This window comes from Leptodactylus fuscus, chromosome 6 (genome assembly GCF_031893055.1).
Source record: "Leptodactylus fuscus isolate aLepFus1 chromosome 6, aLepFus1.hap2, whole genome shotgun sequence".
Classification (NCBI taxonomy): domain Eukaryota; kingdom Metazoa; phylum Chordata; class Amphibia; order Anura; family Leptodactylidae; genus Leptodactylus; species Leptodactylus fuscus.
In genome coordinates this window covers 81334553-81406641 of record NC_134270.1, presented here as the reverse complement: position 1 = coordinate 81406641, position 72089 = coordinate 81334553, and the positions used below count along the sequence as shown (strand labels likewise).

At 43.4% G+C, this 72089-nt stretch overlaps 2 protein-coding genes across 3 annotated transcripts; one reads left to right on the top strand and one right to left on the bottom strand.

Annotated features, from left to right (window-relative positions):
* The first annotated feature begins 39759 nt into the window (after nucleotides 1–39759).
* Nucleotides 39760–47386, top strand: GRWD1 (glutamate rich WD repeat containing 1). Its single transcript, XM_075280272.1, has 7 exons — nucleotides 39760–40035; nucleotides 40148–40265; nucleotides 42291–42453; nucleotides 43465–43678; nucleotides 43956–44098; nucleotides 44954–45151; nucleotides 46052–47386. Exons 1-7 carry the CDS (start codon nucleotides 39792–39794, stop codon nucleotides 46367–46369), a joined length of 1398 nt encoding a protein of 465 aa, XP_075136373.1. The 5' UTR covers nucleotides 39760–39791; the 3' UTR covers nucleotides 46370–47386.
* A 2161-nt stretch (nucleotides 47387–49547) lies between these two features.
* On the bottom strand, nucleotides 49548–66509 carry TSEN34 (tRNA splicing endonuclease subunit 34). Of its 2 annotated transcripts, none has more exons than XM_075280320.1 (5): nucleotides 66358–66509; nucleotides 64280–64533; nucleotides 63564–63744; nucleotides 54622–54900; nucleotides 49548–51618 (listed from the first exon to the last, which is right to left on the bottom strand). In XM_075280320.1, the coding sequence occupies exons 1-5, from the start codon at nucleotides 66428–66430 to the stop codon at nucleotides 51431–51433; spliced, it is 975 nt and encodes a 324-aa protein (XP_075136421.1). In that variant the 5' UTR covers nucleotides 66431–66509; the 3' UTR covers nucleotides 49548–51430. The 2 variants fall into 2 exon arrangements, with proteins under 2 accessions (XP_075136421.1, XP_075136423.1); XM_075280322.1 differs by having other exon boundaries at nucleotides 54622–54873.
* Nucleotides 66510–72089: the final 5580 nt, after the last annotated feature.

The window sequence follows — 72089 nt, the reverse complement described above, 5'->3', positions numbered from 1 at the left end:
TAAAAAAAGTTTGGGCACCCCTATTAATCTTAATCATTTTTAGTTCTAAATATTTTGGTATTTGCAACAGCCATTTCAGTTTGATATATCTAATAACTGATGGACACAGTAATATTTCAGGATTGAAATGAGGTTTATTGTATTAACAGAAAATGTGCAATATGCATTAAACCAAAATTTGACCTGTGCAAAAGTATGGGCACCTCAACAGAAAAGTGACATTAATATTTAGTAGATCCTCCTTTTGCAAAGATAACAGCCTCTAGTCGCTTCCTGTAGCTTTTAATCAGTTCCTGGATCCTGGATGAAGGTATTTTGGACCATTCCTCTTTACAAAACAATACAAGTTCAGTTAAGTTTGATGGTCGCCGAGCATGGACAGCCCGCTCTCAAATGATCTGAAAACAAAGATTGTTCAACATAGTTGTTCAGGGGAAAGATACAAAAAGTTGTCTCAGAGATTTAACCTGTCAGTTTCCACTGTGAGGAACATAGTAAGGTAATGGAAGACCACAGGGACAGTTCTTGTTAAGCCCAGAAGTGGCAGGCCAAGAAAAATATCAGAAAGGCAGAGAAGAATAATGGTGAGAACAGTCAAGGACAACCCACAGATCACCTCGAAAGAGCTGCAGCATCATCTTGCTGCTAATGGTGTCACTGTGCATCGGTCAACAATACAGCGCACTTTGCACAAGGAGAAGCTGTATGGGAGAGTGATGAGAAAGAAGCCGTTTCTGCAAGTATGCCACAAACAGAGTCGCCTGAGGTATGCAAAAGCACATTTGGACAAGGCAGCTTCATTTTGGAAGAAGGTCCTGTGGACTGATGAAACAAAGATTGAGTTGTTTGGTCATACAAAAAGGCGTTATGCATGGAGTCCAAAAAAAACTGCATTCCAAGAAAAACACTTGCTACCCACTGTAAAATTTGGTGGAGGTTCCATCATGCTTTGGGGCTGTTTGGCCAATGCCGGCACCGGGAATCTTGTTAAAGTTGAGGGTTGCATGGATTCCACTCAGTATCAGCAGATTCTTGAGAATAATGTTCAAGAATCAGTGACGAAGTTGAAGTTACCCCGGGGATGGATATTTCAGCAAGACAATGATCCAAAACACCGCTCCAAATCGACTCAGGCATTCATGCAGAGGAACAATTACAATGTTCTGGAATGGCCATCCCAGTCCACAGACCTGAATATCATTGAACATCTGTGGGATGATTTGAAGCGGGCTGTCCATGCTCGGCGACCATCAAACTTAACTGAACTTGAATTGTTTTGTAAAGAGGAATGGTCCAAAATACCTTCATCCAGGATCCAGGAATTGATTAAAAGCTACAGGAAGCGACTAGAGGCTGTTATCTTTGCAAAAGGAGGATCTACTAAATATTGGTTATATTTAATATATGGTTAATATATGGTTATTAGCAGCTCACTGTCACCTCCAACTAACACAGGAACATTTCCGTGCGAACAGAAAAATTGCAAGACCTGCTGCACATACTAACTACGGATAAAATAAAGATCCCGAACTCTGATCAAGACTACAAGTGTGTGGCGTATTTAATAATATGCACCAAGTGTCCCACTGGGGGTCTGTATGTAGGGGAGACAGGCCAGACACTTAGGATGAGGATGAACTCGCACCATCACACAATTTCAGAGCAAAGAATGGACCTCCCTGTGCCAAAACACTTCTGAAATCAAGATCATAATATCATAAATGACATGAAGATCCTGGTTCTCAGAGGAAATTTTAAAAGCAAAAAAGATCGGCATGTGTGTGAATATAAACTAATGATGACCTTTGACACACTGCAAAGGGGGTTAAACTAGTCACACGGTTTTATGTCCTTTTACAACACCTAGACACCACGTCATTGATCAAGGGAATCATAAAACTCAGAGAACCTTCCTGTGAACTGATATTTTTTTTGGACTTGTGTTTATTTGCTGTGCTGCTTTCCATTAATTGTGCATCAAACACTGTATTCCTGTATAAATGTGCTTGCCTTCAGATATTGTTATACCAGCCTGATGAGGGAACCAAATTGTTCCGAAAGCTCGCAATATGTCATCATTTTTTGTTAGCCATTAAAAAGGTATCAACTACTAAGGACTCTCAATCTTTACATAAAAGTAATATGTTCATTTTTATTCCTTACAAAAATGGCATTAATATCATATTTAAAGCAATTGCTAGCACAGATATTTATACCTATACCTTTCCATATTCTCTAATATTTAAATATTACTAAGGAATTTATTTCATTAAAGGTTTTTTTTCCCACAAATATATTGTACATGTGTCACTTATCCACAAGCTTGAGGCAGGGTGTAACTTGCAAAGACTGCGCCCCATAGCAAACCTTTGACTGCAGCCCTCTATCCCCACATGGTATAGTGCCCCCTTTCCTGGCCTCCAAATTATATAATTTGATCCCCCTGTAATATTCTACCACCCTCCTCATTTTTTATTACAGAGTATAGGCTCATCTGCAAATATTGACACCCTGCTCCCTTTCCAAGTGGTCGACTCTGCACCTTTCAGAGAACTTATGGCTTGTGCCAAGACGAGGTGGAGAGTCCCAAGCCAGCATTTCTTTGTGAAAAAGGCAGTATCAGCCCTGCACATGTAGAACAGAAGGTGGGCTAGTCCTTGAGCCTGTCAGTGTCTACCAAAGTGGACGGCAGTGCTGACGTGTGGAGCTATAACTACAGTCAAGGATAATATATGCCCTTACAGCCCATTGGGTGAATGTGGTTCCTGCCCAGACACACCAGCAACTTGTCCAGGTAATGCCGCTTCCGCCTCCATGTACTCACACCGTTGGTGCTGCAACAAAGTCCACCTCATCCTCCACTGTGTCCTCAGCCTTCACTGCAAGGACAATTCACAGGACTCCTCTAGCATACAACATGTGCAGGGCACGGCGGTGTCACGCTGTTCTACACCTAATTTGTCTGGGTGAACGGAGTCACACAAGGGAGGAACTGCTCTGTGTCCTGCATCAAGAAATCGAACCCTGGCTTTCTCCGCAACAACTCAAAATTAGAACCATGCTAACCAACAATGGAAAGAGCATAGTGTCGGCGCTGTGTCAAGGAGGGCTGAGCAATATGCCCTGCATGACGCACGTTTTCAATCTGGTTGTAAAGCGTTTCCTCAAGTCTTCCACCCATCTGCAAGACATTCTAAAAATGGCCAGGAAACTTTGCATGCACTTCAGCCACTCATACACCGCCAAGCACACCCTCCTTGAGCTGAAGCAGCAGAATGACATCCCCAAACCTAGGCTGATATGCGACATTTCCGCTCATTGGAATTCCACCCTCCATATGTTGTACCAACTGTACAAACAGAGAAAAGCCATAAACAATTTGTTGATGAGCCAAGTGGACAGAAGTACTCTCCTGTGTGACTTTAATGTTAGCCAGTGGCAGGTCATGCATGACACCTGCCGTTTGCTCATGCCCTTTGAGGAGGCCACTTTATTTGTCAGTCAACAGGACTACATGATGAACATCGTAATTTTACTCATTCATATCCTGGAAAAAATGCTGGTAAATCTGGCTGGTCAGGAGACTTTAGACGTGACACCTATATCTCACAGCCACATGAACCCTGTAGGGGCTGAACTGGAGGAGGAGGACATTGGAGCACAAGCAATGTATAGCGAAATGGGTGGTTTTTCTACACAGGTGACAGGAGAAGAGGAGTAGGAGCAGCCGTAAGAGCAAATGGGAGATGTGAAAGACGAGGCAGATGGCCCAGACAACCCATGGCAGTATGCAGTGGAGATAGATGCAGGGAGTCCCTGAGTCACTTGTGCAAATGGTCCGATGCATGCTCACTTGCTTGAGTAGTGACAGCTGAATTGTCATCATTCAGCCGAGGGATGACTCTGGCTCTCTACCATGTTAGACCCTTGCTAAAGGTCAAAAATTGGGGCCTTTTTTTAAACTCGCTGAGAGGGAGGACAAACTGAACTACTATAGAGACATCCTATGTAGTCAGTTTACCGCTGCCTATCTGCTCCATCGTCCATCCACTTACAGGTCTGGGCTCTGGACGCTCACCTTGCACTGCCATGGCTGCTGTGGGGGGGCAGGAGCAGTAATAGCTCCATCGCTGATGATCAGCTTTCTTCACCCACATAGTGAAGAAACTACACACCAGCAGCTAGACACAGCAGAACCTGAACCATACTTGGAGTGCACCCTGGGCAGCCAAACTGAATTTACGGCCAAGTTTGCCCTGGAAAAACTGTCCTGCCTGGCCAGTAGTGTGGCATCAGAGCAGGTGTTTAGTGTGGCGGGGGCCATAGTTACCCCAAGAAGAACTCACCTGTCCACCCAAAACATGGAGAGACTGACCTTTGTCAGGATGAATCAGGCGTGGATCAGCCAAGATTTCCACCCACCAATGCCTGATGCATCAGATTAAATCATCCTTGCTGCCTCACCCAAACCTTGACAAAAGAGACCAGTTTCTTCTTGCTACCTGCCTCAGCTACTCTCCTGATGCTGCCACCCACCTTATCCCACACATCTCGCCAAGTGCGTCTTCTTACAGCCACCACCGTCAGCGGGTACTGTTTGTGCCACTCACCTCCCTACTCTGTGACCGGGTCACTCTATGGCCTCCTCATTGCTTCTGCCACTTCCCCAGTCTGTCACCAGGTCACTCTATGGCCTCCTCATGCTGCTGCCACCTCCCCACTCTGTCACCAGGTCATTCTATGGCCTCCTAAGGCTGTTGCCGCCTCCACATTATGTCACCTTGACACTTTGTGGCCTACTCATGCTGCTGCTACGTCCTCATTATGTCACTTCTCATGCTGTTCCCACCCTCCCCACTCCATGACTGGGCACTATTTAGACTTTTTGGCCTTGTTGACATCATCATTTATTTGACCCTTCTTCTGATCTGTCAGAAGGAAGGAAAAATGAGACGCACAACAGACCTTGTCTGGTATAGCAGCTGTAAGGCCTGCATGGTCCCATCAGAATTGGCTTATGATTTGGTAGCCAAAAGCAGGAATGGGTACAAAACACAGAAGACATGCAAATATTCCATTCACATGTCATCTCTGTTTTGGATTCACTCTTGTTTATTTTTGGCACCAGCAATACTGATGGATTACTGACCAAATACTGACCGAGTGACGGTGAATGCTCAACAGACAGGATCCATTTTTTGGGGAGATTATTGTTCTGACGGATCAGAGGAAGGGCAAAATAATCAGTGACGTCAACACAAACTTACTGCTAACACACTCGCCACTCTGTCAGGGGGGGGGGGCTCTACTTGTGTATGCGTTTAATAGAACAGGTTCTGTAGACATTAATGTGGAATCAGCAGATGATGGTGTAAAAGGAGTGCGCACTTTCATGCTACAGTAGGATCTTGGACCTCCGCACAGTCCTTTATATCTAGCACTAAGATCAACCTGTAAGGCTGAGTTCAGACTTGAGTTAGTTGGTCATTTTTGGCCCCGTAACTTGAACTAGACTCCCTATGTGTGTTACTGCAAACCACAGTGTTCTACACCACTATACAGGCTCTCTACTACCAGGAAATAGCAGGGTTTTTTTACGTTATTTGCTGCAAATTAATTCAGATCGAATGAAATCTTTTTGAAAAATTTGCTCAACTCTACTTATCAACAAAGTTAACGAATCATACAGCCATGTTGTTTTTATCTGCCTAACTTGTGAAAGACAAACACTGACATATCCAACCAAGAGGACAGGGAAGGACAAACACATCTGGGGCGAGTATGCACATGTCTAGGCTGCTGTCATTTTTTATTTTGTTTTTTATTTCCAGTTTGGTCTGATAATCTTCCATTGAAAGAGAATCTTGTTTGAATTGACAGTTTCTAGCACTTCAGAATAGAATATTATATACTTGGCGAAAGTGTATTTGTAAAGAAGAGAAGAGCAATCTGCAAAATTGAATTCACTTTCCCCACTCATGTGAAAAGACAGTAAAGTGACTCAGAATTTCACAAGTCTATTTGGATTCAACATTTACAAACAGAAACATTGTTTTGCAAACACCATAATTAATGTCAGTGTAAAGCAGATTTTCAAGCTGTGCATCTATAAATAAGCTCACAGATGTCTCCGCTATTCCCTTTATACTTACCTTGCCTCATTCTGCACTTTGATCATTTTCCCTCTTAAATGACAAAGCTGAAATTCTAAGCAGATTTATATAGTTTCAGTATGTTTACCCTTCAAACATAAAGATGAATAAGAACTGAAGATGCTGTTACATAACGTGCTAAACAGATTCATTAACACAGTTTCCCCAAATTCTGTATATCGCTATAGAGCATGCATACTCGATTGAAAGACCCCTGCCTCTTAGCTCTTTCATTATGAATGCAGCTGGAAGAACAATATATCTCCATATTGCTGTCCACTGAAGCCCTAAGACATTAGCAGCGGCAGGGTCCGGATTCACCCCTGCTGGCTGCATAGGAGCACTACACACCTGTGCAGGCAGCAGGGATGACTACCAGTCCCTACTGCTGCTATTGCAATGTCTCAGGACTTATGGGACTCTTCTGGATGTCCGTTTTAAATGTTAAACTATGTAAAAGCAGGTTGCAGCACAGTGTATGGTTAAACTAGCAGTTTGTATCCACTGCTTACCATTAGAGATGAGCGAACACTGTTCGGATCAGCCGATCTGAACAGCACGCTCCCATAGAAATGAATGGAAGCACCTGTGACGCTGACTTTGCCGGCGGCCGGCCGGCGTCACAGGTGCTTCCATTCATTTCTACAGGAGCGTGCTGTTCAGATCGGCTGATCCGAACAGTGTTCGCTCATCTCTACTTACCATTAGTTCTACCATAGACATACATGTTTCTATCACTTTGACATAACTTTGACTGTGTTTGCCTTAAAGAGCTAGAAATTGGCAAGAGTCCTAGGAGCCCTGACAGTTTCATATACTATATTTCTATACTATAGAAGTATACAGAGAAGGGGAAATCACCCATATGTCCATTTTAATAAAAAGTCTGCTTTTATTCAAAAACAAGTTATACAATCACAGCAAGCGTAATTAGCAATGGCTTTTTCTGTCCTTGTTATACAAACATACGAGAACTTATCTGTTTAGAAAGGGATTCCCACTGTGCCATTCCATCTCTGATACTGAACGCATGCACACTGCTCAATGCGCACGTCCCGACATCGTCGTCATAACGACAGTGAGACAATTCATGTGCTAGTACATTTGAACAGAGCTGGCATTCAGCACAATCCATGCTACTCTGCGTATACAGTTGCATTGAGGAATACAAGGCAACACCCAACAGGTGGAGGACAATAGGGCGGTTCTTTCCATAGCATAGTCTGAAACACTAAGTTGAGAAGAATTGGTATATTAATATAAAGTGTGTCCGGAAAGTAAGTACACAAAATGAAAGGGTGGATTTTAGCCGATATGTTAAGCGTTTTTTATTACTGAACATGTGACCGGAAATGTAGCGTTGTGGTGCTGCAGGTAGATCAAGATGTCGGTTTCCTATCCCTTGCTGTGCCATGTGAAACAAACAAGAGAAAGCGCTTTAATGGGAAATTGGTTTAATCATTGTTACTTATTTACAAGAATTGACCAAAGTTCTGGTCGCCTCGATGCAAGCAGTGCAACGCCAGGAGATGGATTGACTCCTCCATTCACAGACTCCTGGCATGGTCCTGACCACGACGAACACAGCCCTGATGCGGTTCACGAGCTCTTTGCGGGTTGGCATAGACGTGTGTGAAATAGCATTTCTAAAGGCTATGCATGTATGTGCTTAGTTAAATATGACTTTTCCCAATGATAGAGCCCCTTTAATAAAAAACACTTCATGTACCGGCTAAAGTCCACTCTTTCATTTTGTGTACTTACTTTCTGGACACCCTGTATGCATAAAAAGACAAGTTATATCTAAAACAGATCCTACGTGTTAAATATCAAGGTAAATTATTAATTTCAGAATAGACCCAAAAAACTCCCTGAAACCAACATAGATCAGAGAAACTCACTCATTAAATTTTTATCATTAAGACCTAGTGGTCCCAAGTCACAAAACCGCAGAATTCACCGGGCCTCTTTTTTCAACAATAACTTATGTCTGTCACCACCATATCACGGTATTGGGACATGTTCAATGCAGGCACAGGTAAGTACCCCTGTGTTCCCACAGTGTACCTCTCTATTATGCTGGATCAACCAGGGGTAGCCCTCCACAGAAGTTATTGACTTAAAATACCTAAGGGTTTTCTCAATATAGAAAAAAACAAGGGAAATGATGACATACAGTACACTACAAATGTAGTTTTACACATGAAAAACTGTTTCCCCTCATGTTCCAAGGCTCCAATTTTTAAATCTGACTTTCAAATTATACTCGCAAACAGAGCAATTACCATATCTATAGTTCCCAGAGAAGGAATATGAACAGGTCACAGTGGAATTATGAAAGGCAAAAACAGAATTAGGAATCAGATACACTGACCAGCAATATCTGCGCTCTCCTGGTTCTCCTTTTATCTCTCAGACCGCACCTTCAGTGTATCATTTGCGGGCTCTGTTTCTTCCCCTCTTTCCCTTGCTGTTGGGGTTCCTCAGGGCTTGGTCCTAGGCCCCCTGCTCTTTTCTCTCTACACAGCCCCCATTGGACAAATCATCGCCAGATTTGGCTTCAGGTACTATCTTTATGCTGATGACACCCAATTATACACATCTTCCCGTGACATCACCCCTGCACTCATACAGAACACCAGTGACTGTCTCTCTGCTGTCTCAAATATCATGTCCTCACTCTATCTGAAACTAAATCTCTCCAAGACTGAACTACTACTGTTTCCACCATCTAACAGATCTGTCCCTGATATATCCATTGCAGTCTCAGGCCTTACTATAACTCCTAGGCAGCAGGCCCGCTGCCTCGGGGTCATGTTTGACGCAGACCTTTCCTTCACCCCTCATGTTGAATCACTCGCACAGTCATGTCACCTCCACCTCAAAAACATCTCCAGAATACGCCCTTTCCTTACCAGAGATACACTAAAGACACTTATTGTCTCTCTGATTCATTCTCGCCTTGACTACTGTAACTCCTTACTAATCGGTCTTCCCCTCACTAAACTCTCCCCTCTACAATCTATTCTGAATGCAGCGGCCAGGCTCATCTATCAGTCTAGACACTACAGCGATGCCTCTGGTCTGTGCCAGTCGTTACATTGACTATTCATTATAGAATAAAATATAAAGTTATCACCCTCATCCACAAGGCTCTCCATAATGCCGCACCTCCATACATTTCCTCCCTCATCTCTGTCTACCGCCCAACCCGTGTTCTCCGTTCACTCAATGACCTAACACTTACATCCTCTATTATCAGAACCTCCCACGCTCGTATACAAGACTTCTCCTGAGCTGCACCACTTCTCTGGAATGCTCTACCCCGGACAATCAGATTAACTCCCAATTTCTGCAGTTTCAAATGCAAACTAAAGATGCATCTTTTCAGACAGGCCTATCACAATTTCTAATGTAAACCCTTAACTCTCCTCTGTCCCCGCTCCCACATTTCCCCACATGATATTTCATCTTATGCTAACTTTATAGGTACAAGCTCCATCCACATGTTAAAGGACACGACTGTTGATGGCTCATAAAGTCTTATGTTTGTGTAATGACAGTCACCTCTATTACAAAAGTGTCTGACCTCTGCATAAGCAATACCGCCCCTGCTGCCTCTGATGTCACCCCCTCTACCTCATAGATTGTAAGCTCTTGCGAGCAGGGCCCTCAGTCCCATTGTTCGAAATGACTTTCTTTGTAATGTATCTTTCTGTCTGTATTTGAACCCTACAAATTGTACAGCGCTGCGGAATATGTTGGCGTTATATAAATAAAATGTATTATTATTACTATTATTATTATTATTATCAGAATTTTTCCAAAAAGTGGTTGGTTACAGATAGAAACGGAAATAATGGAAACAGGATGAATACGTAAGGGATAAATAGGATTTCAAATAAGGAATGGAGGAAGACAAGGAGACAAAAAATAAGAGAATATTGGACCACGGCTGCAAATTCTAGTGCCTCATATAAACAGGGAGCAGTATCATCTATGCAAAAAAAAGTATATTCATTAGGATCGGAAAATCTCTTTAGGAAAACCACAAGAAGGGGACATAGAAATAAATATAGTGATGGGCCAGAAGAGAAAACAAGTGCCATGGAGGTGATAAGGACATTTGATCTTGCAACAGTCCTAAATCTAAACGATATAACATTGGAAGATGATTGTCTGTCATTCTTGGCTAGAAGCCTAAACTTTGGCCTGCTGAGGGATTTCATATTGCTGATTTTGAGATAGATCTATTCAAAGGTCTTAGGAAATGAAATCTCTTTAACACTTTACTCAAAAACCTATTTTAGAGAATGTAAGTAAAGAAGGAGAAAGACTTTGTAAAATAGACCCTTTGAGCTTTTTTTGTCAGTGAAACCTTTTCATGATTTAGAAAAAACTTGCATGTCTGAGATGGTGGAAGCAATGGATAGTGAAACTCCACATCCTCTTTGGAATATTTTTCTGGGGGTGTGAAGTTTACCTACAGCAGATTGGTAGCCAGAATCTAAATAGCATGGAGCACCCAAAAGGTATCCTAGGGCTTCCAAACCTTATCACACTTCATCTCTTCATTATTCAAAATGGCCATCAAATTCTCAAGAGTTCTAATTTCTTGAATTCTAGAATACAGTTTCTCCAAGGCAGGAGGAGGAGATCTCCTCCAATTCTTAGCAATAAGATATTTAGCAGATGTAAGGTTATAAATAAGGAGTTGTAGTGAATCTTTCAAGAGACATTTAGACAGCATCTTAGGTAGGTCGGTCTTAGAAAGCAGTGTGAGACAGGTACCCAAAACTTGCTCAATTAGGATCTGAATATGCCGCCAATAAGGTTGAAGGACAAGGTATGACCAAAATAAATGAAAAATGTTGCAGGACGGCACCACTCCGTCAGCAGTTATCTGGCTAAATTGCATTAAAGTAGAGGAGTAGTGCCATGGTGTGGTACCAACACATCAACATTTAGAAGAAAAAGACACAGAAAAAGGTCATAGCTGCCCGCCTTCAAATTATGGTTAAGACAGGTCTAATAAAGCCTATGCTAAGTAAGTCTCTCACTTTCTCATATATGTGTGGGTAGCATCTCAGGGGTCTGGTCAGAAAGAATCCAATACATGTCTGTTATAAAACCTGCAGTGGAGCAGTTGGATTTGCAAATTCTCTCAAAGCAAGTAGGAAGAGACAACTTCGTACCCCTGAAAACTGAGTTAGCTAAGTGGTAAATCTGAATAATAATAATAATAATAATAATAATAAATTGAAACTGTAGAAATTGGGAGTTAATCTGATTGTCCGGGGTAGAGTATTCGAGAGAAGTGGTGCAACTCGGGAAAAGTCTTGTATACGAGCGTAGGAGGTTCTGATAATAGAGGATGTAAGTGTTAGGTCATTGAATATAAGGGAACTCTCTGAAATTGGGAAGGGAACACTTAGGTTGGTTGTCAACAAAGGGGAGTAGGGAGCAGGTGCGATAGTCTACAATGACCACAAAGTGGAATAAGCCAGCTTTCATCCATGGCTCCGAGACCATTGCCATAAGAACCAGCAGGAATTACAGATGGCATAGAAAGGCGGTCACAGAGAACGATGTGGAGGAAAAAGGGAAACGAGCAGCACAATTGCACCAAAATTCGCTGTAAGGGCCATGGGACTCAAAAGCAAGCTTGGATTTGTGGATTTGTCTAGAAGTGGGAAGTAGGGTAGCATGGAACCAGCCACAACTTTTCAATCTCCATCTACTTGGAATAAGCTAGAAGTGTGGACCAAGCAGGGATGCTTCGCAGTTGAGCAGCCCAGTAATAACGAATCAAGTTGGGAAGAACCAGGCCCCCTTTAGCTTTTGGGATCATTATAAGTTGTTTAGAGAGCAAGTGTTTCCTTCTGACCCAAACAAGCCACAGTATGTAGACTGCGAGGTTGCAACCTGCAAGGACTCAAGGTCGCTCAAAGGAACTGGAGGACTGTCAACCATACTTGAAAGAAGACTGTAATTGTGCTAAGCAGGTCAAGAGAATTTGAACAGGGAAGGCCTCAGTTTTAGAAGTATTAATTTTATAGCTTGAGAGGTGACCAAATTGTTTTTGTAGGTTATGGCGATTCAGGGTAATATGAAGGTTAGTAAGAGTCAGGAGTATATTGTCTGAGAAGAGGTAAAGCTTAAACTCTCAGTCAGTCAGGAACGCCCTTCCTCACAGTAGCACCTATAGCGCTGTAATGTGAGAGGGGGCGTTGCTTACCACCCAGCGATGATGAGAGGCATCATGGCTGGGCAGTGAGCAACAACCGCTCTCACAGTACAGCGCTATAAACGCTGCTGTGAGGAAGGGCATTCCTGACTGACAGAAACCCCCTTCTGACGATGAAGAGCTATGGTACCGGCACCGATAGCTCTTCACCAGGCACACAGAACGGGAAAGCCGATAGTGCGCTGAATTCAGGTCTTCTATAGGTGTATTACACTGCATGTGCCCCAGGAGGTGAAAGGTCCTCTTTAAAAGGGGTTGTCCAGGGTATTGTTTATTTTTTAACTAGGCTGGGGAAACAGAATGGTGAAGAGGTGGACTGGTGGTTACACACGGATACAGACAGACCCCATTGACTAGAATGAGGTCCGCCAAGTGTCTGCCATTTTCAAACTGAAAGTGGAACCTGCATAACAATACAGTGGGAAAATACACTCACCGGCCACTTTATTAGGTACACCATGCTAGTAACGGGTTGGACCCCCTTTTGCCTTCAGAACTGCCTCAATTCTTCATGGCATAGATTCAACAAGGTGCTGGAAGCATTCCTCAGAGATTTTGGTCCATATTGACATGATGGCATCACACAGTTGCCGCAGATTTGTCGGCTGCACATCCATGATGCGAATCTCCCGTTCCACCACATCCCAAAGATGCTCTATTGGATTGAGATCTGGTGACTGTGGAGGCCATTGGAGTACAGTGAACTCATTGTCATGTTCAAGAAACCAGTCTGAGATGATTCCAGCTTTATGACATGGCGTATTATCCTGCTGAAAGTAGCCATCAGATGTTGGGTACATTGTGGTCATAAAGGGATGGACATGGTCAGCAACAATACTCAGGTAGGCTTTGGCGTTGCAACGATGCTCAATTGGTACCAAGGGGCCCAAAGAGTGCCAAGAAAATATTCCCCACACCATGACACCACCACCACCAGCCTGAACCGTTGATACAAGGCAGGATGGATCCATGTTGTTCGATGGATCGATGTTGTTGACGCCAAATTCTGACCCTACCATCCGAATGTCGCAGCAGAAATCGAGACTCATCAGACCAGGCAACGTTTTTCCAATCTTCAATTGTCCAATTTCGATGAGCTTGTGCAAATTGTAGCCTCAGTTTCCTGTTCTTAGCTGAAAGGAGTGGCACCCGGTGTGGTCTTCTGCTGCTGTAGCCCATCTGCCTCAAAGTTCGACGTACTGTGCGTTCAGAGATGCTCTTCTGGCTACCTTGGTTGTAACGGGTGGCTATTTGAGTCACTGTTGCCTTTCTATCAGCTCGAACCAGTCTGGCCATTCTCCTCTGACCTCTGGCATCAACAACACATTTCCGCCCACAGAACTGCCGCTCACTGGATGTTTTTTCTTTTTCGGACCATTCTCTGTAAACCCGAGAGATAGTTGTGCGTGAAAATCCCAGTAGATCAGCAGTTTCTGAAATACTCAGACCAGCCCTTCTGGCACCAACAACCATGCCACGTTCAAAGGCACTCAAATCACCTTTCTTCCCCATACTGATGCTCGGTTTGAACTGCAGGAGATTGTCTTGACCATGTCTACATGCCTAAATGCACTGAGTTGCCGCCATGTGATTGGCTGATTAGAAATTAAGTGTTAACGAGCAGTTGGACAGGTGTACCTAATAAAGTGGCCAGTGAGTGTAGATGTGGGTGGGGACTACAACTCTCAACAGCTCCAGAGCATCTGGAGCTGCTGGGGGTTGTAGTTCTCAAAGGGGTCAGTGAAATGTAAACATTTGGGGGTAAAAGTGTGTGTGTGCCTCTGTAACTTACCTTCCCACTGCTGCTCTCCTCTGCTCAATCCTGCCGCCACGGACACCGTCAACCCACTAGTGATGATACCAGCAACAAGCTGCAACTCTATTGGCTCTTGCCAATAGGGGGCGGGCACAAAAACGTAGGCATGTTCTCTGCTGCTGTGTGACGCCGGCAGCCGCCGATCTTCAGGCAGCTTCATGGCCGCGATCTGACCATTGACCACTTGTAGTACTCATGTTCCCAATGCAAATGCATTGCTCAGGGGCCAGATCGTCATGGTTAGGGGCCTGATCGGGCCCATGACCAATGCATTTGCATTGGGAACATGTGCACTTATGCTCGGGGCCCACAGGGAATTCCCCGGTTCCCCGGTGGGCCAGTCCGACCCTGGCAACAAAGTATGTTTCCTGCAGAAATGTTGTCTTCCTTTAGGGTATGAAGTTTGTAAAGGGACATTTTCCATTTGGCATCAGGGGGCGTTGACACTACCGTCTGTGTCTGACGGCTAGTGTCCACTGCTAATGTCCGTGCAAAATCTTGCGTGGACATTAGCATCAGACACTAGCTGTGTCCGTGACATTTTGCATGATTTTAAATGGGACAGCATGCAGTGTCCTTTGCTGTCCGTGGGTGTCCTTAAGTGTCCTTTCTCAAAGATGTCTGACATTTCAAGTGGACAAAACCCGACATGTAGGTTTTTGCTGTCAGCTTGAAAAGTCGGGTCTCGTGGGTCTGAAAAGACACCCAAGTATAATAATAGTGTTTGTGGGACCTGCGGCGTCACTTACCGATCCTGGCCCCTGTCAGGATTGGTAAGCAAATTGGGTCCGTTACCATCTTGAGTAACTCCAGCTGGTAACGGCCTATTAAGAAAAATTGCAGTGGTAGCAGCTGTCACTGGGCCCCTAATGTCCCGGGCCCTGTGGCAGCTGCTACCACTGCTACTCCGGTAGTTACGCCCCTGGCTAGAATAAAGGTTCCAAGGGAGAGAAGCAATAGGGTAGCAAATGCTGACATATAGATCTTAATCCACATATTTAGATGCATATAACTGTTTTAACCCCTTAGCGACCCTTGACGTAACTGTACGTCATGGGTCGCATGGGGATGTATGGAGCGAGCTCACACGCTGAGCTCGCTCCATACACGGCAGATGCCGGCTGTATAATACAGCCAGGACCTGCCAATAACAGCAGCGGTCGGTGCCCGAGCCGATCGCTGCTGTTAACCCTTTACACACTGTGGTCAAACGCGACCGCAGCGTGTAAACAGCGCAGGCGGCATGGGCGCCGCCATGTTTCGCCGATCGCCGCCCTCCTGAACGTCACAAGAGGGCGGTGATCGGTTGCTATGACAGCCGGAAGCCTATTGAAGGCTTCCAGGCTTGTCTCTGCACTAGATCTATTAGGCGATGCCAGAGGCATCGTCTAATAGAAGTGCTGCGATTCTGCTATTCACTGCAGTACTGTAGTATTGCAGTGAATAGTATGAGCGATCAGACTCCCTAGGTTTCAAGGTACCTAAGGGGTCTGATCATAAATGTAACAGAAGAAAAAAAAAAGTTTTTAAAAGTATTAAAAAAATAAAAAAAATATAAAAGTTCAAATCACCCCCCTTTCCCTAGATCAGCTATAAAAGTAATTAAAGAACATTAAACATAAACATATTAGGTATCCCTGCGCTCCAAAATGCCTGAACTATTAGAATATTAAAACATTTATCCCGTACTGCGAACGGCGTAGCGGCAAAAAAAATAAAAACAGCCAAAAAGCGTTTTTTTCAACACTTTGCCTCCTATAAAAAATTGAATAAAAAGTGATCAAACCATCGGATCTTTCCCCAAATGGTATCAATAGAAACGTCATCTTGTCCCGCATAAAAAGACACCACAACCAGCTCCATACATGGAAATATGAAAAAGTTACAGGTGTTAGAACATGATGACACAAATTTTTTTTTCTATTTTGCAAAGTTTATCATTTTTTTAAAAGTATCAAAAAATTTCAAATACTATATAAATTTGGTATCACCGCGTTTGTACTGACACGTAGAACACAGGTAACATGTCATTTGTACCAAACAGTGAATGCTGTAAAAATTAAACCCATAAGAAAATGGCGCAAATGCATTTTTTCTCCAATTGAGCCTCATTCTGAATTTTTTTCCAGCTTCCCAGTACATTGCACAGCATATTGAATGGTGCCATTACAAAGTACAATTTGTCCCGCAAACAATAAGCTATCATGTGACTCTGTGAACTGAAAAATGAAAAAGTTATGGCTCTTGAAATGTGAGGAGGGAAAAACGAAAATGCGAAACCAAAAAATGGCCTGGTCCTTAAGGGGTTAAAACAAATAATGGCTGGGTAACCCTTAAAAAAAAAAAAATTTCTGAACAACCCTTTAAGCATACTGCAGTTTCTGAAAAAAAAAAAAAGGGGGCTAATAAATCAGATACAAACTTGTGGGTCATGTAATAGTAACCAAAACAAAAATATCATGACCACAGAAAAATAATAAAATAATTTAATATTATTAACATAATTAAGACAATATCATACACAACATAAATATAGAATGAGGGATAGAAAAGAGAGATACATCATAACAGTGGCAAAATAGGATAATGGGATAACAATAGTATAATGAACAATAAAGGAGAGGACAGCTGCTAGTAATAATTGGGAAATATATGATCAGGAGAGAAATATATTATCAGGAGGGAAAAAACTTCAACCGCATATGTAATCAAACAGCAATAGGCCAAACTATACCTCTCCAAAATCAACCGGACAAACCCTAGTAAATCACCATAAAATCCTTATCTTGCCACAAACTGACATTTCTTTTATATCCCTCATTCTATATTTGTGTTGTGTATGATATTGTTTTATTTATGTTAGTAAAATCAAATTATTTTATTATTTTTCTGTGGTCATGATATTTTTGTTTTGAATTTCTGACTTGTCACTATTGCATCCAAAAGATGTTTTTAAGATAAAGTAATCATATTTTATGTCTTTATAATGGGAGAAAAGTAAAATATGTAACGGCATTAAAACAGAAAACAAATTTTCAATATAAATGTATCCTTTTTTCTATGGTATGTTACCTTCAATATGTTGATATGCTGCTGCGGGTTTAAATGCAGGAATAAAGAAGAAGCACTATGAAGATATTGGATTTTGTGCTTGCTTATAGCTCTGTAGACTGGGATTCTAACTACCTGCAGCTCTTTTATGCCACACTGCATAATACTTGTGACAATAATTCAGAATTAAATAAATATATTCAACAACCAACACCAAAATATTCAAAGCAGATCTGAGCCAGGCAAATGGTACTAAGTTACATATCTGTATCAGAACGGCTTGATAAATCCATCTGCAGTGGTCATGATACCATTCGGTCGTTTCCAGCCTAACAAACCCACCTTGTGTGCCAAGGAAGTGCTTTGATATGTATATGCTTTAGAAATGATAGAAATGGTTGCAGTGACATTGGGTCAGGCCAACTTCACGTCTCAGTTGGTTCATATTTAGATGCTTATGAGTTACAGGAGTCCATTTTTAATGATTTGCGGCATGCTTATGCTATGCCAGCTGTGACCACATTTTCAAACCCACTACAGCTTGCCAACTTCATTATAATCAATGAGTGCGAAAATGTCACTGAACTAAGGTTTTGTGTTTCTCTGGTGCCCTCTTCATCCATTCTGGAGTCTTGGCAGAAAACTCTCAAATAGCATACACTGAAAATGAGAGGTAGATAGACATGCAGCCTAGAAGGTTTATGCAAATGAAATTCCAATGATAATCTGTTTTTCATTGTGAGAAAACACAACAGTATTGATAGTTCATTTAGGATTGAACCACAGCCATAAACTATGATCATGACCATATTATTCCACTGCATAACACTGAAAGGTAATAGGATGGCATATTGTGATAGAACAATGAAACACAGATGATTAAAACCCAAACAGGGGTCATTTAAAAGAGTCATTTCACTTGATAATTGCATCATACAGCTGGTATAGGATATACACCCTGCTGGAAGTCACTTATTAAGAAGTGGCCTTGCTTAGATGAAAGTATTTGTATGTATATATGTTTTTTTTACTTTCAAATATTGTACATTTTTGACAAACTGTACCTGTGAAAAGAGCCCCTTGACAATTAAGTAGTTACATTGCTGGTGTAACGTTAAGTGAGGTTATAGGGTGGTGAAGAATAAGGCAGGCAGTGACTTATCAATGTCAACTACACAAAATCACTCCTTAGGAGGTCAGACTAACTTGGAACATAACCATTTTCTCATGAACACAATGGTGGCCATGAAACATATTTACAGTTCTTTTTGAGTGAACCTTGTCTTTGCCTTTGGCAGTAATCTCTGCCTTTGACCAGGGCTATGCCTTAGACTCAGTGGTAGAACTACTGCCATAGCAGCCAAAGTGGAGCCAGTAAACCCCCTACTGCTTTTATTTTTACTTTAGTAAGTAATGGCCCCTATTTACTTACCGATTCCCGCTCCTGCACACATCTGCCTCTGCTTCCCCTCAGCTACATGCGTCTCACCACTGATGCTATTCAGAACAACAACTAGGACCTCATGGAGGCTCTGAATGGGAAGTGGAGGCAGGCGTCAACTCTCAGCCTGCGCTGTGAACAAGCACTCCGGACACTTGCAGACCGGGCAGCAGCTCCAGGGGATGACGCGTTCCCCGCTCTTAGGGATGGAGGGAGCCGGGGTGCTGCTTGTTCACAGTGCAGGCTGAGAGTCATTTCCAGACACTGGCAGGCGGGGCTGCCACAGCCCCAGCCTGCCAGTGTCCAGAGATAACTGGGCGGCCACAGAACGCCGCTGTCTCCTGCTCTCACACTCTGCCCGACCCCGCCCACATGCCCGCCCACACCCATGGGCCCGCCCACAGGACCACCCACAAGAAGTGGGTAGTAGATCTTTTGCCTTGGTCAGTTTATAAAGTAGCTCACATGCTGAAAAAGTGTGTGCACCCCTGATGTAGAGCGTGGCTTGCCCTATGGATTTCATCTCTGATCTAGCTTTGATGTAATAAGGTGCAAATATTTTTGTACTTGATGGACAGTGTAGTATCCCAGTACACTCCTTCCTGCCATGATAGGAGTAGTTGTTGTATGGTATGTAATGTGATGTAATGTTTCACAATGCACTAATACAGGGCATCACTATCTATTGTATAATCTGTATTTCCTGTGTGCATACATTGTGTTTATTGCCATGTACTACTCTGCTGCCACCTATGGTTCACTCTATGTAGGTGCATGTGATGTAGGATCCCAATCAAGATACAAATGAGCTTTATTAGTGTTACCAAAGAATAAGACATTTGGTGTTGCCAAAGCAAAAAGAAGGTTTGGCGTGGTGGTATTTGCACCTTATTTACTCCGAAGATGCATCTGAGCTGAGCGCACGGACAGTACTGCTACACCGGAGATGAAGCAGAGCTGGCCATGCGCTCAGCTCTGCTACACCAGAGATGTAGCAGAACTGAGTGTGCACTGAGCTCTGCTACACCTGAGATGCAGCAGAGCTGAGTGTGCAGCAGAGTTCAATGCACACTCAGCACTGCTACATCTCAGATGCAGCAGAGCTGAGTGTGCAGCAGGGTTCAACGCACACTCAGCACTGCTGCATCTCTGTGTGTGCTGAGCTCTGCTGCTTCTCCGTGTAGCAGAGATGTGTCAGCACTGCTACATCTGAGATCGGACCACAATGGAAACTGCTGTGGACCAATCTTAGACTCCGCCTCCTCCGGCAGAACCAGCGTTGATTGGCCAAATGCTGTACTCTATATGGCATTCGGCCAATCAACGCTGGTCAATGCATTCCTATGGGAAAAAGTCAGCTCGCACATGTCACAAGCTGACAGGGAACCTGACCAGATAGAGCCCCAAAGAGCTGGGTGAGTGACATTCCCAACCAAATAAAGGTAATCCCTAGCTAACCCTGCCTGTAGATCTATCCCTGTCTCACAGTCACATAGTTCACAGTCTCAAATTAATGAAATGTTAAATCCACTATTCGTATAAATTGGAGGTCACCTGATTTAGCCAGCCAATTACTTTTTCCGATTTTCTTTTTGATGCCTCCATTGTCGTAGTTCCAGTCCCACCTCCACCTGCACAGTTATTGGTGCAAAAAATGCGCCAGGGAAGGTGGGAGGGGATACGAATTCTTAATGCGTTTGCCTCATTGTATTCGATTCCAATCGAATACCCCGAACGGCCTGATAGTCAATCGAATATGTATTCGATCAAACAGTGTTCGCTCATTCCTATTAAGGACTAATTCACATACTAGAAGACTTTGCAAAGGAGACCAGCTCAAGGATGTGTATTTTTTTTTAAGGATTAATGCTCTCTAAGAGAAGAATAGCTTTTTAATGTTCTGTATAAATGAGGGACACAGTCAATGCAAGACAACTGTTATCTTCAAGGACATCAGGTACAGAAGAAAACATACATATCAAACCATCAGAGGTTATGTAAAATTTTAAGTGATGAATTGGAACAGAGAGAGATAAGAAGAAAGTTAGATCTTTACAGAAAAAAGTTATTTATTACAAAGGTGACATTTGTTACTGTACCCAGTGTTAACACATCTTGTCAGAAATTAATAGAGGGCTTATGAATATTTACACGCTTTCTCATACATCTAGAACTTTCATCACTGCTGAATTGATGGGAGCACATCTATCACTTCAAGGGAACATGATATCAGCTAGATAATGGATACTGTAATACCCCTGATGACCTGTGCTCTCATTTGTTTACCTGGCTGGCTGTTAGGGTTATGCAAAAGCTGCGGCCATGAGATGGGCGTCGCTGCCTGTTCTTCTGTACAGTCCAGGGTTGCAGGGGTTAACCTGCCTTGAGTGTGGTCGAGTCTTTGATGGACTGGTGTGTCGACTAATGGATGCTCGGATTGGGCAGCTGGGCTATTTGCTGGTGACCGCCCCTTGCCTATGTAAGGGGGCTGGTCTGGACGCCCGGCGCTCTAAGATCAAACCAAATCTGATAACTTGAATTGATGTGTGTGTGGTGCTTGGGTTCCAGCCTGTAAAATATTTAGTGGCCCTAGTTAGTAATTTCCCCAGAGACAGCAATGCCATTGGTAGTTGGACAGCATGCTGCCTTGTGTGGGTGAGTTGTGTGAAAGCTCATTAGGCCTTTGCTGTGTCAGTCAGTATTCACACTGACAGGTTGCTGGCTGTTGTTGCTTTGGGGGGTTGGATGGAACTAGAAGCACACAGGGTTTGTTGGTCTCTGGCTAGTCCAGGAGTGCTGGCTAGCCAGTGTTTATTTGTAGCAGCTGCTCTGACCACAGGACTCTGTGAAGGATAACAGAGTACACCTGCTGATTTAATTTAGCTGGCAGTGACTTCAACTGTCAGACAGTATTCACACTTAGGTGTTAGCAGTCAGTAGCCCAGAGGGCTCCGTAGGGTTTAGTTTGTTTGTTATTTTTAATATACCCTGCTGACCATAACACTGGCATGCTTAGGTAAAACCACTTGATTCAACTAGCATTTTACCATTAGTTTATGGTTACCAAAACAAAAAACACCACTTGTTGAGAATGTGTATTATCCCATAAATATACAGTGTATGTTTGATTCTACTGTGCATACCCTAACTGTGTTGTACATGTGTAAAACCTATTTCACATCAATGGGGCCCTTTAGACTGTGTCTTACTGCTATTTTAGTGGTCTTCCAAAGGACAATAGAGAGGCAATATTAGTAGGAACATAGTGTTCGCTTAAAAACCTTTCTTCCAACAGATAGCACCGTACTGGATGGTTATAATATAAGGCAATTAGCTTGGAAGTTACAGACTCAAATGCGTGCAGGGCTATTCCCAGTCTCTGGTCACATTCAGTAGTATTTTTAGTGCCCACAGCACTGGTTCTCTCTCTGGAAGATGTTTGCAAACATGTATCTGTTCCACTCAGATAACTGTTAAGATAAGATATTCCTTTAATAGTCCCACAATGGGGAAATTTCAGTGATACAGTTTCATAGATGGTACAGTAGTATATAACAAGAGAGAAAACACATAGAAGCTCATGGCAGATAGAGAAATCCTATGAATCATAGCAACTAAAACGAAAGAAACACAGACACACTGCAGGATCATTTAGTTCTCTGTGCGGAGTGATATTAATAATACAGCCGACTGTGGTTGGAGGACACGAGGAGAGGGGTCACAGCACGTAGCTATAACAGGCAGAAAAACATTTTTTGCAGAGGTGGGGGACATATGCAGCTATCATGATAACATGTGGCAGTTCCTTTGGTACATAGTGAGACCTCCTGCTCACAGCTGATAGTTCGGTATCTTGCATCAGCACTATTGTCCATTAACCACAAAAAAAAAATGCCCCAAATGTCCTTCATCACAAGCCCTCCTCCTCCTCCTTACCACTGTGTTCTACTTCCCCAAAGAAGTCTGAAGCCATCCAGGTAGACAGGGTGCTGCTCTCTTGCCAAGCTTCCATAACTCCTGGGGTAGTTGGGTGATGGTAGGTTTCAAGGCTGTAACAGAGTCCCACGTGTCCACAGTAATAGAAAGAAATACCAGTCAGCTGTAGCATCTTCACACATCAGCAATAGACACCAGAAATCATCTCCTTGAACAAAGAAGTCCACACTTCCATGTAGGTTTTCTTCCATGCCGCATGGTGTCCTGGGGGGATGGTAACAGGCACATGTGCTCCAGGTCTTCAGTCATTGTCCATGCTTTCACAATAGATACAAAAGGAACAAAAACTCGACAGGGTCTTCCATTCGATTTATAGTTGCTAATTCATAGTGCTAGATTCTTGGTTACAGGATTTTTGAAGATACAGAGAAAAAGAGTGAGAAAGGAAAGATAAGGTTGCTCCAAGCTTGGAGCCCTGTATCGAGGCAGCCACTAAGGGCGCCAGGGGTGGGTTATACATATTCTCCCCAGCAGTCCAAAGAAAGGCTACAGCCCAGTTCAGGTCAAGACACTGTAAACAGTACTCCCCGACTATCTCAGGCTCGTAGCGATGTGTGCTGAACCAATGTTCTCACTATAAGACTGGTTCTCTGCTGCAGTTTTTGTCAAACCTGTAGTTCTAATCATACTCTTATCTGCTCACTGCATGCTACAGCATCTCCATGAGAAGCAAGAATCCTCCCCCATATAAACTCTGGTAGACTTAAGTACAGAGCCAGCTTTAGGGTGGTGGAAGCTACCCCCTTGCACCCCTCAGGACTGTATCAGCCCAGAAGGAGAGCTGGAGTGGTTGGTTTAGTTCCTAGCCACCGTGACCATTGAAACCCATCCTCATGGCTTCTTCCAACAGATTGCTGCACAGTTTTGAAGATTTGCGCTGCTGCTGAGAATAGTAGTGCACTGTGCGTCCTGCGCTCTCTGACCTGTTACCACTCTGCATGCTCTGGTGAACATCTCTGGGGGTCAGGAGTGGTGCAGCTTGGAGTGCGCCGGACGCTCAGCGCTGTTTTGCCATTTGATCAGTGTGTCTGGTGGTTGGTACTCACTACATACCCATGCATTTTGATAACTGATCGCATTCGCTCAATCTCGATGGAGGATACCTAGCTGCTATTGTTTTTCTAGGTAAGCTGTCCTTGCTTTATATTGGCATATGTCGGCAAACATGGACTTTTCCTTGGATACATCAGTCTGGGGAAAGGTGCACACCACCATTGACATGTAGAGCAGCAATTATGGATTTACATGGCCCACTGGGAAAATGTTTTGAGCAGCAGTGACTATAATCCAGAAATGTAGCAAGGCCAGGTACTAGATCCACCCCAATTGTGTAGGCCCAGATCCAACCCCATGCAGGAACCATCCATCTCCTCTGGATCATCCTCTCTGGACCATTTCCTGCCACCATCTTCACTAGGGACGCTGTTGCTTCCACTCCTCTCCCAACACCTCCAACCATGTTTCATAGATATAAGGCGAAGTGCTGCCATGTGATTTTATAATTAATGAGCATGGATCAGAGGAGCCACACAGAGGAGGAGATGCTTTTCTGTATCCTGCAACAAGTATCCTGCTGGATGGCTCCTCACCAACTCCAACTGGGCAGTGTTGCCAGAGACAATGGCAACAATATTGTAGCTGTGCTGCAATTAGTAGAGATGAGCGAGTAGTATTTGATCGAATGCGACTATTCGATCGAATACTCATATCGGTCGAATACCACACGGGAAAATTCCATTGAATTCAATGCAAAAATCTCCTTGTGCTCCTCATCCTGCTACTTCCAGAACTTGGAGGATCCAAGATGTCGAACTTTGGTTTCCATGGAAACTGGAACAACATTCCCGTTTTTTCCCATAGACTATAATAGGATTCAATATTCGAACGAATACTACTCGCTCATCTCTAGCAATTAGGATGAATAGCACATTGTCCCTGTATGGTGCATGTCCTTAATCTGGTGGTTCGCCACTTTATTAACCTGTATCATGAAGTGCTCCTCATGGCCAGAAAAAAACACTGCACGTTTTAGCTGTTAAATTTGCAACAACAGAACGGTCTGCCTTTGCATCGCCTTATCTGCAACGTTCCAACTCGGTAGAACTCCACATCAAACATTCTGAAACATCTGTTAGAAGCATTAGGTGGTTATGATTATTATATGAAGTAGACCACAGGCACAATGTATTACTTCAAGATACATCATTGCAGGCTCATGAGAGAAAAAAACATCAAATTTGTCAGGGACGAATTGCAGCATCTGTAATTTGATACCTCTATTATATATCTTACAAGAAACCCTTACACTCATGCACCAAAAGATGAAAAAGGAGGAACAGTTTCCACCTCCTAGTCAACTTAGCATGGGTAGTTATGGTAGAGCAACTGGGACTCCTACATTGAAATAGGAGGAAGACTCTCCCTTGCATTTAGATGAGGCCCTTGATATGATACAGGAACATCTAGGGGAGGAGGCTGACCCTTATCTGTTTCAAGAACTCCAACCATGGCAGGCCCCTAGGTCAGCATATACACTGGCAAGCATGGAAGGCTGTATGCTCTGCTGTTTACCCAGGAACTAGCGTATTATTATTTTTAAGCAGAAGGATGATGTAAGGGAATTGCTAGGACAGCAATTCCCCAGTAACTGTTGAATCCTGGGACGGGACACAACAGACAGTGAGCCCTAAGCTGAAGCCCCCAACTTTCCCTTCCTATTGCCAGGCCCTATCTTACGTAATAGGCGGCAACCACGAAAACAGTCCCTACCTGTATAGGTGAGACACAAAACGCAGACAAGACAAACGACAACAATGAGAGGTCAGCTAGCCAGGGTTCGGTAACAGTCGAGCAATGCAGTGCCAAATCGAAGTCCAAAAGAGTAGTCAGTAGGGAAAGCCAGAGGTCAAGGATTAGAATGCAAGCAAAAATAGGAACAGTAAAGAGCAAGTATGCAAGGCAATAGCAAGCACTGGTGTGAATGGGAATCAAGGCTAAATAGGGAGGAAGAACCTGCCCATGGAGTTGACAGGAAGGCAGGCTGTCAATCACAGGGCAAGGCCAGATTAGTCATTAGAGGAGCAGAGACAAACAAGGGCAGAAGATGGGTGTGGTGCAAATACAATCACAGCACTAGAGTCGTGTTCACACAGTGCGACAAAAAACCCTAAGCCATGAACCAAACTGCACATGCCTCCTGCACCGCAGCACGCGAGCAGAGGGCGGTGTAGAGACCCGAACAGGCAGAGATGTTACAGATGAGTAATGGATGGAAGTGTTCTTAGACCCTCCGTATAAAGAGAAAATGGAGCTGTGATGAAAGGAGCCTATTTGTGTATGTATTATTACTGAATAATAACATATACTGTACAAGTTTTAGTAATTCAAATGAAAAAGTGAAACACATATATTGTATTGAGTCATACAAACAGAGTGAACGTTTTAAAGTGTTTCTTTCTGTTAATGTTGATGATTATGGCTTAAGGGCAAGGAAAACCCAATAGTCATTATCTCAGAAAATTAGAATATTATATAAGACCACTGTAAAAAAATTATTTATCACAGAAATGTTGGCCAAATGAAAAGTATGTCCAGTAAATGCCCTCAATACTTGGTGGGGGCTCCTTTTCCATGAATGACGGCATCAATGCAGCAATGTGGCATGGAGGCAATCAGCCTGTGGCACTGCAGAGGTGTTATGGAAGTCCAGGTTGTATGATAGTAGCCTTCAGCTGGTCTGCATTGTTGGGTCTGGTGTCTCTCATCTTCCTATTGACAATACCCCATAGATTCTCTCGGAGTTTGCTCAACAATCAAGCACAGTGATACTGTGGTTATTAACCCCTTAACGACCGGCCCATAGTAAAATTACGTCGGCACTGACAGGTCCTTCCTGACTGCCCTATAGTAAAATTACGTCGGGCAGTCAGGGAAGGATTCCCTGTCAGTGCCGATGTAATTGGAGCGGATCTTAGCTGTATTTGACAGCTAAGACCCTGCTCCATTACCCCCCATCGGAGGGGGCTCCGATCGGGGGGTTTTAACCCCTTCAGTTCCGTGATCAAACATGATCACGGAACTGAAGCGGTTCCGTGACGGTGCCGGCCGAATCGGAACCCCCCGCGGCGAGATCGAGGGGTGCCGATGTCTCTAACATGGAGCCTGGGGTCTGGCCAGTGACCCCAAGCTCCAAAAGACCCCCAATACCTGGTTGATCCTGCCGCTTTAAGAGGAAGTCAGACGCAGGCAGCCCCTGCGTCTGACTTCCTCTAGACGCTGCAAGACACTGACAGCTGTGTCCTGCAGCGTCTGATAGAGAATTAGTGATGCTTTTATCAAAGCATCACTAATCCAAGTGTCCTAAAGTAAAAAGTGTAAAAGTAAAAAATAAAAAGTGAAAAATAAATAAATAAAGTGTCTGATAAAAATGAATAAACTTATAAAGCCCCAAAATTTCCTTTTTTCTATAAAAAATGAATTATATTAAAAAAAACCTAAAACTTAATAAAAACAATACATATTTGGTATCGTCGCATCCGTAACAATCTGAACAATAAAACTCCAACAATATTTAATGTATACGGTGAACGTCGAAAAAAAAACCCGGAAAAAACCCGCCGGAAGTAGTGATTTTTCGCCATCTCACCTTACAAAATATGCTATAAAAAGTGATCAAAAAGTCATATACACCCCATAACAGTACCAATAAAAAGCGCACATTGTCCCGCAAAAAATAAGCCCTCAACCAACACTGTCAACCGAAAAATAAAAATGTTACGCTTCTCAGAAGATGGCGATGCAAAAAACATTGATTTATGTCCCTAAATGAGTTTTTATTCTACAGAATTAGTATCGCATAAAAAAATACTATAAATGAGGTATCGCCGTAACCGTACCGACCCGCAGAATAAAGGGAACATGTTACTTATATTGTACGCTGCATGGCGAAAAATTTAAAAGGTAGAATGCAATGCCAGGATTGATTTTTCTTTAAAAAATCCTGCAAAAAAGGGTTAATAAAATGTATTCAATAAGTTGTAGGCACCCAAAAATGGTGTCATTACAAAATGCATCACATCCCGCAAACAACAAGCCCTTATATGGCCACGTCACCAGAAAAATAAAGAAAATATAGCATCTAGTAATGTGAAGACAAACAACCCCAAAATCGCCAAATCATTAGAATACAACTGGCTGCGTCAGGTAGGGAATATATAAGCTGTGCAAGCGGATATCAGGGGACACCCCAGATTTACAGCTTACGAGGGAAAAGACACCGGAAGTGACCCCCTAAGTGACCCCAGAGTGACTCCCCCAATCATGGGACATAGTAGGGAATTTGGTGTTTGCAATGTCCTCCACACCGCTTATATATTCCCTCTTCGCCATCCCCTCTGCAATCACGTCCGGGGTACTAATACTCACTACACTCCCTGATATATTCTTTCAGGGGTGCAGTTTTCAAAATGGGGTGACTCCTTTGGGGAATCCAGTTTTCTGGTACGTTATAGGCTCTACAAACATGACATGGCGTCCGGATACCAAACATCTGAATCTGTACTCTAAAAGTCGCATAGCGCTCCTTCCCTTCTGCCCCCTGCTGTGTGCCCAAACTGCAGTTTATGCCACATGTATGACACATGTATGACACTGGTGTACCCAGGATAACGGACGTAATGTCATATGTGGGTATAAACTGATATTAGGGCACAGCCGGACACAGAAGGGAAAAGAAGGGTTATTGGGTTTTTGGAGCGCAGACGGTTTGGTTTTTGGATGCCATGACACTTTTGCAGAGCTGAAGCGCCAGTAAAGTGGAATCCCCTGATATGTGACCTTATTTTGGAAACTACACCCCTGAAGGATTTATCCAGGGGTACAGAGAGCATTTTTAACCCCCAAGTGTTGCTATAACATATTATCCATAAATGAATACAAAGCTGATTGTGAGAAGTGAAAATGCCAATTTTTCCAAGAATCGGTCATTTCAGTGCATAATATGTTGTGTCCGACTCGTATCAGAGATGAACGCTCTGAAAGCTGTTATGCCCGGGATACCCACTTAACAGTTTTTGGAGTGTGTATCTCTGCTGACATAAGTTGGGCACAACATATCAGATACTGAAATGGCGAATCTCTGGAAAACTTCATTTTTAACTTCTCATTATCAGCCGCAATTTCATTTCTGGAAACCAAATAAATGCAACCCTCAAGGGTTAAAATGCTCGCTACACCGCTTGATAAATGCCATCAGTGGGGTAGTGTCCAAAATGGGGTGAGATGTCTGCAGATTCCACTTCAGGGGCTTTGCAAAAGTGGCATGGTGTCCTAAAACCAAACTGTGCTCCAAAAACCAATATAGCGCTCCTTTCCTTCTGTGCCCGGCTGTGCCCAAACAGCCTTTCTACCTACATATGGCATTAAGTCCGTTATCCGGGGTACACCAGTGTCATACATGTGGGCATACACCGCCATTTGGGTACACAGCAGGGCGCAGATGTGAAGGAGCGCTATGTGCTTTTGGAGTGCAGATTTAGATTGTTGGTTTTTGGACACCATGTCATATTTGCCGAGACCCTAAAATTTCCCCTACAAAATGGGGTCACTTCTTGGCGAATTCCAATTTACTGGCACCTTCAGGGCTCTGCAAAAGCAACATGGCGCCCCGAAAGTCCCTCTAACACTGTACCCCAATAGCTAAAAAGCGCACTGCTCCTTCTCTTCTGAGCCCTGCTGTGTGCCCAAGCGGCAGTTTACACCCACATATATAATTTTTTGACCCTTGGGATGGCCCCTTAATAGTTTTAGGAGTGCAGGTCTCTGACAACACAAAGTGGGTGCAACGTATTGGGCACCGAAATGGCATATTTCTTTAAAAATTTCAATTTTCATTTTGTACATTAATTTTTGGGAAGCATTTTTAGGCTCAAAATGATAATACCCCTTGATACATTCCTTGATGGGTGTAGTTTTTAAAATGGAGTCACATTTGAGGGGTTTCCATTGTATTGGTACTTTAGGGGTTCAGCAAATGCGACATGGCACCTCAAAACTATTCCAGCAATATATGCCCTCCAAAATCCAAATAGCGCTCATTCCATTCTGAGCCCCACCATGTCCCCATACAGCAGATTATGGTCACATATGGGGTATTGCCGTGTTCAGGAGAAATTGTGTAACAAACTGTGGGGGGCTTTCTCTCCTTTAACCCCTTGTGAAAATGAAAACTTTGGGGATAAAGGGACATTTTACTAATTTTTAACCTACACATCCCTAAGTTAGTAAAATCTGTGAAACGGCTATAGGGTCAAAATGTTCACTATACCCCTCAATGAATACCTTAAGGGGTCTAGTTTATAAAATGGGGTCATTTATGGGGGGTTTCAAGTGTTTTGGTATCTCAAATCTTGTTTGAATGTGCAATGGGCCTGAAATATCTGCAAGCAAAATTTGTGTCTTGAAATCCAGTAGGTGATCCCTTCTTTTTGGGCCCTACCGTGCGTCCGTACATAGAATTAAGGCCACAAAGTGTACATTTTTGAACACGGGAGAAATGGGGCCATCTATTTTGGGGTGTTTTTCTTCATTTTCATGTGTTATGTGCAAAAAAACTGCCTTTAAAATTACTCTTTTGTGTAAAAAATATGAGAATTTTTTGTTTGACGCAAATTCTTTTAAAACCTATGGGGTCAAAATACTCACTATACCCCTCAATGAATACCTCAAGGGGTCTAGTTTATAAAATGGTGTCATTTATTGGGGTTTTCAATTGTTTTGGTAACTCAAATCTTGTTTGAATGCGCAATGGGCCTGAAACATTTAGAAGCAAAAATTGTGTCTTGAAATCCAGTTGGTGCTCCCTTCTTTTTGGGCCCTACTGTGCGTCCGTACATGGGATTAAGGCCACAAAGTGTACATTTTTGACCACGGGAGAAATGGGGTCATCTATTTTGGGGTGTTTTTCTTCATTTTCTTGTGTTATGTGCAAAAAAAACCGGCCTATAAAATGACACTTGTGTAAAAAATATGACATTTTTTTTGTTTGACGCAAATTTTCTCAAAACTTATAGGGTCAAAGTACTCTCTATACCCCTCAATGAATACCCTAAGGGGTCTAGTTTATAAAATGGTGTCATTTATGGGTGTTTTCAATTGCTTTGGTAACTCAAATCTTGTTTGAATGTGCAATGGACATAAAATATCTGCAAGCAAAATTTGTGTTTTGAAATCCATTTGGCCCTCCCTACCTCTTAGGCCCTACTGTATGTGCGTACATAGGACTAAGGCCACAAAGTGAACATTTTTTAACACGGGAGAAGTGGGGTGATATATTTTGGGGTGTGTTTCTTCTTTTTGATGTGTGTGCAAAAAAACTGGCTTTAATATGACACATATTTGAAGAAAATGAAAATGAAATTTTTTTCATCTTTTGTAATGATTCTTGCAAAACAATATTTGTTTGATCAAAATGCTCACTATACCCCTCAAAGAATACCTGAAGGGGTCTAGTTTTCCAAATTGGGTCATTTAATGGGAGGTTCTGTCATTATGCCACCTATTCCTGTCTGCAAACATAGCTTGGTACAGGAAAAAATCACACACTCAAAATTTCCAAAATTTGCTTATAAACTTGATAAACTTGTAAATTGTCTAAGTTACTCAAATATGCTAAAATTATCTCAAATATGCTTGAAACACAAAAGGAACATTTGGAAATATATAACTACTAACTTTTTTGCCCTGTATTATTGTGTATATGTGAGATATCGCAGCTAAAAATGGAAAACATTGAAAAATTTTCAAAATTTTCAGCATTTGCGAGTTTTTTAATAAATTTACACAAGTTATATCAGTCTAATTTTACCTTCTCAGTAAAGTACAACATGTCACGAAAAAACAATATCAGAATCGCTTGGATGCAATATACTGTTACAGAATTATTCATTGATAAAGTCACACAGGGCAAATTTCAAAAATTTGGCTTGGTCATTAAGGTCCAAAACAGGCTGGTCACTAAGGGGTTAAAGAGGACCTTTCAGGTCCTTCGCCACCTGTGGTTTTATATACCACTAGAAAGTCAACAGTGTGCTGAATTCAGTGCACTATCGGCTTTCCCGTTATGTGTTCTTGGTGAAGAGCTATCTGTGCCATTAACATAGCTCTTCACTATCAGAAGGGTGTTTCTAACAGTCTGTGAGGAATGCCTCTCCTGTAGAGTCCATAGCACGATGATGCTAAGTGGTGAGGTTCCTCACCGCTCAACTTCATCGCTGGGTGGTAAGGAACGCCCCCTTGGATAGTACAGTGCTATAGACTCTACTATCAGGAGGAGCGTTCCTCACAGACTGTCAGAAATGCGCTTCTGACAGTGAAGAGCTATGGTAATGGCACCGATAGCTCTTCACCATTGGTACATAATGGGAAAGCTGATATATAAAACCCACAGGTGCCAAAGGAAATGAAAGGTCCTCTTTAATCCAGGTATTGGTACTTTTGGCAGTGTGGACAGGTGCCAAGTCCTGTTGGAAAATTTAAATTCCATCTCCAAAAAGCTTTTCTGCAAAGAGAAACATGAAGTGCTCTAGAATTTCCTGGTAGACGGCTGTGCTGACTTTGGTCTTGATAAAACACAGTGGACCTACACCAGCAGATGACATGGCTCCCCAAACCATCACTGATTGTGGAAACTTCACAATAGACCTCAAGCAGCTTGGATTGTGTGCAGCCTCTATAGTCTTCCTCCAGACTCTGGGGTCTTGATTTCCAAATGAAATGCAAAATTGACTTTCATCTTAAAACAACACCTTTGACTACTGAGCAACAGTCCTGTTCTTTCTCTTCTTGGCCCAGGTAAGGCGCTTCTGGTGTTGTCTTTTGGTCATGAGTGGCTTGTGACATGGAGTATAAGGAAAATATTTGTTCTCGTACCGTGTTAGCCAGTGGGTAGGAAATATAAAAAAACAAAAAACTTGATAGTTTTCAGTAGTTGATACTTTTTTAATGGCTAACTAATAATGATTATCATTATTCATTATTACTATTCATTAATCATTATTAGTTAGCCATTAAAAAGGTATCAACTATTGAAGACTATCAAGTTTTTTGTTTTTTTATATTTGTAACATGGAATAAGACATTTGTAGCCCATGTCCTGGATATGTCTGTGTGTGGTGGCTCTTGAAGCACTGACTCCAGCAGCAATCCACTCCTTGTAAATCTCCCCCAAATTTTTGAATGGCCTTTTCTTAACAATCCTATTAAGGATGTGGTTATCCCGGTTCCTTGTGCACCTTTTCCTACCACACTTTTTCCTTCCACTCAACTTTCCATCAATTTGCTTTGACACAGAACTCTGTGAACCACCAGCTTCTTTAGCAATGACCTTTTGTGGCTTACCCTCCTTATGGAGTGTGTCAGTGACTGCCTTCTGGACATCTGTCAAGTCAGCAGTCTTCCCCATGATTGTGATGTCTACTGAACCAGACTAAGGGACCTTTTTAAACGTTTAGGAAGCCTTTGCCGCTGTTTTGGGTTAATTATTCTATATTTCTGAGATAATGACTTGGGTTTTCCTTGGCTGTAGTCCATATTCATCGACATTAATATAAACAAACACTTGAAAAAGTTTCACTTTCACTTGCTACAGCATTAAAGGAAACCATTGCAATCTGCCCGATCCCATTCCATCTCACTCCTGCCAGCCTTCCACCTCCTCTACAAGTGCCAGAAATGTCAGAAGTAAAAGCAGAATCACAAAAAATATAAAAAATTCAAAAGGTAGAAATATGTAATTACCTCCTGAGGAAGCTCTTTGTGGTGAAACGTGTTGAGGTGCATACCCTTTTTCTGTTTTGAGGGGTTTGGCATCTATCTGTTTGGTACTCCTTGGCTACTTTAACACCTATTATGCATAAATGATATGTATACTGTATATAGGGTTTATATCTTTAGTCATGTACGCTCTCATTTTTACTGGGCTATTTGTGGCTGTGTATAGCACATCAATTCCTTGATATACATTGATGCATCTAATGTTATTTTCAGGGATAGCTATTACTGAATTTTTTTTTTTTGATTACTATAATATATATGACAAAGAATCACCCTTTGTTTGCCATTTGCTTACTTATACCATTCATGATGGATATTTAGACATATTTCCCCTCCATATACATATCTTGTGTTTTTGTCATCTGTATTGTTTGTCTTCATCGTTGGTCTATTGCTATTTTACATGGAAATATTCTATTTATGAATTATGTAACTTTTCTACAAATAAATATTGCATATTTTTCCTATTGAATTTTTCATATTTTTGTGGCCTTTCTTGTACTGTATGGTTGTTGTAGTATGTTCATTTTTGAAACTTGAGGACTTTTTTCCTTGTTGTAAAAGCAGCATCAGCCAAGCCCAGTACAGTATCTGGATGATGATAAACCAGAAATTCAGCATAAACTGTGATACCTACTAGATGAGCATACCACAAATGTAAAAAAAAAACAAAAAAAAAAAAACAGTCTGCATTATTCACCATCGCCAAGGCATATTTGACATCAAGATCCTAAATAGGCAAGCCACACCAAGGTACCAGTGAATCCATTGGTGGGCCCCCTAAAGGCTTTTAGGGGGCCCTACCAAACCCCAACTGCTTTTTTAATATGTAGTGGAGGTCCAGTAATGGCTCCTATTAACTTACCTATCCCTGTTTTTGTTCACTTTAGTCTCCCTCTTCAGCCTCCAGGGAGCACCCGAGCATCGCACATTATGTCATAGCAACACGATGTGCAGCATACAAGAACCAAAGAAGGCTGAAGAGGGAAAAGGAGGAGGACACGGATGGGAGTGGGAATCTGTAAGTGAAGGCAGGCAGTTCTCCCTGGTTCTGCTGATCCAGTTGTATTTTTAACTAGAGGCGCCCCAACAAGTTCTGCTACTGGTAGGCCAAAGTTGTGGGAAAGTGGTACGTATGGCTACTTACCTGTCTTCTGTCTAGCCCCTCCCGCTCTGGGTGCACATGACAAATAACAACAGTGTGCCTGTAGAAAGAAGGTGTGGGACCAGTAAGTGATGACCTAATACTGCTGGAAAGAACCAGTGGCTCCTCCACTATCTCCCTCCCCATCCAGTGGCCACTTTGCTGGTCCCCCATACCCTATGAGGACCAGTGATGGGGTTGTGATATTGTGTGGGGACTAATATCCTATAGAGGAGGACATTAAGGTGCATGGGAAATTGCGGAGGAATGTTAAAGGGGTTGACCGGTTTAATTCTTTTATGGCTTGTCCTCAGGATAAGCTATAAATACCTGATTGGTAGGTTGCTGACACCCGACACCCCCCAGACCAATTAAATGTACAGAGCTGCCTCTGGTGCCTGCTTTGTACATAATACTGATCTAGAAGTTGAAATCTCCGTCCAGGGTATAGCAGTCACCTTCGCTGCAGCTCCCACTAACTTCAATAAGTGTGTACAGGAAATGGCACCAAATAGATGATGGAGCCAGGTGTCATTTCTCCCCCCCCCCCCCTTCCTTCAAACCAATCAGGTATTTATGGCCTATCCTGAGGATAAATCACAAAAAAATTAACCCCATCAACCACTTTAATATGCCCCCCTAATGTCCCACACACTTTAAAGGGTTTCTACTATTAAAATCAATTTTTTTCTCGTTGACACGTAGGAATAGCCTTAAGAAAGGCTATTCTTCTCCTACCTTTAGATGTCTTTTCTGCGCCGCCGTTCGGTATAAATCCCGATTTTCGGCGGGATGCAAATGAGTTCTCTCGCAGCACTGGGGGCGGTCCCAGCGCTCAAACAGCTCTGGAGGCGTCCTCAATGCTGAGAGAGAACTCTCCATTGCTGCCTCTATCTTCTTCAGGAACGTCCTCTTCATGCGTCTTCTTCCGGCGAAGGCGGTCAAACTTCTAGGCCTTGAAGTAAACGGCCTGTGGCAGTCGGCTCTGCCCGAGGCCTAGAAGTTTGACCGCCTGCACCGGAAGAAGATGTGTGAAGAGGGCGTTCCTGAAGATAGAGGCGGCGCTGGAGAGTTCTCTCTCAGCATTGGGGACGCCCCCAGTGCTGGGGCCCTTCCACACTATGGTATTGTTAAAATGTAAAACTACCATAGTGTGAATGGTGCCTTATCAGTAACTAAGTAACACAATATGACCAGTTTTATTTGAAGAGTTAATACATTCTCATACCTCCCAACCATCCCGATTTCCTCGGTACATTCACGATTTTGGTGTCCTGTCCCGCTGTCCCGGTTGGCGGGAGGTATGTCCCGATTTCAACCCACATCTGCGTCGTGTTTCAACACAGATCTGAGTTGAATACATACGCGACTAAAGCAAGGAGCTGTCACAGCTCAGTTCCTTGCTTTGCCGCGACGCTCCAACTAGTGGCTGTGTAAGCGCGATGTGATGACGTCACATCGCGCTTACAACTCTGTGAGTGAAACTGGAGAGAGCGGCGGGGGAACGAGGAAAAGGTGAGTATAAGTGTTTTTTTGTGTTAAACATTGAAGTGGAACATAATGAAGGGGTCCATGAAACTGGGGGCAGATGAAGGGGGGTGGGGGAACGGCATGAATCTGGGGGCAGAGATGGGGGAGACATGAATCTGGGGGCAGAGATCGGAGGACTTGAATCTGGGGGGCCGAGATGGGGGGGACATGAATCTGGGGGCAGAGATGGGTGGACATACAGTGGGGCAAAAAAGTATTTAGTTAGTCACCAATAGTGCAAGTTCCACCACTTAAAAAGATGAGAGGCGTCTGTAATTTACATCATAGGTAGACCTCAACTATGAGAGACAAAATGAGAAAACAAATCCAGAAAATCACATTGTCTGATTTTGTAAGAATTTATTTGCAAATTATGGTGGAAAATAAGTATTTGGTCACCTACAAACAATCAAGATTTCTGGCTCTCACAGACCTGTAACTTCTTCTTTAAGAGTCTCCTCTTTCCTCCACTCATTACCTGTAGTAATGGCACCTGTTTAAACTTGTTATCAGTATAAAAAGACACCTGTGCACACCCTCAAACAGTCAGACTCCAAACTCCACTATGGTGAAGACCAAAGAGCTGTCAAAGGACACCAGAAACAAAATTGTAGCCCTGCACCAGGCTGGGAAGACTGAATCTGCAATAGGCAACCAGCTTGGATTGAAGAAATCAACTGTGGGAGCAATAATTAGAAAATGGAAGACATACAAGACCACTGATAATCTCCCTTGCTCTGGGGCTCCACGCAAAATCTCACCCCGTGGGGTCAAAATGATCACAAGAACGGTGAGCAAAAATCCCAGAACAATGCGGGGGGACCTAGTGAATGAACTGCAGAGAGCTGGGACCAATGTAACAAAGCCTACCATCAGTAACACACTACGCCGCCAGGGACTCAGATCCTGCAGTGCCAGACGTGTCCCACTGCTTAAGCCAGTACATGTCCGGGCCCGTCTGAAGTTTGCTAGAGAGCATTTGGATGATCCAGAAGAGTATTGGGAGAATGTCCTATGGTCTGATGAAACCAAACTGGAACTGTTTGGTAGAAACACAACTTTTCGTGTTTGGAGGAAAAAGAATACTGAGTTGCATCCATCAAACACCATACCTACTGTAAAGCATGGGGGTGGAAACATCATGCTTTGGGGCTGTTTCTCTGCAAAGGGGCCAGGACGACTGATCCGGGTACATGAAAGAATGAATGGGGCCATGTATCGTGAGATTTTGAGTGCAAACCTCCTTCCATCAGCAAGGGCATTGAAGATGAAACGTGGTTGGGTCTTTCAACATGACAATGATCCAAAGCACACCGCCAGGGCAACGAAGGAGTGGCTTGGTAAGAAGCATTTCAAGGTCCTGGAGTGGCCTAGCCAGTATACAGATCTCAACCCTATAGAAAACCTTTGGAGGGAGTTGAAAGTCCGTGTTGCCAAGCGACAGCCCCAAAACATCACTGCTCTAGAGGAGATCTGCATGGAGGAATGGGCCAACATACCAACAACAATGTGTGCCAACCTTGTGAAGACTTACAGAAAACGTTTGACCTCTGTCATTGCCAACAAAGGATATACACTCACCGGCCACTTTATTAGGTACACCATGCTAGTAACGGGTTGGACCCCCTTTTGCCTTCAGAACTGCCTCAATTCTTCGTGGCATAGATTCAACAAGGTGCTGGAAGCATTCCTCAGAGATTTTGGTCCATATTGACATGATGGCATCACACAGTTGCCGCAGATTTGTCGGCTGCACATCCATGATGCGAATCTCCCGTTCCACCACATCCCAAAGATGCTCTATTGGATTGAGATCTGGTGACTGTGGAGGCCATTGGAGTACAGTGAACTCATTGTCATGTTCAAGAAACCAGTCTGAGATGATTCCAGCTTTATGACTTGGCGCATTATCCTGCTGAAAGTAGCCATCAGATGTTGGGTACATTGTGGTCATAAAGGGATGGACATGGTCAGCAACAATACTCAGGTAGGCTTTGGCATTGCAACGATGCTCAATTGGTACCAAGGGGCCCAAAGAGTGCCAAGAAAATATTCCCCACACCATGACACCACCACCACCAGCCTGAACCGTTGATACAAGGCAGGATGGATCCATACTTTCATGTTGTTGACGCCAAATTCTGACCCTACCATCCGAATGTCGCAGCAGAAATCGAGACTCATCAGACCAGGCAACGTTTTTCCAATCTTCAATTGTCCAATTTCGATGAGCTTGTGCAAATTGTAGCCTCAGTTTCCTGTTCTTAGCTGAAAGGAGTGGCACCCGGTGTGGTCTTCTGCTGCTGTAGCCCATCTGCCTCAAAGTTCGACGTACTGTGCGTTCAGAGATGCTCTTCTGGCTACCTTGGTTGTAACGGGTGGCTATTTGAGTCACTGTTGCCTTTCTATCAGCTTGAACCAGTCTGGCCATTCTCCTCTGACCTCTGGCATTAACAACGCATTTCCGCCCACAGAACTGCCACTCACTGGATGTTTTTTCTTTTTCGGACCATTCTCTGTAAACCCTAGAGATGGTTGTGCGTGAAAATCCCAGTAGATCAGCAGTTTCTGAAATACTCAGACCAGCCCTTCTGGCACCAACAACCATGCCACGTTCAAAGGCACTCAAATCACCTTTCTTCCCCATACTGATGCTCGGTTTGAACTGCAGGAGATTGTCTTGACCATGTCCTACATGCCTAAATGCACTGAGTTGCCGCCATGTGATTGGCTGATTAGAAATTAAGTGTTAACGAGCAGTTGGACAGGTGTACCTAATAAAGTGGCCGGTGAGTGTATAACAAAGTATTGAGATGAAATTTTGTTACTGACCAAATACTTATTTTCCACCATAATTTGCAAATAAATTCTTACAAAATCAGACAATGTGATTTTCTGGATTTGTTTTCTCATTTTGTCTCTCATAGTTGAGGTCTACCTATGATGTAAATTACAGACGCCTCTCATCTTTTTAAGTGGTGGAACTTGCACTATTGGTGACTGACTAAATACTTTTTTGCCCCACTGTAAATCTGGGGCAGAGATGGAGGAGGGGGGGGGGGGGGGCGTGAAACTGGGGACAGAGGTGGGGGGACATGAAACTGGGGGAGAGATGGAGGGGGACATATAATTTATGGATGACTGTTGGAGGATTATACTGTGTGGGGGCACATGAAAAATGAATGAGAATGGGCGGAGTCAACATAAAAGTGGTCGGGACTAAGTTTGCCGCATACTTTGTCCCTCTTTTCAGTTCTTGAAAAGTTGGGAGGTATGCGCTCTATAAATGTAAAAAAACAAAAATGGTAAAATGAGCTGCTAATAAGATCCAGCAACAGCTTGTATTCAGCTACAGAGACAACTGATAGAATACACTAGGTTTATTTCCTGTGTATACGTTATAAGCTAACCTGCTCTGCTTACTCAACCCTAGGCAGCATTTACAAGGGTTTCTCTGCACGGTCATCCGGAGTATTTGTCAAGTTGTCCATAAAGATTCTTTATTTAAAAAAAAAAAAAAAACTTCCGGAGAATATACGTGGTTTTGCTGAAGCCACCGGAAGTGACGTTAGGACTACTCCAAGATGGCTAACAAGGGAGAACCCACATGGAGAGATACTGTAGAAGGAGAAGATGAAGATATGGAAGGGACCGAGAGTGAGGAGGATGAAGGCGACGACGATGATGAGATTATGGAGGAAAACGAGGACGAAGGGAAAGACGAAGGTCCTCAGAGAGTGTATCTGCCGGGCGTGGAGCCCCTAAAGGAGGGAGAGGAGCTGGTGATGGATCATGATGCCTATGTGCTCTATCACCAGGCGCAGACTGGTGAGGAGATATACTGTAGTCCTGCGAGCGGGCTGCCATTACAAGGCTGCGGGTGATGTGCTGTGCTCCCTGAGCTGCTCTGTACATGATCTTCTGTGTCATCACTTTCTAGGGTCACCATGCCTGAGTTTCGATGTTATTCCGGACAGTTTAGGGGACAACCGTTCAGAATACCCCCTGACCTTGTATCTCTGTGCAGGGACGCAGGCTGACACTGCACAAGGCAACAGGTACACTATGGTAAAACTTTGGGGGAACTTAGAAATAGGTTGGGAAGGTGTTGGAGCTGCTGAGAGTCACCAGTCAGGATGTGGCTTCTGCTTTCCATAGAGCCCTTCTGAAGTGAGAGGTGCTGGTTGCTATTTTATTCTTTAGCTCTGTTCACACTAGTATTGGAGGTTTCTGCTGTGGAAACCTGACAGTCACATTATATACGTCAATAGGATCTGCTGCACAGCAAATGCATAGTGAGGATAAGATGAGGTCATGATGCCAATGTCAGCAAAACCTTCCTTCTTTATAACTTGAATCAGGTTTTTTTTGTCTTTCTTATTCTTTAGATACCCAGTAATAGTGTCTTAGCCGTAGATTCAGCAGAAACAGGACTGAATCTCATCAGAAACATTTCTATCTTAGAGTTTTTTGGCAGTGGCTATTTCTCATCCCCAAGTTTGTATTTTTTTTTTTTTTTTTCGTCTTCCTCAGGAAATAGCTCATTAGAACTCATGGTTTATTTGCTTAGTTAGACTATTCACATAGTTGCTCCATTCACTTCAATAGGAGCACCGGAAATAGTCAAAGTACATCACTTTGCTGTCTCTGGCGATCTTATTGAAGTGAATAGAGCATTGGGGTGCCTTACAAATCCATGGCTACATTCACAGGGGTACTCTGATGTGAGAACTACTTTTACCGGTTGTGAGAACTACCCTGTTTTCATGATCAGTGGGGTTTGCAGGAGACTCCTCCTCCCCAATCAGCAATTCATCCCCTGTCCAATGCATAGGGGATAAATAATTTTTGTGGTATAACCCTTTTAAAGCGAACCTGTCAGCTGTTTTTTCCACTATAAACTGGTCGCACCATGTGCAGATTGAAGTAATTCCCTTTCCATTCGTACCCTCTGTAATCTTTCCGCTGCAGAAAGGTGAAATTATTAATGTTTGAAAGCATAAAAAGCCATATGTACATTATCCTAAGCAGTTACAGTAGGCGGCAGCAGCTTCAACCTAGTCACGCTGTCTGCTTGCTATTCACACCTTGTGAGCATGATTGACATTTAACTCATAGTCCCCTTACTATCTGATATCCCAAGAGAGATATCCGTAAGAACATGATTAGCAAGCAGACAGCGTGACTAAACTGAAGCTGCTCCCACCCAACCTGACTACTAAAGGGATTCTATCATTGGCTATAGTGATTTTTAACTAAGCGTATATTTGCATAGCCTTTAGAAAGGCTATTTCAGGAATACCTTTTATTCAGTAATCCTCCCAGCCGTTTTTGAATTAGCCCACTTTAATTAATATGCTAATTATCATGGTGCACCCAGAAGTCTGTGTGATGTTCTCTGAGCACTGCTGGTATGATATGTGTAAAGAAAGGGGAGGTGAGAGCAGGGAAGGCTGATGACACAACCAACCTTCCCGGCTCTCACCTCCCCCTTCTTTACACATATCATACAAGCAGTGCTCAGAGAGCATCACGAAGACTTCCGGAGTGCACCATGGTGGCTAATTAGCATATTAATTTAAAAACGGTTGGGAGGATTAACGAATACAATGTATGTCTGGAATAGCCTTTCTAAAGGCTATGCAAATATATGCTTAGTTAAAAATCACTATAGCCAATGATAGACTCCCTTTAAGATAATTTACATATGACTATGCTTTAAACATTTATAACTTCATTTTGCTGCAGCAGAAAGATTTACAGAAGGGCACCAATGGAAAGGGAATTACTTCATGAGGCCAGTTTAGGTTGGGGGAAAAAGACCCTCACTGATTCCCTTTAAGCAGCCGTCCAGATGCGTTTGGGGGTGCTGCTTAGTATTCATTGATGACCTTTGGTCTGCAGTTCTTTGATAGGTTTTGTATTGTCATAATGTATGCATTTGACATCTGGATCTCTGTAGAAGTTTTGTTGGGTCCATCATAGATTATTGTGCTTATTGTAAGAATGATTAGTGATTCCTAGGGCTATTTACTAGATGACAGTGATTGTATGCTTTGTATGTTCTTTCATATGTTATCCAGGTTACTAGTGATGAAGATGCACAATCTGCACCGCACCAGCAAAGAGAAGAGCAGTGAATCAGATTCTGATAGCAGTGAAAGTGAAGATGAGGACGAAGAAGAGAAGAAGCCGCAGTTAGAGTTGGCTATGGTTCCACACTATGGGGGAATTAACAGACTTCGGGTAAATACAATACGACAACTTGTTTTAGGCCAGGGGGTAAGCAACTTTAGGCACTCCAGCTGTTGTAAAACTACAACTCTCAGCATGCATACTTGCTCTGCTGTTCTTGGAACTTCTTGGAAGTGAATGGAGCATGTTTGGAAATGTAGTTTCTCAGCAGCATGAGTGCCAAAGGTTACTGACCCCTGCTTTAGACTTTTCTATGATGAGTCCATTTATGACAGATGGTGTTCATCTGTCTGCAAACTGTCGTAGGTCCTAAGTGTCCTGTAGGGTCTAATTTTTAAGATGGTGCCTCTGAAAAGAAAAACATCTTTTTTGGCAGATACGGGGAGACTATATTTTACTTACTGATTTCATAGATTTTTGTTCCATACTGTATTGTGCCTTTAGAGAGAATACAGATGCACCAAATAAAATAGCAACATTTGCCTGGGATTATTATTGAACCCTTGTCTCAGCATGTGTGATCAACACTTAATGCTTGTTTTTTCAAGGGTAATGTTGTATGTGTATTGTATGCAAAGAATGTATGTCAAATCCTTTCCTGTTCTATGTTGCTTAGATGCATGTAAATTTCCTTTTCTAAAACTGCAATAAATATTGGATGTGTATTGCGCAAATGATTGTTCTTGGAGACATAAATTTCCGCCAGAGGAGTCTGGCACCTGCTTCCTCCCTTCTCTGTATTCCATACACTTGCACTGCTTGGCAGAACTGAGGGTGTGTGTGTATGGGATAGTTGGACGAGGTTATAATAATGTTTATGACTGGTTATACAGGAGCAGTTCTCAGGGCTATCACTCAGGGATGCTTTTCATCTGGTATGTATTATTTGTTCCTCAGCTGTTACATGAATAGTTAATCCAGTATCAGACATAGTGATAGTTGTGATATTTCCACAGTAATCCTAGTAGAATGCAAGTGCTAAGTCTCCCAGTATAAAGTAGAATATCCTGTTGTCAAATGATAAACCAATGCAGCCTCTTTTTTTTATATAATATATTTTAGGTCTCTACGCTCATGGACACTCCAGTAGCTGCAGTTTGGTCAGAGAAGGGTCAAGTAGAAATCTATGATCTCCAGAAGCAGCTAGCGGCCGTGTCTGACTCACAAACATTAGCTGCATTTCTCAAAGAAGACCAAGCTAAGATCAAACCAGTCTTCTCATTTTCTGGTCATATGACTGAGGGATTCGCCATGGACTGGTCTCCAAAGATAGCAGGTAGGAAATGTATATGTGTGTTTAATCACCTTAATGAGGATGCCAACTCTCTCAACATGTCTGTATTAGTAAACAATTCCCCATGAAATACTGCTCTGCTTACATAAATTTATATGATGAATAATAGATAAAGGCATATTGCAGAATTGTAAGAGAAGAGGCTCCACAGTTATGTAATGGGTGATAAATGTATTTGCTAAAACAGACTTGTCTAGGGAGACAGGACCATTACGATTTAGAGGTGGGGTTTTTCATATGATTAACTCTTTCTGTGCAGGCCGATTGGTCACTGGGGACTGTAACAAGAACATTCATTTATGGAATCCTAAAGAAGGAGGATCATGGCATATTGACCAAAGGCCTTTCACTGGTCATACAAAGTCTGTGGAGGATCTACAGTGGTCACCAACTGAACCTACGGTAACACAAATCCTCACTTTCTCACTTATTAGTATTCTAAGTTATATGTGTATATAAGTTTAGCAAGAATGTTCCTTCCAATTAATGGCACTTTTCTCCAGAAATATACTGCAATTTGTTAAATCACAGTGGCAGTGTACAGCAATGGCAAGATTTCTTAAAAGCAGGCTGTAGTGTAATATCTCAGAGGCTTTGGCCAGTGTTATTTATGACATAAAAAGGGAACATGTTTCTTCCACTTGTGTAATATAAAGCTCTTCTTCTTTTTGCTTGAATCTTCACAGTGCAGTTTTCAGTCTCGTATTCTCATTAACCTGTGCATATCTTGATTGATGTGACTTTCCAAGTGACTTGTCTTTCACTGCAGTACCAGCACATAAGCTTCTGTGTGGCAATAAGTTAGATCAGCACTCCAAGATTTGTTCTTCTTCACAAGTCTTTTACTTATCACAAGATCTAATAAGCATTTCTTTGCATGTATAGTATTGTAATAGCAGTGTAACGTTTTCGGTATAACCTTTCATTAGGTAGTGTTGGGGTGCACTCCTACCTTTGTTCTGTTGGTTACAAAGCTGGGAGAGTGGTCATTTTCTCATTATTTGTGCACCACTAACACATTGCTACCTGCTGCTTGTTCCACATCTGTGTGGTAGTGTCTGGTACTACAGCTAAGCCACATTGACTAGACCATTGGATATTGAATTGAATGGACTCCTTCTGCCCTGGTAAATGGGGACACAGAACCTTCACACTACGTAAAAATCATAATTATTTTCATGTTAGAATCATTTTCAATTTGTCAATAATTCAATCAATCATATAAGGAACATTGAATGACTGTAATGTCCTTTACAGGTTTTTGCCTCTTGTTCAGTCGATGCTTCCATCCGCATTTGGGATGTCAGAGCAGCTCCTAATAAAGCATGCATGTTGACAGCCAACCAGGCTCATGAAAGTGATGTCAATGTGATCAGCTGGAACAAACATGAGCCTTTTATTGTCAGTGGGGGAGATGATGGTGTCCTGAAGATTTGGGATTTGCGCCAGTTTCAGGTGAGTGTTGTATGGTAGACTTATTACACCATACTAAGTTAATGATACAATTTCTGTAAGGTGACCCCGTGGAGGGGTGGGGGAGGAGGGTGTAAATTCCTTTTTATTATAAAACCGGCTGTAGTAATCTTCTTACCAACCTTCTAACCAAGCTGTTACTAGGGAAAGTCTGTACAAAGTTATATTGTAGATATGCACAGCTGAAGCATTTACCAAAAGGGGGTGGTTACTTCAAAGGGCTGTATCTATGGTTTTATACCACCTAGAAAGATGGTTCTGGGATCATATGAAAGATGAGATTCTCTTATGATGCCAAGATTTAAGAACTAGAACAGAATTATCAGAGTTATCAATAATTAAAAACATGGTCAGAAATGTGATATATATTTTTTTTTTTATGAAACTGCTGCATGTTAACTTGAAATTCTTGACTGTATTTTTAAGTAGTGGTATCTCAGATTCTTTTATAGCTAGCTCTTAAATTTTGGAATCTCATCTTTCTTACGCTGGGTTCACACCAGCGTTCGGTCTCCATACTTAGGTTTCTGTCTTCTGCTGGCTGTGAGCGCCGGTGAGCGTTTTATTCTCTCCGGGTGAAACTGTTTTTTACAGCCTGTTTTCTATTAAAAAAGAAGTTAAGTTGATTAAAATATATTTTTAAAAAATGTTAGTAGATAGGAACACCCCTTTAACTTATCTGAGACACTTATAGTATATTCAGATATTGTACTAAATGTCTGCTAGATACCCATATCTAGCAGACACTTGTACTTCATGTGTCTCAAAAACTGGGGTCCCAGACACTTGTACATGTCGTGGGACAACACCCTTTTAAATAACACTCCAGAATGCTGCTCTAGTCAATGTTTTGACTCAAGTGGTTATTTCTTTTTTCCACAGAAAGGGGTAAGTGTGGCCAAGTTTAAGCAGCACACAGCCCCAATTACATCTGTTGAGTGGCATCCTACAGACAGCGGGGTATTTGCAGCTGCTGGTGCTGATGATCAGATAACTCAGTGGGATCTTGCAGTGGAAAGAGATCAGGATCAGGAGGGTGAAACAGAAGATCCTACATTGCAAGCCATACCGCCACAGCTGCTGTTTGTCCACCAAGGAGAAAAGGACATTAAGGAGTTACACTGGCATCCACAGTGCCCAGGAGTGGTCATTAGCACAGCTCTATCTGGTTTCAATGTATTTCGTACCATCAGTGTGTGAAGATATTCATCACCTATCATTATGGACTATTTGTCACTTTTCTCATAACATTTGAGGCTGAATCTTACTAATCAATGCTGGTATTGATGTGACTGCCTTATACGACTGTACCCTCATCTGAGGGTTTATTTAATATGCACATACAAGTGATGCCGTTTTGTAATCCCTAAAGCATGCCTACTTCATTTCCAATGTGTTGGGTTTTTAGACAAATTTCAACAATTTTCTACAATGAAAGGTTTGTGCTCTATCATGCGATGCAGATTCCGCAGCTCACTTTATCTTGCTACAAAGTGCCTCTTATAAAATACAGGATTTTGTGTAGGCTATGGTCTTTAATAGAGATGAGCAAGTACTATTCGAAACTACCATTTCGAATAACATTCTCCCATAGGAATGAATGGACGCAGCCGGCACGCGGCCGCTCCTATTCATTCCTATGGGAGCGTGCTATTAGAAACTACCGTTTCGAATAGTACTCACTCATCTCTAGTCTTTAAGTCTTCTGTTTTCTAAGAAACATGTTGCATCTACCTGCCGTTTTAGTAGTCTCATTTCAACATTTAAAGCGTAATTAAACTTTTCGACAACTTTTGTTTTTTTGGCAGTATTTGTGTCGTAAATACATTTTGTAATGTACTTTATTAACAAATTTTGAGTCCTTTCTGTGAAATTCTGCATTTTTTTCCACTCTCGTTTCTGTATTGAGAGCTGTTTCTGCCTCTCGCTGAATGTTACTGTGTATGGGACTATGTAAGAGATAAAGAAAATGAGAGAGGGGAGGGTCACTTCAAACAGTTATCCCTGACATGTGACACTAAGGCTGCAGTGCTCTCTGAATTATTTCCAGAAACATCACTGGTTTAAAACGGCCATGATATATAATGTGTGTATTTATGACACAAATATTACCAGAAACTCAAAAGTTGTCCCAACATGGTTCTTACCATCAGAAATTTACAATATTAATAGCCCAAGTGAGAATTTATCATAAACATGTATATAATATATTGTAGAGCTGGGTGATTTTTTCCAAAAACATTAAAAGAAAAAAAATAATTTATGGACAATTTTCTATTCTATTTTAATGTTTAAAAATAAGGGAGAAAAAAAAAAAAACCACACTAAAGTTCAGTGAGCTGGCACTAGAGAAGCTGGATCTATTATATACAGTCTTCTTCGTCTTAACCCCCAACCATTGTCAGTCATTTCCAGTGGCTGGAAGAGAAAGCCTGCATGGAATAGATTGCTAGCTGATGGAGGGTGTACAGTGAGACATAAAGGTGTTGTACCATTAAGGACACTTGCCCTGTTCTGTTGAATTGCCTAATATAAGGCACCCCCTGAAAATAGGGCATGCCTAAAAATCTTTGCAGCCGACTGAACACTGCGATGTGCTCGGTGTGCAAAGGAAATCCGGCTGCTGCCTCTGCTGTTGTGTCCTCTGTCCCTGCTGCTCTAGGATGAGCTCTCCCAGCTCATCCCAGAGGCAGCTGCCGGCATACACAATTGAAGAGGCTGTCAGTGAATTGAGGATCGCTAAGCCCTGCCCCCCGAAGGATCGCTAAGCCCCACCCACCACTGCCAGGACAAACAGAAGCACCAGCGCTGCTATGAAGATGGGAAAGGTAAGTAGGATACCTCCCCCCACCCCACACTAACTACAACCGGCAGTCATGCTAAGGAAGTTCCGGTATGACTGCCGGTTGTAATAAAACATCCCCCGAAAATAAGACAGGTCCTATATTTAGGACGACAATTTAATATAAGACACTGTCTTATTTTCAGGGAAACGGTAGGAGGCTCTATGGGAAATTTATACTGTTCTAGCCTGTGTAGTTTTAGAATAAAAGAGAATCACCTGAAATGCTCTGAGCCTAATAATCTAATTTGATTAATCCTTCAGCTCTACTATATTGTTAAATTACTTTTGTGGCTTACATGTAGTAGAGGAGACTGTGTTTTATTCAGACTGGCACATTTAACTCACTCTTATGGGAATGGTCCAGGAAAAAAATGGACAAGCCTTTTAACTTTAAAATCAGCCGGGAGCATTGAATAAAATAAACAAAATGCTTATTCGCCTGTACCCCGATGCTCTGGTGTCCTCCCATGAGTCCCAGTTCTTCTGCTGTGGTGGCTTCTCCCAGGTCTCTTTCGGAGTTCCACTGATTGGCTTCAGCAGCCATGTGACTGAGGAGGCCAATCTGTGAAGGGCTTGCAATGTCCATACCTGTGTCATTATGGGTACTCTTCCTGAGGCTAATCAGCAGCTTCAACGGAACTCTGGAAGAGACCCAGGAGAAACCAGTAGAGCAGAAGAACCAGGACACGTGGAAGGACACCAGAACATTGGGGGCAGGTGAGTATGCATTTTGTTTGTTTTATGCAATGCCCCTGGCTGATTTAAAAGGGCTGTCCATTTTTGCCGGCCTCCGCCTCAGGTTCCGGACCAAAAAACCCAGTCTGAACTTACCCTGTTTCTTTACCTGACAGATATATTGCAGACACTTCCGCCAATTAGCACATACATCTTTACAGGCATTCAGATGTATTAAATAGCTTTCCAGCAAGTGATCAAGTTTAATGCTATTCATATATCTGGAGTCAATGTAGTATGAAATTTTAGGCAATGTTCACGCAAGGTTGCAGATTTTCCATAGCAGCAAAAAAACACACATCAAATGGTGTAGTTTTGATGCAAAATTCATAGTGAAATTGCTGCGCATTGCAAAGAGTGAAATCAGTTATAAAAATTTGAAACAAATTGATTTCGTGCAAGGATTTTTATTTTTTTTTTATTCTGCAGTATGTGTATGAAATTTTATAAAATCTCATCCACTTAGCTGGTAATGTTAGTTATGTTGCAGAATATTTTTTTACGTGCAAGTTTGGAACAGAAAATCCACAGTGCATCTGCTATAAGTCACCATACTTTTTTTTCATATCCAACACCAGAGCAGAAGCTGAATAGACTGTTCTATATAGTTTTGCAGATAAAAATTTCCTACCCCTGCTGTAAAGGATATCCGCACCCCAGGGAGCCAATATGGAGCATATTATACAATTCATGTACGTATATATATATATATATATATATATATATATATATATATATATATATATATATGTGTGTTTACCAAAAGTCCAAAAAAGCATGACAAATTCATTGTTGTCCTGAAACTTTTTCTGTGTGACTGTAATAATGATATACAGATGTGATTACAATATTACAGCCAAAGGAGAAGGTTATTGAGTGAGAATTAAAAGTCTAAAGCTATCTGCTGAAGGAGTAGTGGGTGGACTAACTAGTGAAACAGGGAAGGGCAGTGTGTGGGAGGAAGGAGTGAGATAGGGAGGTGGTGAGTTAGCTCTGAGTAAACCACAATGCATCTTGGTAGTTATAGGATAAAAGAACAGGAAGCTACCCATGTAATCCAATGCAGAAAATGTGAATAGCTCCCAGAGAAACCCAGAAATCACTCAAAACACTGCTAGGTATTTGGGTGCACTTATTAACCTATTAATAGCACGAACAGACCTTTTTTAGTATATGATTTTTTTTTTGCCCGAAAACCCCCTTTAAGTAAACGGAATAAATAATCCAGCTGGCACAGGGAGAAGTCAGATATATCTGATGTAGGTTTCTGCACAGGTATGTCCCAACATCAACACAGCCACTTTGAGAAACATAAATATGGATGCAAGTGTTTTATTCACTTTCTACAAAATTTGATAAACACTGTCAATTAGTAAAATGAATGGAAGTAAAGGGAGTGTCACAAAATCCCATCCCAGCAGATAGGGTAGGGTCACCTAAATTAAGTGGCATTTTAGCCTTGTGAATCGGTGCCTTTGTTGCAGAGATATTGCTGTTTTTGTTGGAGCAACAAGGTTTGTTTTGTACTTACCTCTTTGGAACATTGTGGGTGTTGCCGTTGCTCCAAAGAGCTAATTTGCATTAAAACAAAAGGCAGTATCTCAGCAATGGAAACACATTCACAGGGGGAATACACTATTTGATACAGGTGACCCTAACCCATGTCTCTGCAGGACTGGATTGATATGCTGGGTTCTGGTGACAGATTTCCTTTAAGATAGGCATATATGGAAATAGAAATCGTGCTTGTGTGAAGGCGAGTCATACTTGTCAATCACTTACATCCTGGAGAATAGATTTGCATATTTTTTACCCTAAATAAGACTGCTCACTTTTCACAAAAAGCAATATATTAGCCTGCTCAGCTTGCAGATAGGACTACATGTATAACATGACAAATTCCCTTTAATAACTGATAAAATGTATTGCAAGCATAGGTAAAACTTTGAGGGGAATTCAACAATCCTTATATATGGGGAGCTATAGTGGAATACATTTTGTGCAAGACCCTTGCGCCAAATGTATCCTACAAGCCCCAATCCATGCCTCACTCCCCACTTTGTGTGAATGTGGGCAGGGATGCCTCAGCCCAATAGCTTCATTATAATTCGCGCCAGTTTTCTGGTGTGGGTTATGGTAATCTACGATTTCCTAATTGACATAGATTTCCAGTCTGGCACAGGGACATGTGGCCGAAAAACTACAGCCTCTTCATAAAGGCCTTTCTTGCCCTGTGCCAGTTGGGACCTTTATTAAGTCTGCTGTACGCTATGTCAGTCTTAATAAATCAACCCCGTTGTATTTTTTGGTTCCCTTTAAAACCCATATTTCAAAACGTGTAAACAAGGAATTTTGTTATTATATAAGAGCTGACATTTTAAGTATTAATTTCTTTTTATAACTAAAAATTGTATCTACTGGGTACATAGTGTAAAGGAAAGAAGAAAAAAAAAAAAAACATTGAGAATTTTATTTGGAGACTAATTGATCTTCTTCAATCCAGCTGAAGCATAATAGATTCTCAGAAACCATACAGATTCTTCTGAACTCTGTGCCTTCTTCCCAAAAGCAGCATTCATGGAAGATTTTCATTTTTTAAAGGCTTCAGTTTTGGGACAGAAGACTGGAGAATGCAGTTTCATTAAGTACAGAAATTAGAATACTGTTTTAAGGCTAACACGTCACTGCAAACCTGACCACTGTAGAGATGTGTACTTTACTTGTCCCACTTGGTTGGAGGAACACAGCAGAACTGTCTTTTTCACATTTGTGCCCAATCGTCCTGCAGTGATAATGTCACTCAGGGCAATCTCCTCTTCTTGTGGTAAGCAGATTGCAATGTAATGTGCATGGAAGCGCATTGGATCTCCTGAAGGAAACAAAAAGAAGTAAAAACACTGTTACATAAATGCAAATATGCAGTAAATTATTTTTTTTTTACATGAAAACACACACAAAAAATAAAAATTAATCCGTATGTATACATAAAAGGGAAGGCCATATTCCTCGTACAGTAGGTGACTATTTTGGTCATATCTAATGTTGAGCGAATAGTATTCGATTGAATACCTCGCCACCATAGGAATGCGTGTAATCGGCCGAACACCAAGAGATTAAACGCGTCGAGGATTCGATGCGTTTAACCCCTTGGTGTTCGGCCGATTACACGCATTCCTGTAGTGGCTAGGTATTCGATCAAATATTATTTTCTCAACACTAGTCATATCCAATGCTCAATACAATGTGCACCATTTAGCCCCTGCTAGGTATCTAAAAATTATTCTGGAATAACAACCCTTTTGCAGCTTCAACAATATTCAAATTTTGACAGACATAGAAGACAAATTAACATGCAAAAATCATTTTACAATCATAAAAATGTATTTGTAAAGGACTCCACCGCCTCTCCTCAAGCATATTCAACCGCCAACACTGTATTTGTCACTTTTTTAGCTTTTGAGGGGGAGAAGAAAAAAAAATTCAACATCATTGAATGCAAATGAGGGCAGGGCTTCAGTTCTGGGAGTTCTGGCTTCTCAAGTAGGATGGTTAATGTCATAGCAATGGCAAAAATCAACTCTCACTGCACAATGTGGTGCTGGCAGATGGTAGGGGTTGAATGGAAACAGCAGCGATTCCATGGAGCTGAAGGTCAGCCAACTACCTCATTTCCATAAAACTTCAAAATGGTTTCTCTCCGAATCTACTAAAGTGATGTGTTTGACCTAGGTCGGTTCACATTTGTGCCCGGCCTCCGGTTTAGCCAATCCAGCCGGTTTCCATCTTCTGCCCCGCGAAACTGGACAGGAGACAGAAACGCGGCTGTCTCCTGTCCAGTTTCACAGGGCAGAAGACGGAAATCGGCCGGATTGACTAAATCAGAGACCAGGCGCAGATGTGAACCCACCCATAGACTTTATAAAAGCTATTCCAGGCATTCCTTTATTTTGTTCATCCTCTCAGCATTTTTTATCAAAAATCAAGTTTTTATCCATATGTAAATGAGCTGCATACAGTGCAATTTGTGAGCTTTGGATCACACACATCAGATGTTATTGAAACAGCCAAGATGAGGATTTGGATGATGCAGCCGTACTCAGAGCACAGGGATAATGTCCCGGTGCTCCATGCTGCTCATTTAAATATGGATAAAAACTTAATTTATGAAAAAACCGCTGTGAGAGTGAACAAAGTAAAAGTATGCCTGGAATAGCATTTATAAAGGCTATCTGAATATATGCGTTTTAAAAAAATTGATTTTGCCAATGATAGATTCCCTTTAAGACCTTCTACTTATCTGTCTGATCTATTTGGAAATATGTTGGACTTCGTACCATGTTTAGGACAACACCTGGTGTCAAAGTAGATGGAACTGGATAAGCATCAGGGGGCATAAGAAAGCTCCTTAAACATCTTTTAACATTGTAACATTACAGCACAATTATAGCATCTCTGTCATGAGACATCCATTTACAGAAAAAATGTTGGTAGCAGTAAAGAGAACCCCATAATTACGTTTGGGGGAGGCAATAGATCAGGTCCTCTTAATTTCCTATATACCACCTTTTATAAACTTACCATTGTCTCATAAATGTTTAAGGATTTCTAAAATTCCACTATAACAGTGATGGCGAACCTATGGCACGCGTGCCAGAGAGGGCACGCAGAGCCCTCCATGCTGGCACGCGTGCGGTCGCCCGGATCGCTCACCAACAGGGAATCCGGTACAGGATTCCCCGTTGATGAGCGATCACTGCCTTCAGTTGTATGTGCAAATGCACATACAGCTGAAAGCTGTCAGGGTAGGCCGCGGATCGCGCAACCGCGGCCTACACTGGCTGCAGAGTTTGACCTCTGCCCCGACGCGGGCGCGATGACGTCATCAGTGCCGCCAGTGACAAGAAGGTGGATGCTGGCGGCTCTTCAGGGGTGAGTATGAGAGTGGCTCACTGTGTATATGATGTTGGGGGGAGCGCTTATAATACTGGGTGGGGTGTATAATACTGGGGGGAGTGTATAATACTGAGGGGGCTTATAATACTGGGGGGAGTGTATAATACTGGGGGGGCTTATAATACTGGGTGGGGTGTATAATACTGGGGGGGCTTATAATACTGGGTGGGGTGTATAATACTGGGGTGGCTTATAATACTGGGGTGGCTTATAATACTGGGGTGGCTTATAATACTGGGGTGGCTTATAATACTGGGGTGGCTTATAATACTGGGGGGTGTACTAAAGAGCATATAATACTGGGGGGGGGCCTATTTATAAGCACACAATACTGTGTGTGGATGCCACTGTGGAGCATATAATCCTGTGGGGGGGGGGGGGGGACACCTACTGCGGAGCATATAACACTGGGGGGCTACTGTGGTACTGTGGAGAATATAATATTGTGTGGTGGGCCCACTGCAGAGCATATAATACTGTCTGGGGTCCCCTCACTATTTATATCACACAGTATCTGTTTTATAGCAGACGTGATATTAGTACAGGATGTAAGAATATTACACGGTAACTATAAAACAGATCCTGTGCGATGTAAATAGTGAAAATTAATTGTTCAAAGTACCAAATGCCGAGACCTTTACATTTCAGTACAACGTTGTTTGTATTATTGAAAGCTCTGTAAAGCCCCACATGACTGTAATTTTTGGTCAGTAACTGTCCGCAATTGTGGATCCGCATAGTATTAAGTCTATATTGTCGTGTTGGCACTCCGCGAAAATTTTGTGGGTTTTGGGTTGCAGTTTGGGCACTCGGTCTCTAAAAGGTTCGCCATCACTGCACTATAATAACCACCAATAGAGAGAGAAAAAAAAAAAGGGGGGGGGGGGTTCTGAATAAAGTGTTGACAGGAACAGTATACCTGGATAGACAAGAAAGTCTCCTCCAAACTTGCCACCGCTGGTAATGTAGTAGCCCTTCTGCCAAAGATCCCTGAAAACCCTGTAGCGCGCTTCATGATTCTTCTGGCCTGGATACGGCCACTCTGATGATTCTTGTATATCCACCTCTTCTACATTATCAGGCCGTAGCCGAGCAGTAGGGATCTGCACCATCATTGCTTCCTTTGGGTAGCTGAAGGTCTGTTCTAGGTTAAGCAGTTCTTTAATAGGACCTTGAGAAGATGACACCGTTGGTTCTTCTGTAATTGCAAGAATATTTAATACATCTCATGAAGACAATCACATTCATGTCACACAGACTCCAAACATGGCACTTCTGGAAATCCGGTGCAGTGACAATACTGTATGCCCAAATTTACATGGAGGTAAACAGTAGTTTTCCTGATGAGGACACATTGTGATATGCTGACATTCAGGTTGCATTATGGCAATGAGGCATGTGTGCATGTCACTCCAATATTACATGAATGGCCTCATGAATGTGCCTTACACTGCATTAACCGGTTAAGGACCGCTGGCCGTAAATTTACGGCCAGCAGTCCTGGTCTCTAAGACCAGCCGATTGTAAATTTACGGCCGGTCTTCAGAGACTCACTAGGCAGGGGGTGGGGCGGGGGGAGGGCAGGGGTTAGGTGTTACTGACACCTAACCACCCCCTCAACAACATTCAGTCGGACTCAGTTCCGACTGAACGTTTTAACCCTTTCGATCGTGCCGTGAAACATCACGGCGCGATCGAAAGGGATCCGCCGCATATTGAAGCTGATCGGCACCCCCCGCGGCGAGATCGGGGGGTGCCGATGTCAGTAAAAGGTAGTCTGGGGTCTGGCCAGTGACCTCAGACTACCGGAGCCCCCACATACCTGGTTGATCCTGCCGACTGATGGAGGAAGTGAGCGATGTGTCTCACTTCCTCTGCAGCTTGCAGGACACGAGCAGGCTCATGTCCTGCTCGTGTCCTGCAAGCTACTATACAAAATCAGTTGATGCTTTCATGAAAGCATCAACTGATTCAAGTGTCCTAAAGGGACACATGAAAAAGTTAAAAAAAAAAAAAGTTAAAAAAAAAGTAAAGTGTATGAAAAAAGTAATAAAGTTATAAAGCCCAAAAATCCCTTTTTCTCTATACAAAATGAACTATATAAAAAAGTACTAAAAATTAATAAAAACAATGCATATTTGGTATCGCCGCGTCCGTAACAACCTGTACAATAAAACTGAAATAATATTTAATGTATACGGTGTACATCTGAAAAAAAAACCGGAAAAAACCCGCCAGAAGTAGTGATTTTTCACCATATCACCTTACAAAATATGCTATAAAAAGTGATCAAAAAATCATATGCACCCCACAACAGTACCAATAAAAAGCGCAGGTTGTCCCGCAAAAAATAAGCCCTCAACCAACACTGTCAACCGAAAAATAAAAATGTTACGCCTCTCATAAGATGGCGATGCAAAAATCACTGATTTATGTCCCCAAATGTGTTTTTGTTCTGCAGAATTAGTATCGCATAAAAAAATACTATAAATGAGGTATCGCCGTAACCGTACCGACCCGCAGAATAAAGGGAACATGTTACTTTTACTGTGCGCTGCATGGCGAAAAATTTAAAGGGTACAACTCAATGCCAGGATTTTATTTTTTTTTAAATCCAGCAAGAAAGAGTTAATAAAATGTATTCAGTATGTTGTAGGCACCCAAAAATGGTGTCATTACAAAATATATCACATCCCGCAAACAACAAGCCCTTATATGGCCGCGTCACCAAAAGAATAAAGAAAATATAGCATCTACCAATGTGAAGACAAAAAAACCCAAAATCGCCAAATTATTAGAATACAACTGGCGGCGTCAGGAAGGGAATGTATAAGCTGTGTCAGTGTACTTCAGGAGACACCCCAGATTTACAGTTTACAAGGGAAAGACACCAGAAGTGACCCCCAAAATGAGCCCCAGAGTGACTCCCCCAATCATAGGAGCTACTGGGACATAGTAGGGAATTTGGTGTCTGCAATGTACTCCGCACCGCTTACACATTCCCTCTTCGCCATCCGCTGTGCAGTCATGTCCGGGATACTAATACTCACTACACCCCCTGAGAAATTCTTTGAGGGGTGCAGTTTTCAAAATGGGGTCACTCCTTTGGGGAATCCACTTTTCTGGTACCTTACAGGCTCTACAAACATGGCATGGCGTCCAGATACCAAACATCTGAATCTGTACTCCAAAAGCCTCATCGCGCTCCTTCCCTTCTGCGCCCTGCTGTGCGCCAAAACTGCAGTTTATGCCACATGTATGACATATATGACACTGGTGTACCCGGGATAATGCACGTAATGTCATATGTGGGTATAAACTGATATTAGGGCACAGCCGGACACAGAAGGGAAGAAGGGTTATTGGGTTTTTGGAGCGCAGACGGTTTGGTTTTTGGATGCCATGACACTTTTGCAGAGACCCTAAACTTGCCCCTACAAAATGGGGTTTACAGTTACCTCCAGGTCTCTCCAAAAGGAACATGGCCCCCAGAAAGTCCCTCTAAATCTGTACCCCAAAAGCTAAAAAGCGCAGTGCTCCTTCCCTTCTGAGCCCTCCTGTGTGCCCAAGCAGCAGTTTACACCCACATATATATATTTTTTGCCCCTCGGGATGGCCCCTTAATAGTTTTAGGAGTGCAGGTCTCTGACAACACAAAGTGGGTGCAATGTATGGGGCACCGAAATGGCATATTTCTTTCAAAATTTAAATTTTCATTTTGGACATTCATTTTTTGGAAGCATTTTAGGCACAAAATGATAATACCCCTTGATTCATTCCTTGACAGGTGTAGTTTCTAAAATGGGGTCACAATGGGGGGTTTCCATTGTATTGATACTTTAGGGGCTCAGCAAATGCGACATGGCACCTGAAAACTATTCCAGCCACATCTGCCCTCCAAAATCCAAATAGCTCTCTTTCCATTCTGAGCCCCACCATGTACCCATACAGCAGATTATGGCCACATATGGGGTATTGCCGTGTTCAGGAGAAATTTTGTAACAAACTGTGGGGGGCTTTTAATTCTTTAACTACTTGCAAAATTAAAAATATGGCGCTAAATGGACGATTCATTGGGAAAAAAAGTAATTTTTCATTTTTACATCCCAATGTTAATAAAATCTGTGAAACAGCTGTGAGGCCAAAATGCTCAGTATACCCCTAGATAAATTCTATGAGTGGTGTAGTTTCCAAAATGGGGTCACTTTTAGGGGGTTTCCACTGTATTGGTACTTTAGGGGCTCTGCAAATGCGACATGGGACTTGAAAAATATTCCAGCAAAATCTGTCCTTCAAAAGCCAAATAGCTCTCTTTCCATTCTGAGCCCCACCATGTTCCCATACAGCAGATTATTACCACATATGGGGCATTTCTGTGTTCAGGAGAAATTGTTTAACAAACTTTATGGAGCTTTTTCCCCTTTATCCTCTTGTGAAAATGAAAAATTTGGGGCTAAATTGACAGTTTATTGGAAAAAAAGTAATTTTTCATTTTCATGCCCCAATGTTAATAAAATCTGTGAAACAGCTGTAGGGTCAAAATGCTCACTCTACCCTTTAATATGTTCTGTGGGGGGTGTAGTTTCCAAAATGGGGTCACTTTTAGGGGGTTTCCACTGTATTGGTACTCTAGGGGCTCTGCAAATGAGACATGGCACCTAAAATTATTCCAGCAAAATCTGCCATCCAAAAGCCAAATAGCGCTCTTTCCATTCCAAGCCCCGCCATGTACCCATACAGCAGAATATGGCCACACATGGGGTATTGCCGTGTTCAGGAGAAATTGTTTAACAAACTGTGGGGGGCTTTTAGTCCTTTATCCCCTTGTGAAAATTAAAACTTTGGGGATAAAGTGACATTTTAGTAATTTTTCATTTACACATCCCAATGTTAGTAAAATCTGTGAAACAACTGTAGGGTCAAAATGCTGACTATACCCCTTGATGAATTCTGTGAGGGGTGTAGATTCTAAAATGGGGTCACTTTTGGGGGGTTTCCATTGTTTTGGTACTCTAGGGGCTCTGCAAATGAGGCATGGTGCCTGAAAATTATTCCAGCAAAATCTGCTGTTCACACACCCAGTGTCGCTCCTTCCCTTCCATGCACAGCTGTGTACCCAAAAATCAGTTTACGCCCACATGTGGGGTATTTCTGTGCACGGGAGAAATTGCATAACAAAATGTGAGATGCATTTTCTCCTTTAACCCTTTGTGAATGTGTTAATTTTAGGTCTAAATGAATGTATTAATGAAAAAAAATAAAATGTCTAAATTTCACTGCCATATTATTTTTATTCTTATGAAAAACTTAAAGGGTTAACAAACATCCCAAATGCTGTTTTGAATAATTTGAGGGGTGTAGTTTTGAAAATGGGGTGATTTATGGGGGTTTCTATTATACAGGCCTTTATAATTCCTTACAGAACTGAAGCGGTCCCTAAAAAATTGGTTTGGGGAATTTTCTTGCAAATCTAGAAAATCGCTGTTACACTTGTAAGCCTTGTAACGTCCAAAATAAATTAAAAGACAATCAAAAGATGATGCCGATATAAAGCAGAGATATGGGAGATAATATTTATTTATGTATTTGGGTGGTATGACTATCTGCCTGAAAAGCAGAGAATTTCACATTTTGAAAATTGCAATTTTTTCCAAATTTCCATCAAATTTCCTAGTTTTTTTTATAAATAAATACACAAATATTGATTAATATTTACCACTAACATGAAGTATAATGTGTTACGAAAAAAACAGTCTCAAAACCACTTGTGTAAGTTAAACCGTCTCAAAGTTATTGCCATTTAAAGTGACACATGTCAGTTTTGAAAAAAAAGGCCTGGTCTTTAACATACTTTTGGGCCTGGTCCTTAACCGGTTAAACCTATTACTATAAGCTCCTCAATACTCAAGGGTCCTATATCCAGGACCCTTCATGTGCCTTATCTGACAGAAAGTGTCTTAGCATGAAAAGAGAATGGCTTGTCAAGAGGAGGATAGCTTGACATGCAACAATGTGTGTCAGAATTGCATCAAAATCCTACTAAGGCCCCACGTTGCAGAAATGCAGCTTTTTGTTGTGGCAGACTTTGTTGTGTTTTTTTGAGCCAAAACCAAGAATGGTTACAAGAGGAATGACAGATATATAGGAAGTTATTATACTTCTATCTTTTCCTCAATCCACTCCTTGATTTGTCTCACAAAAATGTAACAACATCTGCAACATAAAAAAAATCTGCATTTTCACATTAGGTCTTATAAAGGATATAAATTTAGACCGGATAATCTAAAAATGTACCAGATTTGTAGACTTGTACCAGCATCAACCACTGTGATAAAGCTGGCACATATGCCCCAATACATTTGTGTGAATAAAATCAATCAGCCTGGAGTCCAGCCTGTACAACTGTACACCACTAAGCAAAGTCCAAATAGGTCTATGCATGTAATTAGAAATGTTCCCATTAATTTACAGTAGGCAGACATCATGCAAATGGACAGGAATTAATACACAAAACCTAAAGAAAGAAGAATGTGGCACATAAACTAAAGGCCATTCACTGGTCACATTAAAGTTGTATAGGATCTACGATTACCAATTAAAGCTACAGTCAATGGAATCCAACAACTTCTGCTCTGCAACAGTTATTAGTATTCTTGTACAAAAAATATATATATATATATTTAGCCATTTAAGCAAATACTAGTGCATGTGAGTGAGATTTCAGATTGCAAGTTTCATCTCTCCAATGCCGTAGTAATGAACACATTCTGATATTGAGGCCGGGGCCCCACGGGCCGGAAACGCCGTTATTTGCCTGCAGCTGAGACGCTGCGGGAAAATTCATGGCATTGTATAGTGCTTGCAAAGTGGATGGGATTCATGCGAATCCCATCCCCACTTTGCGGAAAAGATCGCAGAATGTCAATTATATCTACGGTAATGCCGGCGGCTTTCCTGTAGATATAATGTTAAGAGAAAGTCCGCAGAAGAAAACTTTGAACTTTCTCTTAAAAGCGCTGCGGAAAGAACCGCAATGCGTTCACGCAGCGTTTCCTGCAGCGCTGTAGTGCTGCGTATACGGCCCATGGGTCCTTAGCCTAAAGGGGTATTCCTATTTTTAAATTTGTAGACAGTTAAAAGTTAATCATTTTGCAAATATAAGTAATTAAACATTTTGCGGAGTTTTAACCCCTTCCCGCCGATGGCATTTTTTGATTTTCGATTTTGACTCCCCTCCTTCTAAACCCCAAATCTTTTTTTGCGGGGCCGGGTGTACTTTTTTGTTCTACCATTTTCGGGAAATGTTATTGCTTTGATCACTTTTTATTCAAATATTTATTAGAATCAAAACAGTGAAAAAACGGTGGTTTGGCATTTTTGACTATTTTTCCCGCTATGGCGTTTACCGAACAGGAAATATATTTTTATAGATTTGTAGAGCGGGCGTTTTTGGACGCGGGGATACCTAACATGTATATGTTTCACAGTTTTTAACTACTTTTATATGTGTTCTAGGGAAAGGGGGGTGATTTGAACTTTTAATACTTTTTATATTTTTTTTTACTTTTTTGTTTGCATTTATTAGACCCCCTAGGGGTGTTGAACCCCAGGGGGTCTGATCACTAATGCAATGCATTACAATAAATCATCCTCTCTTTTGCAGGCTGCCTAGACCAGCCTGCAAAAGAGAGAATTTGCAGACAAGCCTGGGAGCCTTGTACAGGCTCCCGGCTGTCATGGCAACATGACGTCGGCCCTGGAGCATGCTCCAGGAGTCGGCGATCCTGGGCAAAATGGCGGCACCCTTGCGCCACCGGGGAAAATGGCGCCTCCGGCGCCTTTGACCGCGGCGCCGGAGGGGCTAATGCCTTCGATCGGTCCGGGGACCGATCGGAGGCATTAGAGCCGGTTGTCTACTGCTTAACCCCTTCCCGACATGCGCCGTAATAGTACGGCGCATGTCAGGTCTGTAACTATGGTGACCGCCCGGGAGCCGGGCGGCCGCCATAGCCGCCGGGTGTCTACTGCTTTAAGCAGTAGACAACCGGCTTTAATGCCTCCGATCGGTCCCCGGACCGATCGGAGGCATTAACCCCTCCGGCGCTGCGATCAAAGGCGCCGGAGGCGCCATTTTCCCGGCAGCGCATGGGCGCCGCCATTTTGGCCGGGATCGCCGGCTCCTGGAGCATGCTCCAGGGCTGACGTCCCGTTGCCATGACAGCCGGGAGCCTTGTACAGGCTCCTAGGCTTGTCTGCAAATCCTCTCTTTTGCAGGCTGGTCTATGCAGCCTGCAAAAGAAAGGATGCTTTTTTGCAATGCATTAGCATTGTAATGCATTGCATTAGTGATCAGACCCCCTGGGGTTCAACACCCCTAGGGGGTCTAATAAATGCAAAAAAAAAATTAAATTTTTTTTTAAAAAAATATAAAAAAATATAAAAAGAATTAAAAGTTCAAATCACCCCCCTTTCCCTAGAACACATATAAAAGTAGTTAAAAACTGTGAAACATATACATGTTAGGTATCCCCGCGTCCGAAATCGCCCGCTCTACAAATCTATAAAAATATTTTTCCTGTTCGGTAAACGCCGTAGCGGGAAAAATAGTCGAAAGTGCCAAACCGCCGTTTTTTCACTGTTTTGATTCTGATAAAAATTTGAATAAAAAGTGATCAAAGCAATAACATTTCCCGAAAATGGTAGAACTAAAAAGTACACCCGGCCCCGCAAAAAAAGACGCCCTATGCATCCCCGTACACTTACGTATAAAAAAGTTACGGCCGTCGGAATATGGCGACTTTTAGAAAAAAATTTTTTTAACACAGTTTTGGAATTTTTTTTAGGGGTCAAAATGTAAATAAAACCATATAAATTTGGTATCCCTGGAACCGTACCGAAACACAGAATATAGGGGACATGTCATTTTGGCTGCACAGTGAATGCCATAAAACCAAAGCCTGTAAGAAAGTCGCAGAAATGCATTTTTTCTTCATATCCACCCCATTCTGAATTTTTTTCCTGCTTCCCAGTACATTATATAGAATAATTAATGGTGGCATCATGAAGAAAAAATTGTCCCACAAAAATTAAGACCTCATATGGCTCTGGGAGCGGAGAAATAAAAAAGTTATGGGGTTTAGAAGGAGGGGAGTCAAAAACGAAAAAGGAAAATCAAAAAATGCCATCGGCGGGAAGGGGTTAAAGCAGTAGACACCCGGCGACTATGGCGGCCGCCCGGCTCCCGGGCGGTCGCCATAGTTACAGACCCGACATGCGCCGTACTATTACGGCGCATGTCGGGAAGGGGTTAAAGATTTTCTCAAAATATCTTGTGGTCACAAGTTCTTGTCTTGATCGGTTACCAGTAGATACGACCATGAATGCAGGACTTTTCTAAGGTCAGAAAATCTGCCATGATTTCCTTATTGTGGCCGGGATATCTTCTGATACATGTAGTGTCCCTGCCTGATAACCAGCTATAATAAGAAAATCATAGCTGGGTTCCTGACAAGTCCCAGACCATAGAAAGTTTCTGCATTCGTGTCGTATCCATGGGCAACCGGTCAAGACAACAGACTGTCATCACTAAATTAGTTAGAGAAAAATTTTACAACTCTGCAAAACTTTTAACTACTTATATTTTCAAAAAAATGCTTAACTTAATTATCTACAAATAGATATGATCTGGTTCATGGGAAAACCCCCTTTAAAATTCTTTCAGTCTCACATCATTGGATTTCACAGTGTACAGCTACAGATTAAAAAAAAAAAAAAAAGATGTGATGATAACAGGTGCCATTACAGGTATTACCATTTAAGGTTATTATTCAGGTCGAGCATGGCTAACACTGTTCCATGTACCTTCTTGCTCAACTCGTTGTCTTTTTCTCTTGCATCTATCTTTTGCAATCCTCCCTGACAAGCCTTCCAATATGCGCTTCTTTTCTTGCAATGCCAGTTTCCACTGCTCTTCATAGCTATGGTGCAGAAATTGTGCATAGGCTTCCTTCTCATCTACAGCAGTGGAGGCGTCTGCTTCATCCTGTAATCATTCATTTCATTAATAAAAAAGTAAAGCCAACTCATCTCATTTTCTGATGGCAATAACATAACTGCTTATCAGGGCCAGTGTAATGGCTGCAACTCATAGACCCCCAAGCCAGAGGTCACAATAATGGCTTTGTTGCAGAAGATCTTCCCTCACAGCAGTGTTCTAACAATGATAATGGCAGAGTGTTCTGGTCTTTCTGAGGACAGAGTTCTGTTGCCGTTTTAACTTCCCTGCAGCAGGAACGTGCAGGAGTAAAGGCCAAATTATCTGACTGGCTGTACACTTCAGGAGTGATCAACTTCAGTACAGGGCTGCAGGATGACTTGGCAATCTTTGGTCACACAACAAGAGTGGTGGTTAATGACATTGTGAAGCCCTAGCCTAAGTGGTTATAGCTTCTGTTAGCCTACTCCCTGCCAATGGCAGAGAACAAGTTAAGTGAAGCTGTAAACAGTTGCATCTCCATATTACAGTATTTGCTATAGTGCAAATTCTGTACTTCTTGGTCCATAATAATAATACATACCTCACACATTGAGGATTCTTGTTCTGCTACACAATGATGTAGTAGCCGTGCTGCCCCAATTTCTACCAGTAGTCTGGCTTCTTCAAGAAGAAGTTGCAGGGGAAGGCCAAGTCGTGTATTCTGCCTAGGTTTTCTCACTAGTGCTCCAACAAGGTTTCCTACCAGCCCATGCTCCTCCCGAATCTTGCGTGCATCTTCTGCTCTCCATACCAAGGCTTTACCTTGTTGAAGATGGATTAGGATCCTGGAAGGTTCTTGTAAATGAGAAAGGAGACATGATTAGTGGTTGTGTTTTCCCACAGCACTTTAGGCAGAAAGTTCGCAGAGGTTTCCTCTGCAGACTTTCTGCTTCAATTATACCTATGGGGAAACCATTTTTGGAAATCGCAGCATGTCCACACCGTGTTTTTTATTGCAAAGTGGGTATGAGATTCGCTAAAATCCCATTCACTTTACCCTGACTGTAAAAATCACAGCGTTTATGCCCCGCAAAACCCCAGCCTTAAAGGGGCTCTATCATTGCAAAAAGTCATTTTTAGCTAAGCACATACTTGCATAGCCTTTAGAAAGGCTATTTCACACCTACCTTTTGTATGTAAATAACCTCAGTAGTTTTTGAATAAGTCCATTTTTTTTTATTCATATGCTATTTAGCCTCCTCCGTGCACTCCAGAAGTGTCTGTGAGCACCGTCTGCTATTCTCTATGTGTGTGAGAGCTGAGAGGCTGCTGTGCTGATGACTCATCTCCCTGCTCTCACACACATAGAGAATAGCAGGCGGTGCTCACAGACACTTCTGGAGTGCACGAAGAAGGACAATTAGCATATGGATAAAAACAGACATTCAAAAACTACTGAGACAATTTACATACAAACGCTATGTGTGAAATAGCTTTTCTAAAGCGCACTGTCAGCTTTCCAGTAGTATATAAAACTGCCTATGCCCGATCTGATGAAAGGTCCTCTTTAAGGGTCCATTCGCACGGAGTAAACGTGCGCTCATTTTGGCACAATACACGTGTAAAGCATACACATGAAAATTTAGGCTCTCATTGACTTCAATGACGCATTTTTTTTCACATGTGTATTCTTTACACGTGTATTGTGCCAAAATAAGAGCGTGTTTACTCTGTGTGAATGGACCCTGACAGTTTCAGTCTCACGTGATAGCTTACATAGGACTGCTTTAAATGGAGGGAGGGGCAGAAGACCTGTGTAAGTTATAATTTCAGTCACACAAGGAGCTTACACAGGACTGCTTTACATAGAGTGGAGGCAGCAGTCCTGTGTAAGTTACAGTTTCAGTCTCACATGGCAGCTTACATAGGACTGCTTTACATAGAGTGGAGGCAGCAGTCCTGTGTAAGTTACAGTTTCAGTCTCACATGGCAGCTTACATAGGACTGCTTTACATGGAGGGAGAGGCAGTAATCCTGTGTAAGTTACAGTCTCACATGGCAGCTTACATAGGACTGCTTTACATGGAAGGAGAGGCAGTAATCCTGTGTAAGTTACAGTCTCACATGGCAGCTTACATAGGACTGCTTTACATGGAGGGAGAGGCAGTAATCCTGTGTAAGTTACAGTCTCACATGGCAGCTTACATAGGACTGCTTTACATGGAGGGAGAGGCAGTAATCCTGTGTAAGTTACAGTCTCACATGGCAGCTTACATAGGACTGCTTTACATGGAGGGAGAGGCAGTAATCCTGTGTAAGTTACAGTCTCACATGGCAGCTTACATATGACTGCTTTACATGGAGGGAGAGGCAGTAATCCTGTGTAAGTTACAGTCTCACATGGCAGCTTACATAGGACTGCTTTACATGGAGGGAGAGGCAGCAGTTCTGTGTAAGTTACAGTTTCAGTATAACATGCTAGCCTACACAGGACTGCTTTACAAGGAGGAGCTACTTGTGCTGGCCCTGCCTACTTCCATTGTGACTCCTCCTAGTTGCAGTGAACCTGTCTATAAAATGGGGCCACTTTCAGGTCCCTATCTGCCCCTAACGTTTGCTCATGGGCTCCCTATGTGGCCAGTATACCGGCTTTGGTGTAACAGACATGTAATGTCTCACCTGCAGCGGCCGTGCTCTGCACAGTGTCCTCTTCCTGTGCGCAGACCTCCATGCGTACTGTGGGCTGTGCCATTCCCTCCTCCTTCCTTCACTGCCTGTACAACAGGACATGAATGGCCATCTACGATAAAGATACGCCTGTTCCTGGAAGGCATGATGTCACGGGAAGGGGCGGGGCCTCACTGGAGGGGCGGAGCGTCCATAATTCCGTAACTAAAACGGAAGCGGGTGCAGCGCACGTGTAGTTAGGGAGAGGGAGAGGGAGGGGGAGGGGGAGGGGGAGGGGGAGGGGGTGTTTGTACTGGACATCATGGTGGGCGGGGAGGGGCAATGAACTAGGATGAGTGGTGGAGTTTATATAGGACTGGATGTGATGAGAAGGTGCTGAAAGAAGTGGTGACGTTTACATGAGACTGAGTAAATTTGGTTATATGGGACTGAAAGAAGGCTGAAGGGATTCATCCATTTATATGGGACTGCACATTGAGGGGAGGGCGACTTATATTTTAATTGTTTTTTTGATATTCATGTTTGAGGAGTGATGTTCACATGGTACTATATGATGTATGATTTTTACATGGGACTGCATGTTGAAAACTGAAGAAGGGGTGATATATACATGGGACTGCACGTTGTTATTTTTATTATTATTGTTTATTTATATAGCACCATTAATTCCATGGTGCTTTACATTTGGGGGTTACATACAATACACAGAATATACAGGTGCATATCATACTAATAGTGATTGGCTGGCACAGTGAGGTAGAGGGCCCTGCCCGCGAGGGCTTACAATCTATGAGGGAAGGGGGGAGAGACAGAAGGTGAGGGGGAGACTGTACAGATGGCGGTGTGGTGATAGTGTTATTGGAGGTTGTAGGCCTTCCTGAATAGATGAGTCTTCAGGGCCTTTTTATGGGTGATGGTTTACCTGAGCCTGCATATTGGAAGCTATACAAGGAGGAGTGATATATACATGGGACTGCATATTGGTAACTGAAGGAGGGGTGATATTTACATGGGACTACACGTTGATGGTGACAGTTTGAGTACATGAGACTACATGGTCTGCAGGCAGAAGTGATCTTGTTTGAATGGGACTGTTTATTGGTGGAGAATGTAATAGAAGTGGATTTTACATATAGTAGGTATTTTTGGAGGAAACAAAAGTGAGACTGGGGATGTTTTTTTCCCCTTAAATGGGGCAATTGGCATGAGTCTCATGGGGTTTTTTGCCTTCCCCTGGATCAACACTGTAGGGCAGGGGTGGTCAATTAATTTTCCCATGGGGCCACATGAGAAATTGTAACGGTTCTAGAGGGCCATGCGAGTTGCGGCAAATTTAGCTCCACTCACTTCTCTGACTCCACCCATTCTCAATCATTTTTCCATGTGCCCCACAAAGTAAAATCCTCCTACAGTCACCTTAACATTATACACCCCCACATTATAACGTTTCCCTCCAAATGTCCCACAGTATTAAGTCTCTCTCCTGGTGCCCCAGTATGAACTAGCAGAAACTAGAGGGGACATTAAACTGGTGGCAACTAGAGGCAGACATGTCCCCCTCCAGCTCCCCCCCCCCATGGTTTAATATCCTCCTCCAGCTGCCCCAGTTTAATGTTACCCTCCATCTGCCCCCTAGTTTAATGTCCCCTCTCATGTGCATTAAGTTTAACTGCCCCCCTACATCTGCCCCTAGTCCTCCCTCTTCCTCACACATGCTGTCTCTTCTCTCTTTATCATCCAGCAGCCCCCATAGCCAGCAGCTTGCAGAAAGCACACAGTCCCGTGTGGCTCCGCCCACTAATGAGTCATAGCCTATCCTGGTGATAGGCTGTGATGACATCATCACAGGTCCTTCAAAAACCTTCCACTAGCTATGCGGGCCAGATTGAAGCAGTCAGAGCGCCGAATGTGGCCCGTGAGGATGGCCCTGCTGTAGGGGATTGTAGGGTTATAGTTTGGACTTGATTGACTAATGTCTTTATCCCATACCTCCCAACCGTCCCGATTTCCACGGGACATTCACGATTTCGGTGACGTGTCACGCGGTCCCGGTTGGAGGGAGGTATATCCCGATTTCAACTCAGATCTGCGTCTGGAGGATGCAGATCTGAGTTGAATACATATGCGACTAAAGCAAGGAGCTGTCACAGCTCCTTGCTTTGCCGCTGCACTCCAGCTAGTGGCTGTGTAGACGCAATGTGATGACATCACATTGCACGTACAACTGTGTTATTGACACTGTGGAGAGAGCGGCGGGGCAGCGAGGAAAAGGTGAGTTTAAGTGGTTTTTGTGTGTACACATTGAGGTGGAACATGAAACTGGGGGCAGATGAAGGAGGGGACGGTATGACATTGGGGGTAGAGATGGGGGACATGAATCTGAGGGCAGAGATGGGGGGACATGAATCTGGGGGCAGAGATGGGGGACATGAATCTGGGGGCAGAGATGGGGGACATGAATCTGGGGGCAGAGATGGGGGACATGAATCTGGGGGCAGAGATGGTGGACATGAATCTGGGGGCAGAGATGGGGGACATGAATCTGGGGCAGAGATGGGGGACATGAATCTGGGGCAGAGATGGGGGACATGAATCTGGGGGCAGAGATGGGGGACATGAATCTGGGGGCAGAGATGGGGGACATGAATCTGGGGGTAGAGATGGGGGACATGAATCTGGGAGCAGAGATGGGGGGGACATGAATCTGGGGGCACAGATGGGGGGATATGAATCTGAGGGCACAGATGGGGGGACATGAATCTGGGGGCAGAGATGGTGGACATGAATCTGGGGCAGAGATGGGGGACATGAATCTGGGGGAAGAGATGGGGGACATGAATCTGCGGGCAGAGATGGGGGGACATGAATCTGGGGAAGAGATGGGGGGCATTATTCTGGGGGCAGAGATGAGGGGACATGAATCGGGTCAGAGATGAGGGGACATGAATCTGGGGGCAGAGATGGGGGGGACATGAATCTGGGGGCAGAGATGGGGTGCATGATTCTGGAGGCAGAGATGAAGGGACATGAATCTGGGGACAGAGATGGGGGACATTAATCTGGGGGCAGAGATGGGGGACATGAATCTGGGGGCAGAGATGGGGGACATGAATCTGGGGGCAGAGATGGGGGGCATGATTCTGGAGGCAGAGATGGAGGGACATGGATCTGGGGGCAGAGATGGAGGGACATGAATCTGGGGGCAGAGATGGGGGAAATGAATCTGGGGGCAGAGATGGGGGAAATGAATCTGGGGGCAGAGATGGGGGGGACATGAATCTGGGGGCAGAGATGGGGGACATGAATCTGGGGGCAGAGATGGGGGACATGAATCTGGGGGCAGAGATGGGGGACATGAATCTGGGGGAAGACATGGGGGGCATGAATCTGGGGGCAGAGATGGGGGACATGAATCTGGGGGCAGAGATGGGGGGGACATGAATCTGGGGGCAGAGATGGACATGAATCTGGGGCAGAGATGGTGGACATGAATCTGGGGGCAGAGATGGGGGGCATGAATCTGGGGGCAGAGATGGGGGACATGAATCTGGGGCAGAGGTGGGGGGCATGATTCTGGGGTCAGAGATGAGGAGACATGAATCTGGGGTCAGAGATGAGGGGACATGAATCTGGGGGCAGAGATGGGGGGACATGAATCTGGGGGCAGAGATGGGGGACATGAATCTGGGGCAGAGATGGGGGGCATGAATCTGGGGGCAGAGATGGGGGGCATGAATCTGGGGTCAGAGATGGGGGGACATGAATCTGGGGGCAGAGATGGGGGGCATGATTCTGGAGGCAGAGATGGAGGGACATGAATCTTGGGGCAGAGATGGGACATGAATCTGGGGGCAGAGATGGGGGACATGAATCTGGGGGCAGAGATGGGGGGACATTAATCTGGGGGCAGAGATGGGGGGCATGAATCTGGGGGCAGAGATGGGGGACATGAATCTGGGGGCAGAGATGTGGGGGACATGAATCTGGGGGCAGAGATGGAGCAGACCTGAATCTGGGGGCAGAGATGGGGGCGCATGAATCTGGGGCAGAGATGGGGGGACATGAATCTGCGGGCAGAGATGGGGGGGCATGATTCTGGGGTCAGAGATGAGGAGACATGAATCTGGGGTCAGAGATGAGGGGACATGAATCTGGGGGCAGAGATGGGGGGACATGAATCTGGGGGCAGAGATGGGGGGACATGAATCTGGGGGCAGAGATGGGGGACATGAATCTGGGGCAGAGATGGGGGGCATGAATCTGGGGGCAGAGATGGGGGGCATGAATCTGGGGTCAGAGATGGGGGGACATGAATCTGGGGGCAGAGATGGGGGGCATGATTCTGGAGGCAGAGATGGAGGGACATGAATCTTGGGGCAGAGATGGGACATGAATCTGGGGGCAGAGATGGGGGACATGAATCTGGGGGCAGAGATGGGGGGACATTAATCTGGGGGCAGAGATGGGGGGCATGAATCTGGGGGCAGAGATGGGGGACATGAATCTGGGGGCAGAGATGTGGGGGACATGAATCTGGGGGCAGAGATGGAGCAGACCTGAATCTGGGGGCAGAGATGGGGGCGCATGAATCTGGGGCAGAGATGGGGGGACATGAATCTGCGGGCAGAGATGGGGGGGCATGAATCTGGGGGCAGAGATGGGGGGGACATGAATCTGGGGGCAGAGATGGGGGGACATGAATCTGGGGGCAGAGATGGGGGACATGAATCTGGGGGCAGAGATGGGGGACATGAATCTGGGGGCAGAGATGGGGGACATGAATCTGGGGGAAGACATGGGGGGCATGAATCTGCGGGCAGAGATGGGGACATGAATCTGGGGGCAGAGATGGGGGGACATGAATCTGGGGGCAGAGATGGGGGGCATGATTCTGGGGGCAGAGATGGGGGGCATGATTCTGGAGGCAGAGATGGAGGGACATGAATCTTGGGGCAGAGATGGGGGGACATGAATCTGGGGGCAGAGATGGGGGGACATTAATCTGGGGGCAGAGATGGGGGGCATGAATCTGGGGGCAGAGATGGGGGACATGAATCTGGGGGCAGAGATGTGGGGGACATGAATCTGGGGGCAGAGATGGAGCGGACCTGAATCTGGGGGCAGAGATGGGGGCGCATGAATCTGGGGGCAGAGATGTGGGGGACATGAATCTGCGGGCAGAGATGGGGGGACATGAATCTGGGGCAGAGATGGGGGGACATGAATCTGGGGGCAGAGATGGGGGGACATGAATCTGGGGGCAGAGATGGGGGACATGAATCTGGGGCAAAGATGGGGGGATATGAATCTGGGGGCAGAGATGGGGGGACATGAATCTGGGGGCAGAGATGGGGGACATGAATCTGGGGGCAGAGATGAGGTGACATTAATCTGGGGGCAGAGATGGGGGACATGGATCTGGGGGCAGAGATGGGGGGACATTAATCTGGGGGCAGAGATGTGGGGGACATGAATCTGGGGGCAGAGATGGAGGGGACATGAATCTGGGGGCAGAGATGTGGGGGAAAAATCTGGGGGCAGAGATGGAGGGGACATGAATCGGGGGGCAGAGATGGGGGACATGAAACTGGGGCAGACATGTGGGGGAAGAATCTGGGGGCAGAGATGGGGGGACATGAATCTGGGGGCAGAGATGGGGGACATGAAACTGGGGCAGAGATGTGGGGGAAGAATCTGGGGGTAGAGATGGGGGACATGAAACG

Bases quoted from the DNA above. Each gene is read 5' to 3' on its own strand.
- TSEN34 (XM_075280320.1), bottom strand. From the start codon at position 66,430: ATGGCACAGCCCACAGTACGCATGGAGGTCTGCGCACAGGAAGAGGAC. The intron at 63,745-64,279 runs GTATGTATTATT...GAATGATTACAG, and splicing joins AAGAATCCTCAATGTGTGAG to GATGAAGCAGACGCCTCCAC. The intron at 51,619-54,621 runs GTATACTGTTCC...TGTTTCCTTCAG, and splicing joins AGACTTTCTTGTCTATCCAG to GAGATCCAATGCGCTTCCAT.
- GRWD1 (XM_075280272.1), top strand. From the start codon at position 39,792: ATGGCTAACAAGGGAGAACCCACATGGAGAGATACTGTAGAAGGAGAA. The intron at 40,036-40,147 runs GTGAGGAGATAT...ATCACTTTCTAG, and splicing joins CTATCACCAGGCGCAGACTG to GGTCACCATGCCTGAGTTTC. The intron at 43,679-43,955 runs GTAGGAAATGTA...CTTTCTGTGCAG, and splicing joins CTGGTCTCCAAAGATAGCAG to GCCGATTGGTCACTGGGGAC.